The following is a 72,089-nucleotide window of genomic DNA, read 5'->3' on the forward strand; positions in this document are numbered from 1 at the left end:
ACGAGCGTGAATGTCTATGACCACACATGCTCTTAAGTTTCATCACATCAGTATGGAAAGTCTCTCCCTTCTATTACTTTATCTCCATCTGAATCTCTTTGTCCCCACACTCAGATAAACAGATGACAGACATTCTGTGCGATACCTCCATCTTTGCCACTGTGTAATTGAGTTTTCTCTCTCTGGTGTACCAGGGAGGGCTGGACAGGGGTTACCGTGGCTACTCGCATGGACTGACTCCATGGAAACCACCTCCATTGGCATACAGAGAGGGGAAGGAGAGTGGAAGAGAAGAGGGGTGACATGGCTGTCTTCTGGAACACTGGTTTCTTGCTAAATGTAAAAGGTGTTAGGATATAAGGAGGGAAGTGGGAGGAGACCACTGGGTTCTGGAATGCTTTCTTCCTAAATTAAATAAGGGAAGGGGGGGTTGGGAATGCTCTTGCCCTCCCTCTCTCCCTCACTACCATCCCTCTATCACACTTCATTATTAATCGGGGATGGCTGTTTGTTCAAATGGAGAGAGGAGGACATTTGGACTGCTGCTGTAAGTGCACTCCCTCTCTCACAAAGTCACCGCTGCTTTCTCCAGTCACCGTGACTCTGTGAAAATGTCATAAATGTTCTACCTCTTATTGTAGCACAGTGTCACGGGGACGAGGTTACATTCTAGCAAAGCCCAACAGTAAAACAACAGATCGGTCATGGTGCATTATTTCAACACTGCCTTTGTGAAAGATGTAGAGAAGGTGCCTGCTCTAAGGTCACATTTGCACCTGTTTGTCAGACTAAAATGTTTTAGTTCCATGTCAGAATGTGGATAGTGACTCACATTGAATAACATGGGCCACAAGAGAATGCTGCACAATATTTGCTGTTAAACAACGACAAAATAATAGTGTGGTCTCAATTGTCTGTAGTGTGATTTTCACCAATCCTTGGGTAGTTTGGGTGGCCTTCTACATCAGGAACCTCATTAGAGTGGGTTGGTGTTAGGTACGGTAGCATCTATCTGTTTACCCCATCGTCATTTTCTGTCTCTGTGTTGGCTACGTTAGACCAAGAATATGTCTCAAAGGGAGACAACCCTTTAACCTCTTGAAACTCCCCATCCCGGATCCGGGATTGTGACTAAGCCTCAGGCTCATTAGCATAACGCAACGTTAACGATTTCTGAAAATCGCAAATAAAATTAAAATAATGCGTTTGCTCTCAAGCTTAGCCTTTTCTTAACAACACTGTCATCTCAGATTTTCAAAATATGCTTTTGAACCATAGAAATTGACTAATTTGTGTAAGAGTATGCAAAGCTAGCATAGCATTTTGTGTAGCATGTAGCACGCAACATTTTCACAAAAGCCAGATAACCAAATAAATAAAATCATTTACCTTTGAAGAGCTTCTGATGTTTTCAATGAGGAGACTCCCAGCCACATACCAGATGCGCAGTGTTTCCTGAAAGCGTCTGTGTGTAGGAGAAATCGTTCCGTTTTCTACATTGCGCCTGGCTACCGAAACGAACCGAAAATGCAGTCACCTACAACGTGAAACTTTTTCCGGATTAACTACATAATATCGACCAAAACATGGCAAACGTTGTTTGGAATCAATCCTCAAGGTGTTTTTTCACATATCTCTTCATTGACATGCAGTTCGTGGAAGCTTGCTTCTCTCTCTGTGCCCCATGGAAAAATACTGGCAGGTGACTTTTGCGCACCAATTTCGGCGCAGGACACCGGGCGGACACGTGGTAAATGTGGTCTCTTATGGTCAATCTTCCAACGATCTGCCTACAAATACGTCACAATGCTGCAGACACCTTGGGGAAACGACAGAAAGGGCAGACTCATTCCTCTTGCGTTCACAGCCATATAAGGAGATCATGAAAGACAGAGCCTCAAAAATCCTTGTCATTTCCTGGATGCCAAGTCATCTTGGTTTTGCCTGAAGCTCACGTTAAAGGGCACGCACAGAGAAGATATTTGTATTTCTGGACACGTCAGAGTGTTTTCTTTCGAACAGTAGCAATTATATGCATAGTCGAGCATCTTTTTGTGACAAAATATCTTGTTTAAAACGGGAACGTTTTTCTTCCAAAAATGAAATAGCGCCACCATAAGTGTAAGAGGTTAATAAACCACCAAATCAACTCTCCACACAAGAGAAAATGGCATTTCAGTCCAAGGTTATTATTGAACAATGGTCTTATCAGCCAAATTAATATTCATGAATCCATGCACTGCTGACATCTGCATATACTTATGTCATTAGAGAAGAGCACTTTCAACATAAATTCTACATTTATTTACCTCAACTCTGATAATTCAGCCTATTATACACCAGATTTTCAGTTTTGCAATAATTGTCCCTTAAGCGCGTTGGTAATTTATGCACTTGTCTGCCACAGCTTTCTCAAAGGCCCAAGGGCATATTATAGATGTTTTTGATGTTTTACAGTATTGCAAAGGAAGGACATAGCAGGCCTAGGGGTGGAACTAAGTCACTAGTACTGTTTAACATGAGGAATAAACACACACACACACACCCTCATCTAGTAAAGTGTATGGCTTAGTGGCTTCACAGATATTCTTTCTTCAATATTTCATTGTATGAGCAGAATCATTGAAGTTCCTCTATAGCTGTGAGTGATAAAGTGCTGTCAGTAGAGCTAGGGAGAGAGAAGTGTCTTTATATCTGTCACCCAGACAGACCAACATGCTGTGTGTTTAATCCAGGCAGACTGTTCTCTACAGGTCACACAGCTGCCAGAGGAGCCTAGTCCATCCTGGCCTCAACAGTTGGGCTGTTATATCCATTATTCCTAGGCTGCTAGATCCAGCATTTGTGTGACACAGGCTTTAGGCTTCTGTAACCCACATCCAGCTCTGTCGCTGCTCTCTCACCAAACCTGTCTTACATAAATGATAGCCAATGCGTGAACTGTAAAGGTGAGAGGGATAAGAAATACAGTATATGGCTTTATTTAATATATGGCTGTACTCAGACAACCCATGAAGTGGTTTATTGGATAGTATATTAAAATCACATACATTATAGAGCTTGTTTTATGGTGCAATAACCCACATTCTATACAGTTAGAGCAAAAAGAAAGGACCATTCTAATGTGTACCATACAATATTTATCATCTCACTCTGTCCCACATATTGGTTACTGATTGTTGTACAGTGCAGGAGAGGAGTGAGTGACAGGTCACTTATATAAACATGACCTACATCTAAATGCAAATGAATGGATTTCAGGTGTCTTCATTGATGATGTAGGGTCTACATCTAGTTGGCACAGCGACTTGCTGACATCATCTCTCCCATTCTAGATCATAATAGAGTACGTGGGCAGGTTATGCAACTGCTGATATTTCTGTGGCTGCAAATAGAATAAATCACCATTTAGATGTTGATTTTCATTGTTGGGCATAAGATGATAAAATAACTACTGACCAGTGAATAGAGAGTATTTTCTCATAACCTTGAAGCAGATTAATGTTTTGTAGCCTATAAAAAGATTGGCATGTGTTTATGTATAGCTGCCATGTGTAAGATGTAAGAGAAACATGTGTTTTTAAATAACAACGGTGTGACATGGAGAACCCACAACAGTGTGTGATTTGTGGAGATATGTCAGTGAAGAACTAATAAACCTTGGTTTATAGGTTTTCATTCATCTCAGTTTGTATTTGTGTTTGTTTTGAATCCCCATTGCCTGCTGTCAAGACATCAGCTGCTCTTCCTAGTATCCTGCAAAAAATAAGGCAGTAATATACATTACAATAACATTTTTAAACATTCAAATACATTTTACAACATATTTCACAATACATTAAGTGTGTTCCTTCTGGCCACTACTCAACAACAACACACAATCCAGATGTGTGTGTGTATCGTGTGTATGTTGTGTCCGTTTGTATGTGTGTGTTTGTACCTGTGTTTGTGACTCTTCACAGTCCTTGCTGTTCCATAAGGTGTATTTTTATCTGTTTTTTAAATCTGATTTTACTGCTTGTGTGAGATACTTAATGTGGATTAGAGTACCATGTATCCATAGCTCTATGTAGTACTGTGCACTTCTGTCAGGCTGTGGGTGTAGCTGTTGCATGACGTCAGGAGCAGGAGAGCAGAGATGAGGGAACAACGTACTTTACGTAAACTTCTCTAGGGTAGGGGGCAGCATTTGGAATTTCTACTCAGGCCCAGATGATAGGATATGCATATAATTGGTAGATTTGGATAGGAAACTTCTTGGACATAGAGGGCGCTCTTTTAATTTTTGGATAAAAAAACGTTCCCATTTTAAACAAGATATTTTGTCACGAAAAGATGCTCGACTATGCATATAATTGACAGCTTTGGAAAGAAAACACTCTGACGTTTCCAAAACTGCAAAGATATTGTCTGTGAGTGCCACAGAACTGATGCTACAGGCGAAACCACAATGAAATTTCAAACAGGAAGTGCCCCAGATTTTGAAGGCACAGTGTTTCAATGTCTCCTTATATGGCTATGAATGGGCCATGAATGAGCTTACACTTTCTGTCGTTTCCCCAAGGTGTCTGCAGCATTGTGACATATTTGTAGGCATATCATTGGAAGATTGACCATTTTACACTACATCTACCAGGTGCTCGCTTGGTGTCCTCCGTCGCAATTAATGCGTAATCTCCAGCTGCGTGTATTTTTCCGTTTGCTTCCGAGGAGAAACCCAACAGACACGAATGATTTATCATCGAATAGATATGTGAAAAACACCTTGAGGATTGATTCTAAACAACGTTTGCCATGTTACTGTCGATATTATGGAGTTAATTTGGAAAAAAGTTTGGCGTTGTAATGACTTTCGGGGTTTTTTCTTAGCCAAACGTGATGAACAAAACGGAGCGATTTCTCCTACACAAATCATCTTTTGTAAAAAATGAACATTTGCTATATAACTGAGTGTAACGGGTTTCTTCCAGTTCCTCCTCTGACGAAGAGGTGGAACAAGGATCGGACCAAAATGCAGCGTGGTTAGTTAGATACATCTTTAATGAAGATGAAACACGAACAATACAAAACAACAAACGTGGAAACCCGAAACAGCCCTATCTGGTGCAACAAACACAGAGACAGGAATAAACACCTACAAACACACAGTGAAACCCAGGCTACCTAAATATTGTTCCCAATCAGAGACAATGACTAACACCTGCCTCTGATTGAGAACCATATCAGGCCAGACATAGAAATAGACAAACAAGACATCCAACATAGAATGCCCACTCAGATCACACCCTGACCAACCAAAACATAGAAAAATACAAATAAACTATGGTCAGGGTGTGACAGTACCCCCCTCCCCCCCAAGGTGCGGACTCCGACCGCAAAACCTGAACCTATCGGGGAGGGTCTGGGTGGGCATCTGTCCGCCCCCACTTCACCATAGTCCTCCCCCAGCTTGTCCGCTTCCGTGACCTCCTAGCCACAGCAACCCTACTAAATAACACGGGACAGAGGGGCAGCTCGGGACTGAGGGGCAGCTCGGGACTGAGGAGCAGCTCGGGACAGAGGGGTAGCTCGGGACAGGGGCATCTCAGCACTGAGGGGCAGCTCAGCACTGAGGGGAAGCTCAGCACTGAGGGGAAGCTCGGGGCTGAGAGGAAGCCCAGCACTGAGTGGAAGCCCAGTACCGAGAGGAAGCTTAGCCAGGCAGTTGAATCCAGCAGATCCCAGCTGGCTGGCAGTTCTGGCAGATCCTGGCTGACTGACGAATCTGGAAGAGTCTGGTTGACTGGCGGATCTGGAAGATTCTGGTTGACTGGCAGATCTGGAAGAGTCTGGTTGACTGGCAGATCTGGAAGAGTCTGGTTGACTGGCAGATCCGGAAGAGTCTGGTTGACTGGCAGATCCGGAAGAGTCTGGCTGACTGGCGGATCTGGAATAGTCTGGCTGACTGGCAGATCTGGAAGAGTCTGGCTGACTGGCAGATCTGGAAGAGTCTGGTTGACTGGCAGATCTGGAAGAGTCTGGTTGACTGGCAGATCTGGAAGAGTCTGGCTGACTGGCAGATCGGGAAGAGTCTGGCTGACTGGCAGATCCGGAAGAGTCTGGCTGACTGGCAGATCTGGAAGAGTCTGGCTGACTGGCAGATCTGGAAGAGTCTGGTTGACTGGCAGATCTGGAAGAGTCTGGCTGACTGGCAGATCTGAAAGAGTCTGGCTGACTTGTGGATCCTGGCAGACTGATGGCTCTGGCTGCTCCATGCTGACTGACAGCTCTGGCTGCTTCATGCTGACTGGCGGCTCTGGCTGATCCATGCTGACTGGCAGCTCTGGCTGCTCCATGCAGATTGGCAGCTCTGGTGGCTTCTTGCAGACTGGCGGCTCTGGCTGCTCCATGCAGACTAGCAGCTCTTGCAGCTCCCTGCAGACTGGCAGCTCCTTGCAGACTGACAGCTCCTTGCAGACTGGCAGCTCCTTGCAGACTGGCAGCTCCATGCAGACTGGCAGCTCCGGCTGCTCCATGCAGACTGACATCTCTGGCTGCTCCATGCAGACTGACTGCTCTGGCTGCTCTATGCAGACTGACAGCTCTGGCTGGTCCCTGCACACTGGCAGCTCTGGCTGCGCTAAACAGGTGGGAGACTCCAACAACGCAGGAGAGGAGGAAGGCTCTGGCTGCGCTGAACAGGCGGGAGACTCCAGCAGCGCAGGAGAGGAGGAAGGCTCCGGCAGCGCTGGAGAGGCAAAGCACACAGTAGGTCTGATGTGTTGTGCTGGCACTGGTGGTACTGGGCCTCTTCGCTTTCGCCGCCTCCAGTTCTTCCTTGGGACGGCGATATTCTCCAGGCTGTGCCCAGGGTCCTTTTCCGTCCAATATCTCCTCCCAAGTCCAGAAGACCTGTGATCCCTGCTCCTGCTGCCGCTGCTTGTCACCACGCCGCTTGGTCCTGTTGTGGTGGGTGATTCTGTAACGGGTTTCTTCCAACTCCTCCTCTGACGAAGAGGTGGAACAAGGATCGGACCAAAATGCAGTGTGGTTAGTTAGATGCATCTTCAATGAAGATGAAACATGAACAATACAAAACAACAAACGTGGAAAACCGAAACAGCCCTATCTGGTGCAACAAACACAGAGACAGGAACAATCACCCACAAACACACAGTGAAACCCAGGCTACCTAAATATGGTTCCCAATCAGAGACAATGACTAACACCTGCCTCTGATTGAGAACCATATCAGGCCATACATAGAAATAGACAAACAAGACATCCAACATAGAATGCCCACTCAGATCACACCCTGACCAACCAAAACATAGAAACATACAAATAAACTATGGTCAGGGTGTGACACTGAGTCTCCTCATTGAAAACATCCAAAGTTCTTCAAAGGTAAATTATTTTATTTGAATGCTTTTCTTGTTTTTGTGAAAATGTTGCCTGCTGAATGCTAGGCTTATTGCTATGCTAGCTATCAATACTCTTACACAAATGCTTGTGTAGCTATGGTTGAAAAGCATATTTTGAAAATCTGAGATGACAGTGTTGTTTACAAAAGGCTAAGCTTGTGAGTGAATATATTTATTTCATTTCATTTGCGATTTTCATGAATAGTTAACGTTGCGTTATGGTAATGAGCTTGAGGCTAAGATTACGCTCCCGGATACGGGATTGCTCGACGCAAGAAGCTAAAATAGTGTCTGTGAGTATAACATAACTGATTTGGCAGGCAAAAGCCTGAGAAAAATCCATTCAGGAAGTAGGATTGTTTTTATTTTATTTTTTCTATTCAATGCCATTACAGTATCCATTGACTTTGGACTCAAATTGCAGTTCCTATGCCTTCCACTAGATGTCAACAGTCTTTAGAAATTGTTTCAGGGTCGTATTCTGAAAAATGAGGGGGTAAGAGCAGTCTGAATGAGTGGACCCTGCAGTGTCACAGAGATTTTTCATGCGCGCATCTGAGAGAGTGCCATTTTTGTTTACCTTTTATATTGACAACGTTATTGTCCGGTTGAAATATTATTGATTATTTAGGCTAAAAACAAACTGATGATTGAATAGAAACATCGTTTGACACGTTTCTATGAACTTTACGGATACAATTTGGATTTTTTTTGTCCGCCTGTTGTGACTGTCTTTGAGCCTGTGGATTACTGAAGAAAACCTGCGAACAAAGCGAGATTTTTGAATATTTTGGATATAAAGAGAGTCTTTGAAGAAGAAAATTAACATTTATTGAATAAATTAATGTATTCTGAGTGCAACCATATGAAGATCATCAAAGGTTATATGAAGATCATCAAAGGTAAGTGATTCATTTTATCTCTATTTCTGACTTGTGTAACTCTTCTACTTGGCTGGTTACTGTTTGTAATGATTTGTCTGCTGGGCGATGTTCTCAAATAATAAGGTATGCTTTCGCCGCAAAGCATTTTTGAAATCTGACACCGTGGTTGGATTCACAAGAAGTTCATCTTTAAACCTTTGTAAAATAATTGTATATTTTCTGAATTTTTGTATTATTTCTGTATTTGAATTTGGTGCTCTGCAATCTCACTGGATGTTGGCCAGGTGGGACCCCAGCGTCCCACATACCTTAGAGAGGTTAAGAAAAAATAGCACAAAGTAACAATATTTATGTGCGAACAATAACGGTTGCCACAAAACACGGGGTGAACACAGCACCATGAAAAAAAACAGTAGGAAACGTACCGACCTAAACAATAAAAAATTACACACAAAGACATGGGTGAAACAGAGGGTTAAATACATGACCAGTAATTGGGAAATGGAAACCAGGTGTGTGGGAAAATGAGACAAAACAAATGGAAAATAAAAAATGGATCGGCAATGGCTAGAAAACTGTCGACGTCGACCACTGAACACCACCTGAACAAGGAGAAGCAACGACTCAATCGCCATGGCTATGAGAGGTAACTGTACCTCACCGTGATTTGATTTAGACCGAGATGGTCAATACACGGCTGCAGACCTCCCTCCGTCTTCTTCACAAAAAATAAACTTGAGGGGGCGGGTGAAGTGGAGGACCGAAATGTACCCCTGACGCAGGGATTCGGAGATATATGTCTACATAGCCACCGTCTCCACTTGTGACAGGGGATACACGTGACTCCTGGGAAGTGCAGCATCTACCAGGAGAGCCAAATCGGCATATTCAGGGGGAATGCGCATGGTGGAGACCTGGTCTGGAATTTCCACCATAACAGCACCAACGGACACCCCTAAACACCTCCACGGGCACTCTCGTAACCACCACGTGAGAGCACTCCATTGCCACAAAACAGTGGAATCATGACAGACTAACCAGGGTAGACCTAGCACCACTGGAAATGCAGGAGAATTAATAAAGAAGAGACTGATTATCTCCTTATGTCCCTCATGCGTCACCATGCCCAGGGGCACGGTGACCTCCCTAATCAACCCAGACCCTAATGGTCGACTGTCTAGGGCATGAACTGGGAAGGGCATATCCCCTGGAACAATGGGGATCCTTAATTTATGGGCAAATGATCTGTCAATGACATTCCCAGCTGCGCCTGAATCGACAAGCACCTTATGCTGGGAATGCAGGGAAAACTCAGGAAAAGTAATGCTTAAAAACATGCAGGCAACAGAGAGCTCTGGGTGGTACTGGGGGATGGAACCGACAGACCCTGATCTGGACGTCCGAGGGTAGCCAGCAGGTGATCCAACCGAAAGGACATGTCCACCAGCTGATCGAAAGTGAGGGTGGTGTCCCTGCAGGCCAACTTCCGGTGGACGTCCTCACGCAAACTGCAATGATAGTGATCGATCAGAGCCCTGTTGTTCCATCCCACACCAGCGGCCAGGGTCCGGAAGTCCAGAGCGAACTGCTGGGCGCTCCTCGTCCCCTGCCTCAGATGTACAAGATGTTCACCCACCGCTCAACCCTCAGGTGGATGGTCAAAGACTGCCCGGAAGCGACGGGTGAAATCTTCAAAGTGGTCCAGCGCCGCATCTCCTTCCTCCCACATGGTGTTGGCCCACTCCAGGGCTCTCCCTGAGAGGCATGAGACGTGAACGGACACCCTCTCTCGGTCCAAATGTGCTAGGTAGAGCTCCAGTTGTAAAAGGATACCCTGACATTGTTTAGCAGTCCCATCATACTCCCTAGGGAAGGCCAAACGAATCCCACTGGTGGGGCTGGTGGAGGTGCTGGAGGACCTCCCTTTCTCTGAAAGCGATCCATAGTCTGTAGGACACAATCCATGGTGACGCCGAGATGATGGCGCATCGCTGCTTGCTCCTGGACGTGCTCCTCAACCCCAATAACAAGGGTACCTGTTCCTGCTGACTCCATGACGATTGGGGTGTGTGATTCTGTCAGGGGGTGGGTGTAGAGCTGGTGCATGAAGTCAGGCACAGGAGAGCAGAGATGAGTGAACAACGCTCTTTACTAAAGAAAAAATAGCACAAAGCAACAATACTTATGTGCAAACAATAACGGTTGCCACAAAACACGGTGAAAACCAGCTGAAAACGTACCGACCTAAACATTCACACACAAAGACATGGGGGAAACAAAGGGTTAAATTCATGACCACTAATTGGGAAATGATAACCAGGTATGTGGGAAAACGAGACAAAACAAATGGAAAATGAAAAATGGATCGGCGATGGCTAGAAGACCGGCGATGTCGACCGCCGAACACCACCCGAACAAGGAGAGGCATCGACTTCGGAGAGGCATCGAAGACGTGACAACCTCCAATTGTCTGTTCTGGACATGGGGACTGTGAAGAGACCTCTGGTGGCATGTATTGTGGGGTATGCATGGGTGCATGAGCTGTGTGCTAGTAGTTTAAACAGACAACTCGGTGCATTCAACATGTCAATATTTTAAAAAACAAAACAAGTAGTGATGAAGTCAATGTCTCCTCTACTTTCAGCCATGAGAGATTGACACGCATAGTATTATTGTTAGCTCTAAGTGTAAATTTAAGGGCCAGCTGTGCTGCCCTGTTCTGAGCCAGTTTCCCAAGTCTCTCTTTGTGGCACCTGACAACACAACTGGCAGTAGTCCAGGTACGACACAACTAGGGCCTGTTGGACCTGCCTGGTTGATATTGTTGTTAAGCAAGCAGAGCAGCCCTTTATTATGGACAGAACTCTCACCATCTTACCTACTGTTGCATCAATATATTTTGACCATAACAGTTTACAATCCAGGGTTACTCCAAGTAGTTTAGTCTCCCCAACTTTCTCAATTTCTACATTATTCATTAGAATATTTAGTTGGGGTTTAGGGTTTAGTGAATGATTTGTTCCAAATACAATACTTTATGTTTTTGAAATATTTAGGACTAACTTATTTACTGCCACCCATTCTGCAACTGACTGCAGCTTTTTGTTAAATGCAGTGAGTTTACTTGCTGTAGTAACTGACGTGTATAGTGTTGTCAACAGCATACATAGACACATGAGGTTTATTCAGAGCCAGTGGCAGGTCATTATTAAATATGTAAGAAAGTAAGGGGCCTAGACAGCTGCCCTTGGGAATGCCTGATTCTTCCGGGATTATGTTGGGGAGTGTCACGTTCTTAGTTCTTTTGTTATGTCTTTGCTTTAGTATGGTCAGGGCGTGAGTCGGGTGGGTTGTCTATGTTCGTTTTTCTATGATTTGATATTTCTGTGTTTGGCCTGGTATGGTTCTCAAACAGAGGCAGCTGTCAATCGTTGTCCCTCATTGAGAACCGTACTTAGGCAGCCTGTTTTCACCCTTGAGTTGTGGGTGATTATTTTCTGTTCAGTGTTTTTTGTATTCACCGTTCAGGACTGTTTCGTTTCGTTATTTGTTTTGTGTTCATGATAATAAATTATCAATATGGACACTTACCACGCTGCGCATTGGTCCTCCTCTTCTTCCACCAATAACGGCCATTACAGGGAGGCTACCATTAAAGACCACCCTCTGTGTTCTGTTCGACAGGTAACTCTCAATCTTCAATATAGCCGGGGGTGTAAAGCCATAACATATACGTTTTTCCAGCAGCATACTATGATTGATAATGTCAAAAGCCACATTGAAGTCTAACAAAACAGCCCCCACAATGTTTTTATGAACAATTTCTCTCAGCAAATCATCCATGATTTGTGTAAGTTCCGTGCATGTTGAATGCCCTTCCCTATAAGCGTGCAGAAAGTATTTTGTTAATTTATTTACTGCAAAATATCATTGTATCTGGTCAAATACAAGTTATTCCAAAAGTTTACCAAGGGTTGGTAACAGGCTGATTAGTCAGCTATTTGAGCTAGTAAATGGTATTTTACTGTGCTTGGGTAGCGGAATGACTTTTGCTTCCCTCCAAGCAGGACGGCACACACTAATTTTCCATCCAAGTTTGGTAGACCCAGGTGGCTTTTCATTGTTGTTAGACAACAACAAAAAATGTCACCTCTTCCACGCTCACTTTACAGATTTTAGTTTTTACAATGCTTGTCTTTCATAATTTGATCAGTTGTACTTGGATGTGTAGGTTCGGGCATTTGTTGCTGGGATGTCATGCCTCAGTTTGCTCCTCTTGCCAATTAAAAAAACATTATCAGTCCTGAACTAAAGTCTTACGTTATTAGTCAACTGCTCGATTCAGTTCTGGGTCCATAGGAGTTTGTAGAGAAGAGATTAAGAGATGCTACAACTGGGAAAGAAACTGGAGTGAGGAGCTCCCCCCCCCCCTCTCTCTTTGCAAGATAGATCTGTCCATGAGAGATTAAGTTTTCAATGCTTCAGACGAGCACCTCTTCTCATGTCAGCTTTTACATGAATAAAAGGCTCTTCTCTATCACTCCCTCCCTCTCACTCTCTAACTCTCATGCACACCCACACAGAGCCTGTCAGATCCACACAAGGCTGGAAGGAGGAGTTGGGAGGGAGGTGAAGCATGACACGCGAAAAAGGAAAAATATGTATTTCGGCACTGCATTAACAGCTCTTTATCACTAATTTTCTCTCTCACTAAATCACTCTCTTTCCATTTACAGTATCTTTACCTCTTATTCTCTCACTTTCTCTCTCTGAAGATGAAGCCCTTTGTAGTTTTGGACACAGTTGAAAGAATACTTCTGTCATTTGATTGAAATGGAGCAATTACCGTCTTTTCTCCAACAGACAATTGATATTTGCTTGATCACCTTTTTCTGAAGCCACGGCAAAGATATGTCATGGTGATTATTGACTGAACCTCCTAGAACTTTCCAGTATGTAACAGGAGTGGTAAAAATGATGCTCCTGAACAGAGCTGTCATTCGCGTGGTGCAGAGGATACAGTTGAAGTCGGAAGTTTACACACACCTTAGCCAAATACATTTAAACTCTGTTTTTCACAATTCCGGATATTTAATCCAAGTAAAAAATCCCTGTTTTAGGTCAGTTAGAATCACCACTTTATTTTAAGAATTTGAAATGTCAGAATAATAGTAGAGAGAATGTTTAATTTCAGCTTTTATTTCTTTCATCACATTCACAGTGGGTCAGAAGTTTACATACACTCAATTAGTATTTGGTAGCATTGCCTTTAAATTGTTTAACTTGGGTCAAACGTTTCGGGTAGCCTTCCACAGGCGTCCCACAATAAGTTGGGTGAATTTTGGCCCATTCCTCCTGACAGAGCTGGTGTAACTGAGTTGGGTTTGTAGGCCTCCATGCTCACACGCTTTTTCAGTTCTGCCAATACATTTTCTTTGAGATTGAGGTCGAGGCTTTGTGATGGCCACTCCAATACCTTGACCTTGTTTAAGCCATTTTTCCATAAATTTGGAAGTATGCTTGGGGTCATTGTCCATTTGGAAGACCCATTTGCAACCAAACTTTAACTTCTTGACTGATGTCTTGAGATGTTGCTTCAATATGTCCACATAATTGTCCACATAATTGTCCTCCCTCATGATGCCATCTATTTTGTGAAGTGCAGCAAAGCACCCCCACATCATGATGCTGCCAACCCCGTGCTTCACGGTTGGGATGGTGTTCTTCATCTTGCAAGCCTCCCCCTTTTTCCTCCAAAAATAACGATCAAATCAAAAAAAAAATTATAAAGCCCTTCTTACATCAGCTGATATCTCAAAGTGCTGTACAGAAACCCAGCCTAAAACCCCAAACAGCAAGAAGCGTGGTGGCTAGGAAAAACTCACTAGAAAGGCCAGAACCTAGAAAGAAACCTAGCTGTTTTGGGTGGAGATTACAACAGAACATGGCCAAGATGTCCAAATGTTCATAGATGACCAGCAGGGTCAAATAATAATAATCACAGTGGATGTCGAGGGTGCAACAGGTCAGCACCTCAGGCGTTAATGTCAGTTGGATTTTCATAGCCGATCGTTCAAAGTATCATTATGGCCAAACAGTTCTATTTTTGTTTCATCAGAAAGTATGCTTTTTGTCCCCACGTGCAGTTGCAAACCATAGTCTGGTTTTTCTATGGCGGTTTTTGAGCAGTGGCTTCTTCCTTGCTGAGCGGCCTTTCAGGTTATGTCGATATAGGACTCATTTTACTGTGCATACAGTATAGACACTTTTGTACCTGTTTCCTGCAGCATCTTCACAATGTCCTTTGCTGTTGTTCTGGGATTAATTTGAACTTTTCGCACCAAAGTACGTTCATCTCTAGGAGACAACACATCTCCTTCCTGTGTGGTATGATGGCTGCGTGGTCCCATGGTGTTTGCACTTACGTACTATGGTTTGTACAGATGAACTTGGTACCTTCAGGTGTTTGGAAATTGCTCCCAAAGATGAACCAGACTTGTGGAGGTCCACAATTTTGGACGTCTTGGCTGATGAGGTCTTGGCTGATTTCTTTCTTTCCCATGATGTCAAGCAAAGAGGCACTGAGTTTGAAGGTCGGCTTTGAAATACATCCACAGGTACACCTCCAATTGGCTCAAATGATGTCAATTAGCCTATCAGAAGCTTCTAAAGCCATGACATATTTTTCTGGAATTGTCCAAGCTGTTTAAAGGCACAGTCAACTTAGTGTATGTAAACTTCTGACTCACTGGAATTGTGATACAGTGAATTATTAGTGAAATAATCTGTCAGTAAACAATTGTTGGAAAAATTACTTGTGTCATGCACAAAGTAGATACCCAACCAACTTGCCAAAACTACACTGCTCAAAAAAATGAAGGGAACACTAAAATAACACATCCTAGATCTGCTTGAATGAAATATTCTTATTAAATACTTTTTTCTTTACATAGTTGAATGTGCTGACAACAAAATCACACAAAATGTATCAATGGAAATCAAATTTATCAACCCATGGAGGTCTGGACTCAAAATTAAAGTTGAAAACCACACTACAGGCTGATCCAACTTTGATGTAATGTCCTTAAAACAAGTCAAAATGAGGCTCAGTAGTGTGTGTGGCCTCCACGTGCCTGTATGAACTCCCTACAACGCCTGGGCATGCTCCTGATGAGGTGGCGGATGGTCTTCTGAGGGATCTCCCCAGACCTGGACTAAAGCATCCACCAACTCCTGGACAGTCTGTGGTGCAAGGTGGCGTTGGTGGATGGAGCGAGACATGATGTCCCAGATGTGCTCAAATGGATTCAGGTCTAGGGAACGGACGGGCCAGTCCATAGCATCAATGCCTTCCTCTTGCATTAACTGCTGACACACTCCAGCCACATGAGGTCCAGCATTGTCTTGCATTAGGAGGAACCCAGGGCCAACCGCACCAGCATATGGTCTCACAAGGGGTCTGAGGATCTCATCTCGGTACCTAATGGCAGTCAGGCTACCTCTGGCGAGCACATGGAGGGCTGTGCGGCCCCCCAAAGAAATGCCACCCCACACCGTGACTGACCCACCGCCAAACCGGTCATGCTGGAGGATGTTGCAGGCAGCAGAACGTTTGCCATGGCATCTCCAGACTCTGTCACGTCTGTCACATGCTCAGTGTAAACCTGCTTTCATCTGTGAAGAGCACAGGGCGCCAGTGGTGAATTTGCCAATCTTGGTGTTCTCTGGCAAATGCCAAACGTCCTGCACGGTGTTGGGCTGTAAGCACAACCCCCACCTGTGGACGTCAGGCCCTCATACCACCCTCATGGAGTCTGTTTCTGACCATTTGAGCAGACACATGTACATTTGTGGCCTGCTGGAGGTCATTTTGCAGGGCTCTGCCAGTGCTCCTCCTGCTCCTCCTTGCACAAAGGCGGAGGTAGCGGTCCTGCTGCTGGGTTGTTGCACTCCTACGGCCTCCTCCACATCTCCTGATATACTGGCCTGTCTCCTGGTAGCGCCTCCATGCTCTGGACACTACGCTGACAGACACAGCAAACCTTCTTGCCACAGCTCGCATTGATGTGCCATCCTGGATGAGCTGCAATACCTGAGCTACTTGTGTGGGTTGTAGACTCCGTCTCATGCTACCACTAGAGTGAAAGCACCGACAGCATTCAAAAGTGACCAAAACATCAGCCAGGAAGCATAGGAACTGAGAAGTGGTCTGTGGTTACCACCTGCAGAACCACTCCTTTATTGGGGGTGTCTTGCTAATTGCCTATAATTTCCACCTGTTGTCTATTCCATTTGCACAACAGCATGTGAAATTTATTGTCAATCAGTGTTGCTTCCTAAGTGGACAGTTTAATTTCTCAGAAGTGTGATTGACTTGAAGTTACATTGTGTTGTTTAAGTGTTCCCTTTATTTTTTTGAGCAGTGTATATTTTGTTAATAGTTTTAAAGACTCAACCTAAGTGTTTGTAAACTTCCGACTTCAACAGTATGTGCTCATCTTCATTATCATTGCACATAATGGATATTATCTTTGATTGACTGTGACTGATAGACAGGCCTATCATTTTTTTTCTAGAAAGCAGAAATGAACACAAGCCAGCGAGCAAAGCGAGAGACCTTCCCTCCCCCTGAATACCCCCACTCCCTAATATGTTGCCAAGGCAGGTCAGAGGAGTGTGTTGATGACTAACCACTCGGTATAGTGAGAGTGTGTTACGTCAACAAAAAAAACACTCTCTCCTGGTCTCCCATGAGGCCTCCTCTCCCTCTCTCTCCACTCATCCTCCATACAGTGGTGATGTAAGTAGTGCACTGCCTGCCTTCCTCAGGCCAGGCCAGGGGCTAGCAGCTACACCAGCTTTACCTTGTCCCTTAGAGGAATCAGCAGCGTCCATTTTAGAGAGAGCTTAACAACACACCACAGTACCTCGTGCACTCTGACTCACTCACTGGCTCTCAAAGAACAGAGAGGGAGACTAGTTAAGTCATTGTCATTTCATGGCTTTAGTTATCTCATGTGGCATTCTGTTTGTTTTGTAATAGGTTCTGAGAAGCTGTTTTAGTTATCTTCTAGATTCCAAGTATTGGATGTTCCACAGGGTTGTGAGGTGGGACTGATTCTATTGGAACTGAATTCGCTACAGTAAACCCATGATCTTGTTTTCCATATAAACCAATTTACTGTAAGGGCCTGTCCCCTTATCACCCACCCTCTATTCCCTACTTACACCTTTGAATGGCTAGCAGAAGAACCCTGTATACCAAATTGATGCCGTGATATTCCATAGATTTATGTAATCAAGAAATTAAACAAGAATGTGATGATTTATTTAGGTTGTTTTTCAACCAAAATACACAAACACAATTTAAAAGGCATGTGATGTTAGCATGCACAAACCATTAAGCCTCTCTCATGGTGCGAGATTTTCAATATTCTCCCTAAATTATTGCCTTTCAATGCCATGTTTCTGGTGTTGGTAGGCAGCGATAGGCATCAGATACCTTGCCCTGTTAATAATAATGTGTTCAGCTGTTTCACTCTCCAGCCAGAGACCCTCTCTTTTCTCCAAACCTGATAAATGATCACTTAACTTAGGTTGGTTGTATTCGTCTTTTGTGTTTGGACTGTACATTAGTTTTTAAAACTATAATGGCATAAACATAATGTGCTTTTGACTGTTTTAATAAAGTCTGAGCCAATGTGTGCGGTTGTGTGTGTGTCTCTGTACAATATTAATGTGTAATTGCTTGTAACAAATTGCTTAAAATGCTTTAATATATCTTCCATAGCCCAGATGTATGCCACTGGGAAATCTGAGCCCTAGAATACTAATTATTCTATCTCTCTATTTCTCTCACGCTCTCTTCGCTTTCTTTTTCCCTCTCCCTCTCTCTCTCTTGCTCTCTCTCTCGCACGCTCCATTTTTCTCTCTCACTCTCTCTCTCACTCTCTCTCCCTCTCTTTCGCTCTCTCTCCCTCTCCCTCTCCCTCTCCCTCTCCTTTCTCTTGCACTCTCTGCTAAAAGAAGACTGGCGTCCACTCTAAGAGTCCCAGTGAGGAGCATGTGGTGAGGGCCATGTCTCTGGAGATGGAGAAGAGTGTCACTAAGTTGATGTACGACTTCCAGAGGAACTCTACTTCTGACGACGACTCAGGCTGCGCGCTGGAGGAATATGCCTGGGTGCCCCCTGGCCTCAGCCCTGAACAGGTACACTACCCACCTCTCTGTTACCCCGTCTTTTGTACCCCCGTTTTCCCATTCTCTTACACCGCTGACTACACCCCTCGTTCTTAGCCCTGAACAGGTACACAACCGAATTCTGACTTTCTGTTACCTCTTTATGCCAACTACCCACTAATCTAGCCATGCACATGCCTCTTCAAGTCTCCTACCACAGTTTTCTGAACCCTGGCTGAAACAAATTGAACTGTATTTGTCACAACAGTCCAATTATTTGTAGCTGGATTCATTGATTGGTAAACGAGCAGCAGAACTGATGATTAATTAATTTTTTATCCCCTCGATCATGCGCTGAGTGCCACGTGTGGTTTGAGGAGAGAAGGATAGAGGAGAAAAAGACAGAAAATGACCAAACTGAAGATGAGCTGGAGGATAATTTGTGGAATACATTGTCTGAAGAACATGAAATATGAAATATGAAAGTAATGGAATTATGATTGTATTTTGTGTTTTGTGGGCGGCAGGTAGCCTAGTGGTTTGAGCATTTGGCCAGTAACCGAAAGGTTGTTGGATCGAAACCCACAAGCTGACAAGGTAAAAATATGTTGATCTGCTCCTGAACAAGGCAGTTAACCCATTGTCCCCCGATAGGCCTTCATTGTAAATAAGAATTTGTTCTTAACTGTCTCGCCTGGTTAAATAAAGGTTAAAAAAAGTGGTCTATAATTCTTTGTTACTTTTATATTTTTTATTTTAAGTTTTTAAATTAAAACCGCATTGTTGGTTAAGTGCTTGTAAGTAAGCATTTCACTGTAACCTGTTGTATTTATGCAGTGTGACAAATAACATTTGATTTGATTTGATTTGACTGAAAATAGTCAGCTTAGATTATTTTTAACTATAACATGTATTCTAAATGTACACCAGTCAGGTTTCAGACCTGGTCATAGCACCATCTATTCTACTTTTTTGGACCTGTCTAAAGCATTCAACACAGTAGATACCTCATTACTTATTCAGAGGCTTTCATCAATTGGTCTGAACCTGTAACGGCTGTCTCTGTCTCCTCTGACGAGGAGGAGTAGTAAAGCTCGGAGGACAAATGTGCAGCGTGGTACGTGTTCATGCTCTTTATTAAACCAAGCAAACACTGAAACAAAACAATAAACGACACGTGAAATAACTAACGGAAACAGTTCCGTGTGGAACACACAGACACAGAAAATAAACACCCACATAACACAAGTGGAAAAGGCTACCTAAGTATGATCCTCAATCAGAGACAACTAACGACACCTGTCTCTGATTGAGAACCATACCAGGCCAAACGCAAACACAACATAGAAAACGGAACATAGACAACCCACCCAACTTACGCCCTGACCATACTAAAACAAAGACATAATAAAAGAACTAAGGTCAGAACGTGACAGTACCCCCCCCCCAAAGGTGCGGACTCCGGCCGCAAAACCTAAACCTGTAGGGGAGGGTCTGGGTGGGTGTCTGTTCGCGGTGGCGGCTCTGGCGCAGGACGTGGACCCCACTCCACCATAGTCCTTCTCCGCCTCTTTACTCGCCTCTGTGGCCTCTTTAATGCGACGACCCTCGCCGCCGACCTCGGACTGGGGACCCAAACCACGGGTCCCGAATGGATGGGAGATTCCGGAAGAATCGGACGGACGAGAGATTCCGGCAGCACCGGACAGGCGGGAGACTCCGGCAGCTCCGGACAGACGGGAGACTCTGGCAGCCCTGGGCAGGAGGAAGAATCTGGCAACACTGGACAGGCGGGGGCACCTATAGGGAGGAGACGGAGACACAGCCTGGTGCGGGGGGCTGCCACCGGAGGGCTGGTGCGTGGAGGTGGCACCGGATAGACCAGACCGTGAAGGCGCACTGGAGCGCTCGAGCACCGAGCCTGCCCAACCTTACCTGGTTGAATGCTCCCCGTAGCCAGGCCAGTGCGGCGAGGTGGAATGGCCCGCACTGGGCTGTGCTGGTGAACCGGGGACACCATGCGTAAGGCTGGTGCCATGTACCCCGGCCCGAGTAGACGCACGGTCCACCTCTCCCCACGGTAAGCACGGGGAGTTGGCTCAGGTCTCCTACCTGACTTAGCCACATTCCCCGTCTGCTCCCCCCCCAAGACATTTTTGGGGCTGTCTCTCAGGCTTCCAGCCGCGCTGCCGTGCTGCTTCCTCATGCCACCGCCTCTCGCCATTCGCTGCCTCCAGCTCTGCCTTGGAGCGGCGATATTCCCCAGCCTGTGCCCAGGGTCCCTTGCCGTCCAAAATCTCCTCCCATGTCCAGGAGTCTTGCGATTTCGGCTGCTGCCGTTACCACGCTGCTTGGTCCTTGGTTGGTGGGTGATTCTGTAACGGCTGTCTTCTTCCTCTTCCTCCTCTCCTCTGACGAGGAGGAGTAGTAAGGATCGGAGGACCAATGTGCAGCGTGGAATGTGTTCATGCTCTTTATTCAACCAAACAAACACTGAAACAAAACAATAAACGACACGTGAAATAACTAAGCGAAACAGTTCCGTGCCAAACCCACAGACACAGAAAATAAACACCCACGAAACACAAGTGGGAAAAGGCTACCGAAGTATGATCCTCAATCAGAGACAACTAACGACACCTGCCTCTGATTGAGAACCATACCAGGCCAAACGCAAACTGAACATAGACAACCCACCCAACTCACGCCCTGACCATACTAAAACAAAGACATAATAAAAGAACTAAGGTCAGAACGTGACAGAACCAGGCAACATATAGATGGTTTGAAAAATAAATTAAGGACAGAACACCTAACAAAGGGTGTTTCACACGGATCGGTTCTTGGTACGGTTCTTTTCACTATTTACATGAAAGGGGAAAGGGGGATACCTAGTCAGTTGTACAACTGAATGCCTTCAACTGAAATGTGTCTTCCACATTCACTCCCTCTGAATCAGAGAGGTGCGGTGGGCTGCCTTATTCGACATCAACGTCTTCAGCGCCCCGGGAACAATGGATTAACTGCCTTGCTAAGGGGCAGAAAAACAGATGTTTACCTTGTCAGCTCGGGGATTCTATCCAGCAACCTTTCAAACAATATTGGTTTACTGTATCTGTAATAATTCAAACTTTCATCTGTTTGCAGATGACACTGTGGTGTATGCTATTGCCCCCACAGCTGACCAGGCTCTGTCAGAGCTTCAATCTGACTTTATTGTAATTGTCTCAAATCCCTTCCTGTTGAACGTGGAACCAGGGAGAGCTTGGTTTGTTGTTTTGGAAAGTTTGTTGTTTTGAAAGTGTATTGGAAAATTTCTTAGTAGCTAGATAACTTTTGAGTTTGGATCATGGGATGCCAAGGCTGGCATCCAAGGCTGGGTCTGAGGAGCTATTTGGTGAAGAATGATAGGCTAGCTAGATACCTATCATGCTAGCATCCCGTGATTGCAGCCCACAACGCGGTTATTCATTGTGGCTGGGACCGCGGATTGTCCGGGATTGTGGCTGTCTAGATCCCTGCTATTTGTTGTTGTTTTCAATCTTCCTTGTGACCTGCCCTGTCTGGAACTGTGAGGAGTACATGGTTTACAGCTACCATGACCAAAGCCGATGGGAGTACCGTTGAGGACAGTGGTGTTTCTCTATCACAGTTTAAGGATATTTTAAACAAACACAAAGAGTTCTATAATCAGAAAATAGCTTCAAGTATTTTGTCCAAATACTGGTGGATTCAACTAATAAAAAAATGGAGGACCTGACCAGAGAGGTCCATGATCTGAAGGACAGTTTGCAGTTCTCCCAGGGTCAGCTCAATGAGTTGAAACAGGAAAACGTCAAGATGACAGCAAACTGTAAGTCATTGAGAGAGGACATCAGTTCTGTGTGTGAATCCATGATAAATAACAATGATGGAGAAATCAGATCTCGACGGACAATCAAGGCGCAACAACAAGGTTGTGGACGGAATTGCAGAATCTCCACATGAGACCTGAACGTAGTTGGAGGACAAAGTGAGGGAAATGATCTCTGAGAAATTGAAGATGGACCACAGGAAGATTGAGGTGGAGAGCGTCCATAGGGCTGGAAAACCCATGCCGATAGTGGTCAAGTTCCTGAGGTTCAAGGAGAAGGTAGCTGTTCTGGAAAGAGCCAAGAACTTGAGAGGAACATATATCTTCCTCAACAAGGACTATCGTGAAGCTGTGCACCAAAAGAGGAAATAACTTATCCCTGCCATGAAAGCTGCCAGAGCATATGGGGACATTACTTACATCCACTATGATAGGCTCATTGTCCACTCTCCCTCCCAGAAGCCTGGAAGGGATGAGAGCCAAACCTATGGGTTCATAGCTTCAACCCCGCAGCATGCACACACATACACCAATTGATTAATGGACTGCTGAATATATATATTTTTCTCTTACTTTTCCATATTATCTCTATCTCTGATAAGCTACCCAAGGAAAGGTCTGGAAATAGCCCATATTAATATACTGTATGTAGCCTTAGAAATAAGGTTCATGAAATTAATAACTTGCTAACATCAGTTAACATTCATATATTACCCTTTATGAGACTCACTTAGACAATAAATGTGATGATACAGCAGTAGCAGTGCAAGGACATAACATCTATAGAAGAGACCGAAGTGCTTATGGGGGAGGTGCTGCTGTGTAAAATAAAAAAAGAAGCTGTTAAGAAGCCTTTTGGACCTATACTTGGCGCTCCAGTACTGCTTGCCTTGCGGTAAAAGAGAGATTAGTCTATGACTAGGGTGAAGGGAGTTTTTTCTCGCACACGCTTTTTCAGTTCTGCCCACACATTTTCTATAGGATTGAGGTCAGGGCTTTGTGATGGCCACCCCAATACCTTGACTTTGTTGTCCTTACGCCATTTTGCCAAAACTTTGGAAGTATGCTTGGGGTCATTGTCCATTTGGAAGACCCATTTGCTGTAAGGGGTGCGTAACTGGTGGCAGCGAAGTCAGACGCAGTAAAGCAGAACTAGATAATAGCCGGAGCAGTTTAATGGCAAAACCAACGGCATCAAAAATAACAACACATGGGTACAAAACCCGTCATGCTCCAGACAACATGTGCACAAGCACTTAAAACAAACAATCATGCACAAAGACATGGGGGAAACAGAGGGCTAAAACACAACACATAGTGAGGGAAATGAAACTAGGTGTGTGGGAAAACAAGACAACACAAATGGAAAATGAAAAATGGATCAGCAATGGCTAGAAGACCGGTGAAGTCGACCGCCGAATATCGCCTGAACAAGGAGGAGGCATCGACTTTGGTAGAAGTCGTGACAAGTATACCATGAGTAAGTATATAATTTGTATCTCCTGAACAAAAATATAAATGCTTTATGCAACAATTTCAAATATTTTACTGATTTACCGTTCATAGGAAATCAGTCTATTAAAGTAAATTCATTAGGCTCTGATCTATGAATTTCACATGACTGGGAATACAGAAATGCATCTATTGTTCACAGATACCTTAAAAAAAAGGTCAGTATCTGGTGTGACCACCATGTGCTTCATGCAGCGCGACGCATCACCTTCACATAGAGTTGATCAGACTGTTGATTGTGGCCTATGAAATATTGTCCTATTCCACTTCAATGGCTGTGCGAAGTTGCTGGATGTTGACTGGAACTGGAACATGCAGTAGTACACGTCGATCCACAGCATCCCAAACATGCTCAATGGGTGAGAATGCAAGCCCATAGACGAACTGGGACATTTACAGCTTGCAGGAATTGTGTACAGATCCTTGCGTCATGGGGCCGTGCAATGTCATACTGAAACATGAGGTGATGGAGGCGGATATATGGCATGACAATGGGACTCAGGATGTCGTCAAGGTATCTCTGTGCATTCAAAATGCAGCTGTGTTTGTTGTCCGAAGCTTATGCCTGCCCATACCATAACCCCACCGCCACCATGGGTAACTCTGTTCACAATGTTGACATTAGTAAGCCGCTTGCCCATACAAAGCCATCCTGCCACGCTGTCTGCCATCTGCCAGGTAAGGTTGAAACCAGGATTCATCCATGTAGGGCACACTTCTCCAGTATGGGGCGGCAGGGTAGCCTAGTGGTTAGAGCGAACCCCCGAGCTGACAAGGTACAAATCTGTCGCTCTGCCCCTGAACAGGCAGTTAACCCACTGTTCCTTGGCCGTCATTGAAAATAAGAATTTGTTCTTAACTGACTTGCCTAGTAAAATTAAGGTAAAAAAATAAATAAATGCCAGTTGCCATCGAAGGTGAGCATTTGCCCACTAAAGTCGTTTAGGACGCCAAACTGCAGTCAGGTCAAGACCCTGGTGAGGATGACGACCATGCAGAGGAGTTTCCCTGAGATGGTTTCTGACAGTTTGTGCAAAAATTATTGGGTTGTGAAAACCCACATTCATCAGCTTTCCAGGTGGCTGGTCTCAGACAATCCCAAAGGTAAAGAAGCTGGATGTGGAGGTCCTGGGCTGGCGTGGTTACACATGGTATGCAGTTTTGAGGCTGGTTGGACGTGGTACCAAATTCTCTGGCAACATCTCTGGTGGACATTCCTGCAATCAGCATGCCAATCTGTGGCATTGTGTTGTGTGACAAAACTGCACATTTTAGAGTGGCCTTTTATTGTCCCCAGCTTCAATTTTGTTGTTTCTCTATGAACTATTGTAATTCTGGGAGTGAAAAACAAAATGAAAATCTAGAACCAGGAATAATAAAACTGAGAAACAGAATTTGGAAAAATATAGATTTTATAGGGGCCCCCCTTACAGTTATTTATGGACCATTATTTCACCAGGTATATTGACAGAAACATAGTACACTACTGTCATGACTGTCCTGATCAGGTCATGTTACAGGAGACCACAACCCTACAGATTATCTCTCAACCCCAACAGAGGAGGAGAGATCTAGGGGTCTGAAAATGTGGGGTTTTTATGACCCCTCACACCCCTGGTAAATCTTAGGCCACACAACATTCCTGTGTCCCCTCAATATGGAGAACCAGCCTCAGAACATTAAACATGAAATAAAGGGACTTTGGAACAATGGTTTCCGTCAGCCACAATGGTGGTCATTGCGATAGATGGAATATGAAAATGTATGTCATTTTTGTTTTATTTTTAAAGGTTAATATATGACATTATTACGAAAACATTGTAACGTCAACAGTTTACCTAGTATATGTTTGATCTTTATACATTGTACATTGTATGGAAAATGTCCAAATCAAAGAGAATGTTTTGGTAAAGATGAAATGTGAAGTTAGTTGTCTAAAATTGGATTTGAGTAAAATCTAGACCTTGCTCTTAACTTGGTACGCCCAGAGAATTGCCCTAAAGGCGGTTACGTCCACTTCTGACCCTAGGCTATAAAACCTGTGAGTGAAGAATTAACATATCAGACTAAGTGACCCAAGCTGCAGCCGAGGTCTAAAAAGTAAACGAACCCAAAACGCAACACAAGTATGAAGACAAAGAAATATTTTTCTACCCAAGCTACGGATGAGTAGCTGTGTCTAAGCGGGTGAATTCAAGTCAAACCACCTAGCCTCCACTCCCCATCGAATCGTGGTATCTACACTGTTTCATTCATACACTGTGAGCTCTGAGCTACAGAGCTGCCTGTCCTCAGAAGAGCCCTTCCAGAGTAAGGGCGAGGGAACAGATTCCTAAGCCAAAAGGACACTGACATTGTGAGGACAACCAAAGAGTCATTGAGCAGCCTGAACGGTCCATGCGGAGAATCCACTGAGACCTTCCCCACGTAATTACATCAGTATATTCTGACCCATAAGAGCGGCAGTTTGGGGCAAGGCTAGGGTTAGAATAAGCATAGCTGACAAATTCACCCAAATGTATATTTCTCTTGTGTACTTTCTCTTTTTCTCTCTCTTTTAAATCCCCATTTTGGGTAACATGCACCATAGTGTGTTGGCCCGTTATATTAAGTTCTAATCAATAGCCTAGAATGTGTTTTTGTGTATGTATATCTTTTATCACCATTTTAGCATTGTAGTAAATAAAAACACAACTAAGATTGGTGTGGTACGAACTCATTGGTGAAACCCGGGTCCGTGCAGATTCCAGGATTATGAGACGTTCAGAACAAGACTGTAGAGGTAACTGGTTAATTAACGGCTGTTGTAAAATCGATATTATGATATTCTTTAAGTTAATTTGGGAAATATAAACTCAATAAAACTAATTTCCCATGGTGCCCCAGGTTAATGAGTTAATAATTGCTTGGTTCAGTTAATCACGGAATTAGAAACCTTTAATCATTCGATGAGCAACAGTCGTCACATTAACTACTACAACGTCACAACACTACTTTCTCTTGTAAACTAAAGACCCGGGGTGGAGATGAGAAGGAAGTACCTATTTGAAAGTTAGAAAAAAATTCTTAGCTCGTAATTTTTTTTTAAGTAGCTCTCATTCTTGGAATGGTTGGAGACCCCTGCTCTAGGGCAATTCAGGTGGATGCTGGAGGGCTGAAGAATGTGTTTTGTTTTTCATGTTTTGTGTTTGCTTTCCATGTATTGTGTAATTGATGTGTACAGTATATACTGTAGCTATGTAAAGTGTAATTGTTGTTTATTGATGTGTTCATGCAGGGCTAATATGCAAAAGAGACCATGGTCTCAGCATGGATCCCTGGCTATTTAATGGTTAAATCAAATATGCTGTTTATACTGTTTGTTGGATTGCAATGTTTTTATTCGATCAGGAACAAAATTGGAACAAACTAAAGCATAAACTTCAAGCACAGAGAGAAAATAGCACAGACATATACGTTCCTTGTACTTTCCATGGACGGGAGCTGTCCATATGATGGAGAAATTAGTTCCGTGTTTGTTCTCAGGTCGATCAGGCTGAAGTTAAAACTCCTGTCTCCACAGTAAAGTGCTGTATCTCCCGCCCTTGCTCGCTCGCTCTCTCCCTCGCTCGCTCCCGGGGCTCTGTTAATAGATGACAGGTATTGCTGATGATAGTTATTTTCTTTAGTCAGCCATCTTGACAGGATGCTGATGGAAGCTGTGGCCTTTCTCTGAACCGACAGGAGATGAATGAAATCAAGACAACTTAGTTTGGCGTCTACTGTTGCCTAAGTGACTGTTTTCTACAGGATTGGAGATTCTTAGTGTTTTGGTGCAATGCTAGCCCACATGAAAAATACTATAGTATGCTATGGTATAAATACTCTAGTATTGCTATATTTATATACTATAGTATTCACTGTAGGGTTATTTCGGACTCTACTGTAGTATTTACAGTGTTTTTACGGACATGACCGTAGTATACTGTAGTATTTACTGCAGTGTTTTGGGGGACATTAGTGTATTAAACTGTTGTATTTACGGTAGTGTTTTTGCAGACATGACTGCTGTCGTGTCTGCACTTTAGTGATATGACATGCTACTCTATAAAATCCTTTCTCTGTAATTAATATTACCTGATTGAGCTAATCATGAAAATGTAATTAACTAGAAAGTCGGGGCACCACAAAATAATATTTATGGAGCAGTTATGCTCCGAATAAACTCTTAAAGAACTAGTAATATTTTACATCAAATAGCAGTCAATATCAATCGGCACCTTATTTCAGTTGCATCTGAAATTTGTAAATTCTTGGTTATCTTCACGAACCCTGGCTAACAAGCTGAATCAGCAATACAAAATTGGGTTTAATTATTTATTTACTAAATACCTAACTAATCACACAGAATTACATATACACAGAATTAATCATACATTGATTACAAATTATGTCATAAAGGAAACGTCCCTAGCGGACGGACCAGGACAGCTGGTTACACAAAGAAAAGAGGGCTGGGTTTGAGTGAAAGAGGGGGAGGACTGAAGAGCAAAGGGAGAAGTCGTATCGGGCCGTAGGCAGCTACTCTATCGTAAATACAGAATCGTATGCATTCAACGGCTAGAATGTATCACTTCTGTAGTGAATAAGAGTTCAAAGTTCATGCTATTCGCAACCAAAGCTCACGCTGAGGTTGGCATTGTTCTGTAGTTATTATCTGAACCCTTCTGACATCGGATCATCATCCTAATGTACCCGGAACAGAAAATTATATTGTCGAAAAGGCTTTATATAGGAAGGGAGAAGAGGGCGTGTTTCATTGTTTATAACCAATGTCTCTTCACATGAGCGGGCCACTGAGTCGGGCCTAATTCACTCATGAAAATCAATTTCTCACATTTTGGAAGCTAAAATCACATTTCATCCCCTCCCAAATTAATTTCATATTCAAATTGCACAACAATTCCATGTGAATCTGATAACTATAATCTGTAGACTTTCCACTGTACAATTTATGTCATCCTATCATTGATGAGAATGTCTCAACCAAACTGACATCATATTCATTAAGTACCAACGCATGTGTTCAACTGGTTGGATTACCAAAATATGGTTCATTTCCCTCCACCTTCTGATGTTCCCAGAATCCCTGTTAACAAAGGCTATTCAAGAGTCCCTCTGTAGAGTCAAGAGAGAGAGGAGGGAGAAAGGTATTTATGGGGGGGTCATAAACCTTCCCCACAGGCCAATGTCATGACACTGTATTATAGGGTTGTATTTACTATACTGTTTTTGTTTTATTATGTTTGACATAGAAGTTGGTTCTTTCACATTGAGGAAACTGGATAATTACTAAGAGCACAATTTCCATAACCTGTAAGTAGGTAGGACTGACGTCTGAACGGATAGTTCAGAGCTTCTGCTCTACTTCTTCGTTAGGGTTTAACGGTGGTTTGCATCCAAAGTTAATGGTGCATTATTATTAATGGAATCTAAAAATATCATTTAAAAAAACATTGTTGAAAAGGGGGAAAATGACATCATACCAAATATCAAAAATAGACACGTCAACAAACAAAACCCATCCCAATTCTTCAATCACATTCCATTCCAAAATACATCCCTACACAGGCTCAGGGGCCTGTGATGCAAGAACATTCACCAACAGGATTTCTTGCAAGGCCTCGGCAGTGAAATTTCAGCTGCATTCACAATGATTTCAATTTTCTCTTCTTCGCTTGTGCTGTTCAGTTTATGACCAATGTAATAATGTCCACCTTTTTAACATGAACATTTTATGAGAAACCTTCACTTGTGGTGGTGGCTCTAAAACCTTTGTTTCTTGCTTGCCACTCGTTCCTTCCATTCTTCTTATCGCCTCCAGATAGGGAACAAGCCTGACACCCCTTACTCTTGCCACCTCAATCTCCTTCAGCCTAACAGGGCACTCCAGGAATTTAGGGGGCATGTTTACCACCAAAATTGCAGCATTTCACTTAATCTGGCATACTATACTCTTCCCATCTGCACACACTTGACAGATGACCAAATCTTCTGCATTTATGACACTGCAGGGGCTTGTGCACAAAAGCTCTTACAGGATATCTCATGAATCCTATCTTTATATCAGAAGGGAGAGACTCTTCATCAAAGAACTGTAGTTTTTCTCTCCATCCACCCCTCAGATCAGTCAACGGGCACCAAGCACTCCATCTACAGTATGTCTTCAGTTACAGTATCCTCTGCTTTTTCTCACGCGCCACCCCAGAAATGACCCCCTTGATAGGCGCCTTGCTTTGAAAATCTATACAGGAAACACTCTACTCTGATTTCTTTATGAGACTTACGACATGCTTCCTTTGCTAAACAGGCAGAAAAAAAATCTAAATAAAACCACTTCTTGTGACTCTCAACACTTTCCTCCAACACATTCCAGATTTTCCTTGAGACGTTAAATGGATTTCCCAGGTAGCATTGGTCCAATACCCTCACTCCTATTAAAAACGAGTCTAGGGGGTTTGCAAGCTTCCACCACAACAACTACATCTCTTATTAACCTTCTTCCTCGCCTCTGTACCCTACTCATTCTCACTCTGTGCAATTATCTTCACCCGATTCACTAGCAGTTTCAAACAAAACTTCACTTTCCACTATCATGTCAATCCATATCGAGGGCCCCTCTATTACCTGTAGGGAACATAACATATGGTCTATACTTGGCATGTAGGTTTCTCACTCATGGGAGGCACAAATTGGGATATGGGGAAGGGAATGGGTGAGGTATATGCAAACTGAAGTAGTAGTATTACTCTAGTTTTTTTGCAGACACCGTAGTGTGGAAATACTGTAGTATTGGAGATAATACTGTATTATTTACTGAAGTATTCTACAGTATACTACAAAATGCTATAGTAAGGGCTACACATGATCGAGGGATAGTACAGCGTGTAGTATAGTATTCTACGGTATACTACACAGTTCTATATTAAGCACTACATGATCGATGGACACTACAGTGTGTAGTATAGTATACTATACTATACTATACTACACAATTATAGAGTAAGCACTACACGATCAAGGGATACTACAGAATGTAGTATTGTATTTTACAATATACTACAAAATTATATAGTAAGTACTACACATGATCGAGGGATACTACAGTGTGGAGTATAGCATTATACATTATAAATTGGGAAGTTCGATTGGCTAACAGCCATGGTATGACAAAACATTTATTTTTACTGCTCTAAGTACATTGGTTATCCGTTTATACTAGCAACAAGGCACCACGGAGGTTTGTGGTATATGGCCAATATATCACGGCAATGTGAAGTGCCTAAGAACAGCCCTTAGCTGTGGTATGTTGTCCATATACCACACTCCCTTGTGCCTTATTGCTTAAGTATAATACAGTTTACTACAGAATTCTATAGTAAGTACTCAATAATTCTATGGCAAACTGTACATGTTTTTCTTGTGGGAGGTGTGAGCCACAAGATGATTTTAGTTTAAATCCGCTCTGTATGTGTCAAGGATTATGTTGCAAATCATTATAATAATATGATCAGATCATTGTGTTCTTGGAGAATAATTACCTGAAGCGTTTCCCCTCCATTTCATCAAGTGACTTTAGCTCAACAAGTTTAACTGAATGCCTGAAATTATTTTGATTGTCGCCTACAGTAAAGTCATAGATACCATAGATACAGTACCAGCCAAAGGTTTGGACACACCTACTCATTCAAATGGTTTTTCTTTATTTTTCTACATTGTAGAATAATAGTGAAGACATCAAAACTATGAAATAACACATATGGAATCAGGTAAAAACCAAAAAAACTATTAATAAACAAATCAAAATATATTTTAGATTTTAAATTTTTCAATGTAGCCACCCTTTGGCTTGATGACAGCTTTGCACACGCTTGGCATTCTGTCAACCAACTCGGTACTGGTACCCCTAGCATCGCTATTGTTATGTTATTGTGTTAAAAAAATTGTAAAAAAATTATGTTTTCTTAACTGTTCTTGAACTGCACTGTTGGTTAAGGGCTTTGCAAGTAAGCATTTCACGGTAAAGTCTACACTTGTTGTATTCGGCGCATTTGATTTGATCAGTCAGCTATTGAAAGAGAACATTGCTCTCCATGGCTGCATCTGCTTCAGTGCTACAGGATCCTTTGTCCCAGCCACTCATTGTTCCAGCCATTGTTCTCAAGAATAAGGCTGATGGAATACAGGCCAATAACCAGCACAGCAGAATATGAAGCCCATCATCAATTCATTAGAAATAGCAGCTTTCAGGTTAATCTGGGAGGGCTCTTTAAAACTCAAGGTATGCTTTCAATTGACAGACAATTGACCATTAGACACCGATTCTGTTTTTCTCTTCCATCCAACCTTGTTCTCATGGGGCCGGTTGGGGTCGGCGACAGAGATAATGACAGGGATGCACATGTGTTACTTCAGGAAGGGAGGACCACACTAGCCACTCAAATCAAATCACTCATCTATAGTTTGTGTCCCTGTCAGGTGCATCAGTACTACAGTTCTTTACCTGAGGACAGGGTGCCGTATGTGAACAGCCCAGGAGAGAAGCACCGCATCAAACAGCTGATTCACCAGCTGCCCCCGCACGACAACGAGGTGACACACTAGTTTACCTGATACTCTGTGTCTAGTGACTATTGACACATTCACGCAGGTATGGATGATGTGTTTGATAATGATGATGATGGAGTATGTTGATCCGGTTGTCAGGTCCGGTACTGTAACGCGCTGGACGACGAGGAGAAGAGGGAGCTCAAGCTCTTCAGTAACCAGAGGAAAAGGGACAACCTGGGCCGAGGCAATGTCCGCCCTTTCCCACTATCCATCAGTGGGGCCATCTGTGAACAGGTACACACTGCTGACACAAAACAATCATCACAGAAATACTACAACACAAAGAGCAGACACATAGGGGGTTCCACTAGGTCAGGTATTCCCAAACTGGGGTACAGGAGTACGCGCAATGCTGTCGGGGGTACGCCAAATAAAAATGTTTTCACATATAAAATAACAATTAAAAAATATATATAACAATAAGAATTCTTCACATTTTCAAACAGTCCATTTATATTTTCCAACGGGGCTATACATTTGGGTGAGGTTTTCTTCACGCTTGAGTAGCCTCGTTTCACTGCCAAAAATACAATTAAACCATCTACTGTTCAGCGAAATAGCAACACAATGTCAAATACAGGTAGCTTACTCAAATAATTAACATCCAATCACATTAACCATTACTCTCTCACAGTTGCTGCTCATTCCGCTTGCTGGAAAATGGATCAATCGTAACAAAAATAAGTAAGGCCCGCGTCCATAGAGACACATACCAGCTCTACTGGTAGTACTGCTAAGTTGTTCTGCTTCCACGAACACATCCAATGCTAGCATCAGTAATTCTACATTTGTTGTTAGCCCAGCGAGCATAGACACTGACGGTTGTGACTCTGATGCAGCCGAAGAACTGCTGCCCCCATACACGGGAAAGCACAGAACAACAGACAGAGACATTTGACCATCGAAGTGGCTCAAATATGATGAGAAATACATTGATTTGGGGTTCACTTACACTACCGTTCAAAAGTTTGGGATCACTTAGAAATGTCCTTGTTTTTTAAAGAAAAGCACATTTTTGTCCATCAAAATAACATCATATTGATCAGAAATACAGTGTAGAAAATTGTTAATGTAAATGAATATTGTAGCTGGAAACGAAAGAGGAGTGAATACAAAGAGGAGTGGGAGGCCCCGGTGCACAACTGAGCAGGAGGACAAGTACATTAGAGTGTCTAGTTTGAGAAACAGACGACTCACAAGTCCTCAACTGGCAGCTTCATTAAATAGTATCTGCAAAACACCAGTCTCAATGTCAATAGTGAAGAGGCGACTCCTGGATGCTGGCCTACTAGGCAGAGTTGCTGTAACGATGTTCTTCTGTTGAAGGAGGAGCGGACCAAAATGCAGCGTGGTGGTGACTCATGTTTGGTTCATCCTGAAACGCAAATTTGGTTCATCCTGAAAACGTTTGACCCAAGTTACACAATTTTAAGGCAATGCTACCAAATACTAATTGAGTGTATGTAAACTTCTGACCCACTGTGAATGTGATGAAATAAATAAATGGTGAAATAAATAATTCTCTCTACTATTATTCTGACATTTCACATTCTTAAAATAAGGTGGTGATCCTAACTGACCTAAGACAGGGAATTTTAACTAGGATTAAATGTCAGGAATTGTGAAGAATTTAAATGTATTTGGCTAAGGTGTATGTAAACTTCCGACTTCAACTGTATATGCATCCTTTCTAACATACCGTTCTCAGAAACCTGTGGTTAGTTATTCACAATTTTTGATGAACAAATAAGGTTTGCATGTACAGTGGGGCAAAAAAGTAATTGTGCAAGTCTCCCACTTAAAAAGATGAGAGGCCTGTAATTTTCATCATAGGTACACTTCAACTATGACAGACAAAATGAGAAAAAAAATCCAGAAAAATCACATTGTAGAATTTTTTATTAATTAATTTGGCAGACTTAAGATGTCAAAAAACAACATTTGAAAGTGTACTGACCCTGGTGCTAGAGGGGGTACGCAGCTGGAGGATGAATGTTTGAAGGGGTACGGGGCTATAAAAAGTTTGGGAACCACTGGACAGTGCAAATGGGATAAAATCTTTGCCACAGCAAATCAAATATTTGAAAATAATCAGCTTGCCTTGGTATTCTGTTTGATGTCTAATCAGAAGGATTAGCCCTTTTGTGAGTAGGTCATGCACATTTAAAAAGATTGGATTATTTATATCATGTAACTGGCGTCTTGCTCCCCCTCCCCTCGGTCAATTATTTTCTTTGACTCTCTCTTTTCATCTATTTATCTCTCACTCCCTCACCCTGTCTCCCCTGCCTCCCCTCCATTTCTCGCTCCCTCTCTCTCAGTGTGGGGGCCAGATAAATGGAGGGGACATTGTGGTGTTTGCGTCACGGGCAGGCCACGGCCTGGTGTGGCACCCTCACTGCTTTGTGTGCAGCATGTGTGAGGAGCTCCTGGTGGACCTCATCTACTTTCACCAGGAAGGGAAGATCTACTGCGGCCGGCACCATTCAGAGATGCTCAAACCCCGCTGCTGTGCCTGCGATGAGGTGAGCCCGGCTGGGCTTAGAGGGCTGGGGTGGTGGGAGGGTTGGCTGGGTTAGCTGGAGCTCAGAAGGTTGAGATGGGGTTTAAGGTGGTGGGAAGTTGGGATGAGCTGGAGCTGGAGCTCAGAAGGGTGAGATTGGGTTTTACAGGGTAAAGAGTTTTGAGGGATCTCATCCGTCTTTCCACATCTCAGTTATCCAGCTCTGCAGACGTTTTGCTCTGTTTGACTGAGTCGTATTTCTGCTAATGCTAAGATGCGTGCAAGCCCAGAATCTGTCACCGCTTGGTGTCTATCTCTCTCCCCCTCTGGTGTTCTATGGTTTGACAGGCTGTTCTCTGTCTCACCTGCATATTATATTTCATTGTCTTTGCTGATGAGCTTGGTGTCTCTCTAATAGCTTTAGATGATTTTGCTGATGATTATCTTTGCTCTCTCTCTGTCTGCCTGTCACTCTCTCTCACTCTCTTTTTTAGATTATTTTTGCTGATGAGTGCACAGAGGCAGAAGGCAGGCACTGGCACATGAAGCACTTCTGCTGCTATGAGTGTGAGGCTCCGCTGGGTGGCCAGCGCTACATCATGAAGGATGGACGTCCACACTGCTGCCACTGCTTCGAGTCCCTGTATGCAGAGTACTGTGACGCCTGCGGTGAACACATAGGTACATGATTCTAGATGTTTCCTAAACACAATTTAGACATGCTTACTGCACTCTTCTCTTTCTTTTTTTTCTTCCTTTATTTTACTAGGCAAGTCAGTTAAGAACAAATTCTTATTTTCAATGACGGCCTAGGAACAGTGGGTTAACTGCCTGTTCAAGGGCAGAACGACAGATTTTGTACCTTGTCAGCTCAGGGATTTGAACTTGCAACCTTTCGGTTACTAGTCTAATGCTCTAACCACTAGGCTACACTGCCGCCCCTTTCTATTGATTATTATCAGATTGTACATTTAGACATGGAAATAGATAAATCATGCAAAGATTATTTTCTTCAAAATGCACCTGCATCCTTTTCCTGTTTTTCTGTTTTTCCCTCTGTCTCTGCCACTCTCTCCATTGCTGTTCATCTCCTGCCATCCCACTCAGTCTCTCTTGGTAACTTTATATCAATCCCCGTTTTTCTTTATAGCATTTCTTCCCTTTCTCTATTTTTCACCCTTTCTTTGTCTCTGTGTCTCTTTACATGTATCTTACCCCCTGTCTTCCAGCCTCTCTCTTTGACTGTGTTGTTCCCACACACTATAAAACTCACTTTGTCTTTCTCTGTGTCATTACCGCCATCTCTCCATGTCTCAACTCATTTCATTATTGACATGTTTTTTTGTGTGACAAAACACAATGCCGTCATTCAAGGACCCTGTTGTCGTTAAGAGAGAATAGTCATAAAATCTGAGATAGAAATCCATAACTTCAAGCATTCATGACTAAAGCTTATAATAGAAAACATTACATACCAATTTACAGTAGAAGTCATTTGGAAAGCAGCTGTCACTCGATAGCAGAACAGAACACTCAGAGCCATGTGCATCATTCAGCTGTGCTAAGACATGACTGGCTAGGGAAATGAAGGTAGTTATTATCTGCTGCCCAGAATCCAGTTAGACAGGGGGAAGCTATGAGCCATTCAGACCCAGAGGATGCCATGTTGTGTCCAGATGGACCATGTGAAATATTATTAGTTCCCTTGGTTTAGGAGAAGGGCTTTCTATAAATGTATTTTTAAATTATTATATAGACCGCATAATCCCAGTTTTGGGTAAAATCACAATATCAGTTTGTACTGTACTTAATTTCTTCATCCAGTAAATATCATTAAAATATTTTGCAGGCTCATATTTTACAGATGTTGGCTTACTGAGGAGTGATACAGTCTCACTGTAGATAATGGGTTTATTAGACTCAGTATGTGATATCCCAACACTGACACCTTATCAGTAGTAAGTAGTAGTATTATTTCAAATTCTAATTGTAACCGGTGTGAAGTGGCTAGCTAGCTAGCAGGGTGCACGCTAGCAACATTTCAATTGGTGAAGTCACTCGCTCTGAGACCTTGAAGTAGTTGTATCCCTTGCTCTGCAAGGGCTGCGGCTTTTGTGGTATGATAGGTAACGATGATTTGTGGGTCGCTGTTGTTGACGTGTGCAGAGGGTCCCTGGTTCAAGCCCAGGTAGGGGCGAGGAGAGGGATGGAAGCAACACTGTTACATAATGACAGGATCTAATCCTTTCCCCAGGCATTGACCAGGGCCAGATGACATATGACGGGCAGCATTGGCACGCCACAGAGGAGTGTTTCTGCTGTGCCCGCTGTAAGCGTTCCCTCCTGGGGCGCCCCTTCCTGCCCAAACAAGGACAGATCTACTGCTCACGCTCCTGCAGCGCCGGACAGGTGAACAACCACCACTTGACTGAACGTTCAGTTGACCATTGTATAGTATGTGTATGTTATATGTATTTCAAGTATATGTTATAAATTCTATAAATTCCATCAATCAGGACCCAGACGAGTCAGACTCATCTGACTCGGCCTTCCAGAGTGCCCGCTCCCGTGAGTCTCACCACAGCATCAAGATTCTAAAACCGGAGCGCCGAAATGCCGAGCAGGAGCGTCGCCAGCCAGCTCCCATGACTGATCGTCTATCTGTTGAGGTGGACCCCCTGTCTATCCAGATGGACCGTCTGAGCCTTGGCTCTAGCCAGACACCCAGTCGAACACCCAGCCGCACACCCAGTCACGTCCCTAGCCGCACCCCTAGTCTCAACCAAGTGTGGATGAGCCGGGATGAACCTTACCCCCCAGCCTATGAGACAGCCAACGAGGGCTCCCAGCAGGATGCCTCTCCAACCCCCAATTCCCTGCTCCTGGGCCTGTGTAACCCCAGGAAAGGCTACAGCCCCAGCTCCCACAACCCCCTGCCCCCAGCCCAGAGCCCTGTCAACCCAGGAAAAAGGCCTGAGTCCAGAGCTAAAGTGCAGGGCAACACGAAGCGAACGCCCATGGCGGCACTGAGGGGTCAATCCTTCCAGGACAACTGGATCCACCACAGCCAAGACGAGTTCCGCCCACCCAAGCTGAGGACCCAGATGAGCTTCAACGAGGTGTCCAGCCAAGGCCAGGGCTTCTTGGACAAGAGGAACATCAGCATGCATGGCTTCCAGAGGGACAGCAGGCCCCCCCTGACCAGGACCAGGAAAGCAATGAGCAATGGCATGAGCTTCACAGAGCCCCTCACCCCTCTGGAACAGACCCCCCGTGGATCTATGGAGTCTCTGGCCCTGTCCAATGCTACAGGTACTGTACCCTCTCAACTGAGTTTAGAAGCTACATTGTAGACAAGGGGCTTTATTTTTGGCGGGTGTTAAGCCAGCACAATTGTCAAATGCATGCTCGTTTTGCAATTTTGACCTGTTAAAGCCGGTGCTCTTCTGTTTTCAAACCCTAGCATCAGGATTGGTAAATGACCTAGCTTGCGCTGTGGTGGGAGCGTTGGCAATATTTAGGGTGTATCCTTAAAAACTTGTGCCAAAGTGCAAATTTCAGGTAACACTGGTCCCCACGATCTAATGAAACATTCTGGCAATGTTTAAAGAACAAATTGGGCCTCCCGAGTGGCGCAGTGGTCTAAGGCACTGCATCGCAGACACGGTCGCCAGGTGTACAGTGTTTCCTCCGACACATTGATGCGGCTTGCTTCTGGGTTAAGTGGGCATTGTTAAGTGGGCGGCTTGGGTGGGTTGTGTTTCGGAGGACACACGGCTCTTGACCTTCCCCTCTCACGATTCCATACGGGAGTTGCAAGGATGAGACAAGACTGTAACTAACAATTGGATACCACGACATTGAGGAGAAAATATAGGTAAAAAAACAACAAATTAAATGTGTTCTAGGAACATTCTTGCAACATCTGGTGAATGCTTTATGCAAACATTCTATAATCATCAGTACGGCTGGACAGTTTGTGTGTCATGAAAACATTTGCCACGACCTATCAAATGTTCTGGGAACTTTCACAGAACCAATCCTGGTTTGCTGGGAAAACATTACAGGTACATTGTGTTTGTTACGGGATTCTTCCGTGGAAGGAGAGGAGGACCAAAATGCAGCGTGGTTGAAATTCATGTTTGTTTTTAATAAGAAAACTATACATGAATAAACTACAAAAACAACAAATGTGTAAACCCGAAACAGTCCCGTGTGGCACAAACACTGACACAGGAGACAATCACCCACAAAACCCAACACCAAACAGGCTACCTAAATATGGTTCCCAATCAGAGACAATGACTAACACCTGCCTCTGATTGAGAACCATATCAGGCCAAACACAGAAACAGACAAACTAGACACACAACATAGAATGCCCACTCAGGTCACACCCTGACCAAACAAAACATAGAAACATACAAAGCAAACTATGGTCAAGGTGTGACAGTGTTATTACATTACCTGGAAACCCACTGAGAATGTTTGGGGCATGTTCTGTGGTGGTTGTTACAGATGTTGTGCACAACATTTTAGTGAATGTTAGGAGAACATACCAATGATATTTCCTTAAAAAAAATGTTTTTAGGATGTTATCATCCTAATGTTAGATAAAACTAGAACTAGAACGTATTGGGAATCTTAGCTAATGTTCTGGGAATGTTCCCGGTTTGCTGAGAAGACGATCATAAAAGGTTTGGCTGATGTGACTGCTTTGAAATAAATCTTAATTACCAAAGCTTTCTTAAAAGATCAAGTTCGGGAGCATCTATTTTTATATATGTGGGCTATTGTACATTATTTTATCCAGCTACTGTTATTATTTGCATGTATGTAAAAACCCCTCCATGCCCATCATTGAACGAGAGATAGGATGATCCGGTGACACTCGTATTTAAAAACATTTAAGTGAATATCCTGTAACAATAGCTTGTTTTCTGTTTTTTTTAGATTAAAAAACAAGCCCTTATTGCAGGGGTTCCCAAACGTTTTTGTCCCATGGCCCCATTTTGATATTTAAAAATTCTCGTGACCCGAACCATGTGAAACAAATGATGTAATTAACAGCCTATGTTTACTTTTTTAATTGGGGCTACACAGTCAATTGCAAAACCTTCTAACAGTATTTCTGAACTCACCATCATGTACTTTAAATGTGGGGCTATGACAGTCAATTGCAAATTAGTCTGACATAATTTCTCTTATCTGACCAGCACTAATGAAATGGGTGTGCTTAATGCTTGTCCTGTCGGAGCTTCTCAAAGTCAGGGGTCATGGTTGACAGTGCACACCTCATCTCTTCTGTCACATCCAACCTGGATCAATATTTGTTTTTTTACCCTGTTTGAGAACGAGCTACTTTTTTCAACATTCTGTTAAAAATCGCGCAACATTTCAACGTTCTGCTACTCATGCCAGGAATATAGTATATGCATATGATTAGTATGTGTGCATAGAAAACACTCTGAAGTTTCTAGAACTGGTTCAATGGTGTCTGTGACTATAACAGAACGAGTTCCGTTGTCAAAATCGCAAGAAAACCTGGTCACTAAATCGAAGAAGAAAAAATCAATCCGCCAGTGTTTGTATTGTCTATGGCTTTCCATAAATGATGGAACTGTGTTTGCAATTCCTACAGATTCCACACGATGTCGCCAGTGTTGTGATTTCCAGGCACATTTATTCTAGGTCAGACCAATGATTACCACATCCGGTCTTCATGTGTGCATCACAAAAATATCTCGACTGGAAATTGCACCTCGTTTTCTTTACTTCTAGTTATTGAATACAGATCGCTCCATGATCAATTTGATCGTTTATTAATGTTTACTAATACCTAAACTTGGATTACAGAAGTAGGTTGGTGTTTTGTCAAAGTTTATAGGCAACTTTATGAATTTTTAAAAATTATGTCGCGTTGGGAAACGTGCATTTTTCCATGGATTTCACGGTGTTCATAAATGGACATTTTGGGTATATATGGACCGATTTAATCGAAAAAAAGACCCAATTGTGATGTTTATGGGACATATAGGAGTGCCAACAAAAAATCTCGTTATAGGTAATGAATTTTTTATATTTTATTTCTGCGTTTTTGGTAGCGCCGGCTACGCTAATTTGTTAGTTTACTTCCCCTTTCTGTGTGTCAGGGAGCTGCATGCTATCAGATAATAGCTTGCAATGCTTTCGCCGAAAAGCATTTTACAAATCTGACATGTTAGCTATATTCACAACGAGTGTGGCTTGATTTGAGTACCCTGGAAGTGAATTTTAATGGAAGTTTGAGTTTTAACGAGTACAATAAGTTGGCGCTCTGGAATTTCCGCTCATTTGGTTCCTGTACAGGAACACAGACGAGAGTACTGAATCAGCGTACCATGAGTTGCAATGTCACGTTCTGACCTTAGTTCCTTTGTTTTGTCTTTGTTTTGGTATGGTTAGGGCGTGAGTTGGGGTGTGCGGTCTATGTTCTTTTTTCTATAATATGTGATTTCTGTGTTTGGCCTGGTATGGTTCTCAATCAGAGGCAGCTGTCAATCGTTGTCCCTGATTGAGAACCATACTTATGTAGCCTGGTTTCACCTTTGAGTGGGGTGATTATTTTCTGTTCAGTGTTTTTGTATTCACAGTTCAGGACTGTTTCGTTTCGTTCTCATTATTTTGTGTTCATGATAATAAATTACCAACATGGACACTTACCACGCTGCGCATTGGTCCTGTCTATCAGTCACAGTCAATCAAAGATAATATCCATTATGTGCAATGATAATGAAGATGAGCACATACTGTTGAAGTCGGAAGTTTACAAACACTTAGGTTGAGTCTTTAAAACTATTAACAAAATATACACTGCTCAAAAAAATAAAGGGAACACTTAAACAACACAATGTAACTTCAAGTCAATCACACTTCTGAGAAATCAAACTGTCCACTTAGGAAGCAACACTGATTGACAATAAATTTCACATGCTGTTGTGCAAATGGAATAGACAACAGGTGGAAAATATAGGCAATTAGCAAGACACCCCCAATAAAGGAGTGGTTCTGCAGGTGGAGATCACAGACCACTTCTCAGTTCCTATGCTTCCTGGCTGATGTTTTGGTCACTTTTGAATGCTGGCGGTGCTTTCACTCTAGTGGTAGCATGAGACGGAGTCAACAACCCACACAAGTGGCTCAGGTAGTGCAGCTCATCCAGGATGGCACATCAATGTGAGCTGTGGCAAGCAGGTTTGCTGTGTCTGTCAGCGTAGTGTCCAGAGCATGGAGGCGCTACCAGGAGACAGGCCAGTACATCATGAGACGTGGAGGAGGCCATAGGAGGGCAACAACCCAGCAGCAGGACCGCTTAACTCCGCCTTTGTGCATTGAGGAGCACTGCCAGAGCCCTGCAAAATTACCTCCAGCAGGCCACAAATGTGCATGTGTCTGCTTAAATGGTCAGAAACAGACTCCATGAGGGTGGTATGAGGGCCCGACGTCCACAGGTGGGGGTTGTGCTTACAGCCCAACACCGTGCAGGACGTTTGGCATTTGCCAGAGAACACCAAGATTGGCAAATTCGTCACTGGCGCCCTGTGCTCTTCACAGATGAAAGCAGGTTCACACTGATCACGTGACAGACGTGACAGAGTCTGGAGACGCCGTGGAGAACGTTCTGCTGCCTGCAACATCCTACAGCATGACCGGTTTGGCGGTGGGTCAGTCATGGTGTGGGGTGGCATTTCTTTAGGGAGCCACACAGCTCTCCATGTGCTCGCCAGAGGTAGCCTGACTGCCATTAGGTACCGAGATGAGATCCTCAGACCCCTTGTGAGACCATATGCTGGTGCGGTTGGCCCTGGGTTCCTCCTAATGCAAGACAATGCTAGACCTCATGTGGCTGGAGTGTGTCAGCAGTTCCTGCAAGAGGAAGGCATTGATGCTATGGACTGGGCTGCCCGTTCCCCAGACCTGAATCCAATTGAGCACATCTGGGACATCATGTCTCGCTCCATCCACCAACACCACGTTGCACCACAGACTGTACAGGAGTTGGCGGATGCTTTAGTCCAGGTTTGGGAGATGATCCCTCAGGAATCCATAGCCTGTAGTGTGGTTTTCCACTTTAATTTTGAGTGTGACTCCAAATCCAGACCTCCATGGGTTGATAAATTTGATTTCCATTGATAATCTTTGTGTGATTTTGTTGTCAGCACATTCAACTATGTAAAGAAAAAAGGATTTAATAAGTATATTTAATTCATTCAGATCTAGGATGTGTTATTTTAGTGTTCCCTTTATTTTTTTGAGCAGTGTATGTTAACAGGCAGACCTTATTTACATAAGTATTCAGAGCCTTTGAAATATGACTCGAAATTGAGCTCTGGTTCATCCTGTTTCCATTGATCATCCTTGAGATGTTTCTACAACTTGATAGGAGTCCACCTGTGGTAAATTCAATTGATTGGACATGATTTGGAAAGTCACATACCTGCCTATATAAGGTCCCACTGTTGACATTGAATGTTAGAGCAAAAACCAAGTTATGAGGTCGAAGGAATTGGCCGTAGAGCTCTAAGACAGGATTGTGCCGAGGCACAAATCTGGGGTAGAGTATCAAAACATTTCTGCATCATCAAAGGTCCCCAAGAACACCATGGCCTCCATCATTCTTAAATGGAAAAAGTTTAGATCCACCAAGACTGTTCTTAGCGCTGGCCGCCCAGCCAAACTGAGTAATCGTCGGAGAAGTGCCTTGGTCAGGGAGGTGACCAAAAACTCAATGGTCACTCTGACAGAGCTTCAGACTTCCTCTATGGAGATGGGAGAACCTTCCAGAAGGACATCCATCTCTGCAGCACTTCACCGATCAAGCTTTTATGGTAGAGTGGCCAGACAGAAGCCACTCTTCAGTAAAAGGCACATAACAGCATGCTTGGAGTTTGCCAAAAGGCACCTAAGGACTCTCTGACCATGAGAAACAAGATTCTCTGGCCCTGCGGTGAAGCATGGTGGTGGCAGCATAATGCTGTGGGGATATTTTTCAGCAGCAGGGATTGGGAGACTAGTCAGGATCAAGTGAAAGATGAACGGAGCAAAGTACAGAGAGATCCCTGATGAAAACATGCTCCAGAGCGATCAGGACCCCAGACTGGTGAGAAGGTTCACCTTCCAACAGGACACCCACCCTAAACAAACAGCCAAGACAACGTAGGAGTAGCTTCGGGACAAGTCTCTGAATGTCCTTGAGTGGCCCCGCCAGAGCCTGGACTTGAGAGACCTGAAAATAGCTGTGCAGCGACGCTCCCCATCCAACCTGACAGAGATTGGGAGGATCTGCAGAGAAGAATGGGAGAAAATCCCGAAATACAGGTGTGCCACTCTTGTAGCATCATACCCAAGAAGACTCAAGAATGTAATCGCTGCCAAAGATACTTCAAGAAAGTACTGAGTAAAGGGTCTGAATACTTGTGATGTGATTTTCTTTTTTGCAAAATGTTATAAAAGCCTGTTGTGCTTTTTCATCATGGGATATTGAGTGTAGATTGATGAGTGGAAATCCATTTTAGAATAAGGCTGTAATGTAACAAAATGTGGAAAAAGTCAAAGGGTCTGAACACTTTCCAAATGCACTACAGTTTTACAAACAGGCATGCACAATGTAGTTTACAATTGGAGTTACCTGCTACATATCTCCAAGTTTGGCGCTCAGCTCTTTTGCCTGCCAGTTGCTCTCAGTGTATCCATTATAGCACAGTGGGTGTATAATACAATGCGTCCATATTGCAGAGGGAAACATTCATAACTAGAGTGCAGAGGCCTGCCCGCCATCCTGTGATAGATGGAGCCCCATTTTGTGTCGCCCTCTTGATTGCTAGCTATAGAATCAATTCTTAGTTTCACAGTGTAATCTGACAAAGGTGTTGATGTGAGAGTGTGCCAAGAGTGTGCAAAGCTGTCATCAAGGCAAAAGGGTGGCTACTTTGAAGAATCTCAAATATAAAATATATTTAGATTTGTTTAACACTTGTTGGGTTACTACATGATTCCATATGTGTTATTTCATAGTTGTGATGTCTTCACTATTATTCTTCAATGTAGAAAAAGAAAGAAAGAAAGAAAAACCCTTGAATGAGTAGGTGAACAAACTTTTGACTGGTACTGTATATGTAACAAAATAAAGAAAAACTCTTGAATGAGTAGGTGTACAAACTTTTGACTGGTACTGTATATTTAACAAAATAAAGAAAAACCCTTGAATGAGTAGGTGTGCAAACTTTTGACTGGTACTGTATATGTAACAAAATAAAGAAAAACCCTTGAATGAGTAGGTGTACAAACTTTTGACTGGTACTGTATATGTATAACCAGGATTTTGGAAAATCTCCTGCTACCTCATTTTCTTATCAGGCGACCCCTAGTTTGGGAAATGCTGCCTAGTAGGCCACCCTTACCCTACTACAGTATATTGAAAGCTGGTTCAACAGCAATGAGTCTAGTGTCTTTCTTATCCTGGCCTAGGGTGGCAGGTAGCCTAGCGATTAAGAGCATTGGGCCAGTAACCAAAAGGTTGTTGGTTGAATTCCTGAGATGACTTGGTGAAAAAACTGTTTGATGTGCCCTTGAGCAAGGCACTTAGACCTTAATGCTCCTCCTGTAAGTTGCTCTGGATAAGAGCATCTGCTAAATGTATTTGTATTTCCATGCATTCATCATGTAGCCTGTTTCTAAATGGTCTACTTGTGAGGCATCATTCACATAGGCCTACCTGCAGTGTATAGGCTACTCCATTTGGCTTGTATCCACCCCTGCCTCTTGTCCGGTTATCCAACATATGTGCGGCTCCCCCAAACATATGCAAATGATTCAGTCCTATAACAGCAGGCCTAGGTTATATCTTGCTTATTGATAACGTGCCTCACACATACAATACAATTTACAGGAGCCTAGTATTTTTTATTTGAGGATAAGTGCGACGAGTAAAGGCCTATACTATACTGAAGCCAATTACAACAACGTTGACTGTCAACACTCAAAACATATTGAGCAAACACTGATATTTTTTTGATTGTTTTAATATTGCTGTTACTCGTTACTGTAGCCGATTCTATTTAATAAACTGTATCAATCCACAATGGACTAGGAAAATAATATTCGGTGACCACAGCCGAATTGGAGTTGATGATGACGCAAAGACCATCAATAAGCAACAGAACATGAGACAACAGCATGCAGTACTGACCAGTGAGGGGTCAAGGACTCGTCACACCTATCATTCATTTATTCATCAAAACCCAACCCTTTTGAGCCACTGTCAGCTATTGAGTTTATAATTCCCTCAGTGAAAATAGTACAAATATTTGATAATATGATAATAGGGATCATGAATGATTATTTAATACCTTCAGTATCTATATACATGAATAACCTGTGTGTATATCTTTCCCAGGTAACTCACTGGATGGGGTAAGTAAGCGTCAAGAGCACCTGTCCCGATACTCCATGCCAGACCTTAGTAAGGACTCTGGGATGAATGTGTCTGAGAAGAGTAACATTGGCACACTGGGTTCCTCTGTCCAGTTCCGCAGCTCTGAGTCCCTGACCCCTCGGCCCTACGGGTACCTGAATGCGCCTGTGCAGGTGGGGTACCCCCTGGGGTACTGGGATTCCCCCCAGCCCCTGGCCTTTAAGGGTACAGGTTGCGTGGGCCTAATAGGGAGTAGTGGTAACCTCCGCATGACCCCCATGAGTGAGAGGATCCCTCGTCGTCGGCCGAATGGGCCAGAGCCCATACAGCAACAACAACCAACACAATCACGGCGACGCAAACACCGTGGCATTGGTAATGATGGAAATGGCAACCACCGCAGCAGCGGTCGCCACTACCGGCGTTCTCGACGCTCACGCTCTGACAATGCCCTCCACCTGACGGCCGACCGGGGATGTCATATGATGGAACCCCCGCACCGTCGTGTTCAGGAGGACTATGACCGTTTCCCCGCCGGCCATACCGCCCGGGACCTGTTTGGGGTGGAGGGCATAGGCGGGTACAGACAGCAGCCTTACAGACCCTGCCCCCGCACCACCTCAGACCTCACCCTGCACAATGCAGCGGGGGGTGGGGGGATGCAGTCGCTTGGCCTTGGGGGACCACACTTGGGTGGGGAGAGATACGGGGAGGAGGCGGACCCCTGGTGCTCCAGCTGCTCCTCATCCTCTGAGTCTGAAGAAGACGAGGGTTACTTCCTGGGGGAGCCCATCCCCAGACCTGTCCAGCTACGCTACCTCCAGAATGAGGAGCTGCGCCACAGATACAGCCCTACAGGGATGGGAGGGATGGGGGGCCACCATGGACCCATACATGGACCCCTACATGGAGGAAACCAAGGGCAGCTGCACGGACAGCTCCACATGCGCCAGAGGAGGAAGAGCAAGAACTGCATCATCTCATAGAGAGAGTTAGGGATGGTGAGAATGGAGAGAGAGGGAGTGGGAGGGTGACAGAGAAAAAGAAAGTGAGAAAGAAAGGAAGGAGAGGGAGTGGGAGGGGGAGAGAGAAAGGGGGGAGAGAGAGTATATGAAAGAGTGATCGTGTGTGTGTCAAAGAGAGGCCTATATATATTTGATGTGTGTGAGTTACACAACGAGCTCTATGCGGGGGTTGGGGGGTATACACCTACACAGTATGAGCTAATCAGGACAAGAAGCCTGCAATGGAGTCAGGTGACTAACAATTGGCAAAAACATCACATTTGTATTGTTAACCGTTTATTATTATATAGCCCAAGAAAGGTTACGCCATTTGATTGATAAACAGAGTGTGTGTGTGTGTGTGTGTGTGTGTGTGTGTGTGTGTGTGTGTGTGTGTGTGTGTGTGTGTGTGTGTGTGTGTGTGTGTGTGTGTGTGTGTGTGTGTGTGTGTGTGTGTGTGTGTGTGCGTGCGTGCGTGCGTGTGTGTGTGTGTGCCTTCCACAGTTACATAACAGAAATATGGGACTTATTCATAACATTTTACTGCTGTAGTGAATTTACCAGCTGTTATTTAAAACCAGTTTAACAATGTCTAGAAATTGGATTTATGCATGCATAATGTTCAGTACGTCAACAAGGCATACAGATAATACAGCAAATAATTGCAATTCATGCTGGAGTTTAGCAACTCTTTAGCATTATTTTTTCTGTCTTGAAACCGACAAGGGATAAATTCACCATGTCTGTAAAGTTGAATGAATGCTCCTAAATGACTCAGTTTCAAATAAGTATTGGTACACAACTCCAAGAGCACTAATGGCTGAAGTGCTCACGTATTTTATGTACCTACTGGACCTTGGAAAACCACCTGAGTGGATCCTCTCATAGCATTGACCAACCAATGACTTATAATCAGTCCATCACTTACTAAGGAGAACCAAAAACTGTCTGGCAAACACCACAGCCCTCCAAAACCAGTCAGCTGGAAGTGTGATTGTGGACGATGTGTGCTAGATAGATGCCATACAGTGTTGTCGTTTACCTCAGTGGAAACCAAGAGCTGCTGGATCTACAGTACAGTTGGCTAGCAGATTGTGTTATCATCCTGTATAAATAGCCGTTGAACCTAACTACACTGCCCTGCTCTCCATGCTTACCAAGGACAGCTCTAGCCTACGCTCCTTGGCCATTCAGGCACAGTAACGTCCTGTATAGTCCTGTTTTCTCCCGCAACATGCTTTGTTTTTCAACGTTATAATATTACTACTAGATAAAACAAATAACAACAATAATAATACCTGTTAAATGTATATAACAGTAAAATAAATGTTATTTAAGTTTTGGATGTAGTAATGTAAATGTTCTGTACATAATGGTCCTAAATATTTATATATATTTTGTAACTACAGAACCATTATTTGTATAACATGATGTAGAGATAGAAAAGGCTTGCATGTTTATTTGTTGATGTTGTGTCATATTGGAATTAAAGTGGATTTCAATGAGCAATGTAAATGTCACATCTTTTTGGTGACACGATAACAATAACCATGTTTAATAGGCCATTATAAACGTTTATAAGTGTATATGAATGCGGTAATGCTGCTTGTTCCAGATTTCTGTGGTTGGTTCTAGCTGGAATCCCATGTTGTTTTGGTTGACTGACAGTCACCGTTCCTCCGGACACCGCTCCAAACACTGGTGTGGAAATACGATCTGTTCATTACCAGTCTGCTGTTATTAGACTGCCTTACTGGCTGGCTGCTTAGTGATCATACATCAATCTAAACGCAGCAAAAAAAAAGAAACGTCCTCTCACTGTCAACTATGTTTATTTTCAGCAAACTTAACATGTGTAAATATTTGTATGAACATAACAAGATTCAACAACAAGATTTGACTAACAGAAAAGGGGGATCAAAATCTAAATTAACAGTCAGCATCTGGTGTGGCCACCAGTTGCATTAAGTACTGCAGTGCATCTCCTCCTCATGGACTACACCAGATTTGCCAGTTCTTGCTGTGAGATGTTACCGCACTCTTCCACCAAGGCACCTGGCAAGTTCCCAGACATTTCTGGGGAGAATGGCCCTAGCCATCACCCTTCGATCCAACAGATGAGCACTGATGGAGGGATGGAGGGATTGTGCGTTCCTGGTGTAACTCGGGCAGTTGTTGTTGCCATCCTATACCTGTCCTGGAAGTGTGATGTTCGGATGTACCAATCCTGTGCAGGTGTTGTTACACATAGTCTGCCACTGTGAGGATTATCAGCTGTCTGTCCTGTCTCCCTGTAGCACTGTCTTAGGCGTCTCACAGTACGGACATTGCAATTTATTGCCCTGGCCACATCTGCAGTCCTCATGCCTCCTCATGCCTAGGGCACGTTCATGCATATGAGGGACCCTGGGCATCTTTCTTTTGGTGTTTTTCAGAGTCAGTAGAAAGGCCTCTTTAGTGTCCTAAGTTTTCATAACTGTGACCTTAGTTGCCTACCGTCTGTAAGCTGTTAGTGCCTTAACGACCGTTCTACAGGTGCATGTTCATTAATTGTTTATGGTTTATTGAACAAGCATGGGAAAGTGTTTAAACCCTTTACAATGACGATCTGTAAAGTTAATTGGACAGGGTCCTGAAAAAGGGACGTTTCTTTTTTTGCTGAATTTACATGTTCAATACGATGGCCCTGAGCTGACTGCTGCACACATTGACCACCTTTATTGGGTAGTAATGAGAAAATATGTAGATCAGGTCGATTTAATACTGTAAATATAATTTTATGCCATTTAGCAAGTTAAATCATGCATGCATACATTTTACATACGGGTGGTCCCGGGATTCAAACCCAGTACTCTGGCATTGCATATGCCATGTTCTACCAACTGAGGTACAGAGAATTTGCAGTAACTGGTAGATCGGGGTGATTTGCAGATCAGGGGGTCTAGGGAATAGCACTATACAATACAAGACTGAATCAAACACCCATATCATTTTTAAGAGCAGATTTATTTTATTAGAGTGAAAACATTCAAACGTTGTGTGTAAATAGATTCTTCCTCTGTATTAGATATGATCATCCTTGTATATATCAACATAGCTCATTTATGTACAATTATCATGTCATGTATTTAATTTTTTTTATATATGTCACAGGGCTTAGAATTCATTAGCTATACTTCAGTAGGAAACACAAGGGCAATAGCTATATCTTCCATCACATTGTCAAGAGCAATATTGAAAGTTGATAACACATAAACAATTGAGTTTCAGTAGCAGTCACGATCACAGGTCAAGACAGAGCTTCCAGAAGGCTGAGCACCAGGAGTGACTTTGGCCTGACTAACCAAGGACACTAGGACAGGCCAGCTCACGAGTCATGACATAGACTCGTGCTATTCAACATCGGTAATGTCACATATCCAATCAGCACGTATACAATATTGAGTTTCATTTCTGAGCTTTGTGAGATATGACTGTGTGTGTATGTTTTGGTATACAAGCACACCACTTACACAGGTTAAGACAAAGGGGAGTGTGTGTCACTGTGGTGATGGTTCCCTGGTGTCATACTCCTCTATGAACTGTTGCATGGCCTCTACACAGCGCAGGCCGATCTCCCCGAGGTTCTCCTTCAGAGATGGCTGGATGGGCCGCTCCAGAGACGGGTCCTTGGCTATCAGCATCTTCACCACCACGCCAAACGTGTCACAGTCCTGACGGTACACCTGCATAAAAAACACAGACAGTCAGCATTTTCACCACCACACTTAACTGTGCATCACAGTCCTAAAACACATACTGTACACACTAAATCTATCTACTAAACCACATCATCTTCTAATCTACACTATATCTTCTAAACCCAACCAAACGATGGCACAGTCCTAACTGTACACCAGCGTGACATAAAACACACACACACACATATAAGCATATTTTCATGGCACGTGAGAGGTTGTTTTGTGGCTCCTGTTCCAGTGAGGAGTTTAGCACAGATGGTCTAAAGAAACTCAGCTCACAGTATTACCAGAAGTATTCAGACACAGGAGAGGAGCAGGCAAACAAGAGACTGGAGACTGGGAAATAGGAGTGAGGGAGAGATAGAGAAAGAGAGGGGGGGTGAAGAGAGAATAATCACTAGCGATAGAGCGGATGTGAAGAGAGGGTGAAAGAAAGAAGGTGAAAGAGAGAGGTTAGAAAGTAAAAGTGGGAAAGAGGGAGAGAGAGTTCTGGGAGAGATGCTTGGGCAAGAGGTCCCGTCATGTGTGTGCCATTACCACGGAGTGGATTAATAGTCCAAGGTAGCAGCACTCACGCACAGAGAGCTGTTCACACCATGCAAAGGTGTATGTTGGTTGGTTCTTCGATCCTTTTGGGGACATTTCCCACATCTCATGAGGACAAAGGCTATTTTAAGGTTAGGGTTACAATTAGGGTTGGTTGGTGCCTGCGTGCATGAATGCGCAGCCTAGCGGTTAGAGCGTTGGGCCAGTAACCGAAAGGTGGCTAGTTCGAATCCCCGAACCGACAACGGGAAAAATCTGTCATTCTGCCCTTTAGCAAAGCAATTAATCCCACACAACAAAAATGTTCTATTTATTGTGTGTGTGTCTTTGGAGGACGAGTATATCAGCTACCTGTTGACAGACTGCTCTCTCACAGAGCCTACCTTCTCCAGTTACCATGGAGATGTGAAGAGCGAGAGTGAACTTCTCATCAGTCGAGTGGATGGAGAGACAACACCCAACACACACACACACCTCCCACTGACAACGCTTCATGTGATGTTCTGTCACATTAACTGTGACGTATCCATCATAGCGCGTGTTTAAAAACCTATTGAAAGACAACCGAACTACGCCCATGTGATGACTGATTTATGATGAAAAAACCTGGACAAACAACCTGACAATAACAGGAGCTCCATCTTCGGCGTAATTCAGAGTCCACAGAGGCAGAGAGGTGATAGTCCGGGGTCCCATTGTGACATAGCTGATCTGAGAACACAATCCGCACAGCCCGAATGCACACCTCCTCACAATTCCCATCCAACGTGGCTCCGTGTACGCGTCCTCTATCCATTTCAATGTGTTGACAGTTGGAGAAATTGCTTGAGCCGCACAGATAATTCAAAAAGTATGAAAGCCAACGGTCCAATATTCTAGAACACTGCTGTGTGCACGTGTACACATTTTGGACTCTGATAGGCGCTTAAGAGTGATTGGAGGTAAACAACCCAGGGATGTACAACATCACCATGTATTGGCTCTGATCATGACTGATTACCTATTCAACTGATTCACCTGCTAAAAGGAAGAAACAAATTATGATAAATTCCAGGCAGCTTCAGCTGGCCATTTCTTAGTTTCAGTTTCTCAGTTTCTCAGTTTCTTAGTTTTGGCACCGCAGTGATCAAATCTCCCAAGCCTCTCTCCACAACCCCCTCTCTCTTTCTCTCCCTCCTCATCCCACCCACTCATAATCCTACCCCCTCTTTATCTCTCTCTCCTCTATGTTACCTCTCTAACCCTCTTAAACTCTGTTTTTGGTGTTTACACTAGTGTAAATCCTTTTACCTCTCTCCTCACCTGCTGCTGCAGTGTGGTACATCCCCTCTCTTTCTCGATCTGTTTCACTGTACTGTGAATGGTGCTATACCTGCTCGATTTCTCTCCTCTTCTGTTGGATGGCTCTGTTTCGTGCTGTGGCCCTGCTTATGGTGGAGGGGAGCTCTCTACCCCTCTCTCTTTCTTTGCTGTGGCATCTCTCCTTCTCTTGAGCCACCTACAGAAACACAGGGGTGAGAGACAGTTATAAGCATTCCTTAAGACCTTAACACACTGTCAGTACTCTGGCAGCACGTGGCTAGTCTGCCTGTGTTTGCCTTTCAGAGCCCATCTGACTGTTGTTGAGTTCCTTAAAAGTGCATCTCTCTCTCTCATTAAGGTTAGCAGGCAGTCAGGTTATTTGAATAATGAGCATGTTTAAACTGAAGACGACGACAACCTTGTGCTCCTCTCCAAGTCAGACCACATAATTACTCCAACTTTCTCATTCTTTATGCTGCGTCTGTGCTTTCTCTGTTCTTCCAATTCCTATCACACCAAGGGGCGTGGAGGACACACACACACATGCATACACACACGTTAATAATCTTCCCGAGCAGTCTAGCCAAGATTGCTAAAATGTTTGAGGGTTATTTTCATTCTGTGATTTGAAGGACTGTGTGTGTACTAAATATTTTTGATCGCGAACATCATGGGAAAAGAGATGCACTCAGGTTTCTATTCAACATGAGGAAATGTGTTGCAATGCGTACCTCCCAGTGTGGAGCATCTCACTTCTGAGAAATTGAAGCAGCAGTCAAGCAGGGAGGGATCATTTGTGTGAAGCTACATTAGTGGCTAAAAGTTTTTTATGATGAAAGAGGCTTGTTGTACTTTTTGGAAGATGAAGGGAATGATTAGACTTTTTCGGCCACCACCATACACTACGGAAGTAGGACAGCAGATACAGTATGTGTGCACTACTGTGTACAGCGCAGACTCCCCCCATCCCAGAAGAGGCAGAGAGGAGTGGTGGAATGTGGACTTACTATGAATGACACAGGCTGCTTCTCCTTCTTTCTGCTGGGGCCTGCAGAAGACCTGAGAGCACCTGCAACATAACACAGACAAACCACGTCTTCACAACAATTCAACACAACAGACTCTACCAGCTCGGGAACAGATGGGGGATAAGTTAGAGCTAAACTACAGCAGCTGACATCTGTGATAAACTCGAAAATCTTTGATTGGCACAGGTGGTATCTCTAAATTAACTATCTCTGATTGATGCTGGGACTCCTCAATCTACCCAGTGTCCTCCTCAACTATCATCACATTGGTGTCTCTAGCTGCAGGTACAATTCAGGCCTAAGCTTCCCCATCGCCATCTCTCTGCGGGCAGCGGGAGGTTTATTGTCTACAGGCAGCGCGCAGGGGCTAAAATGAATGTTTCTTTAAGCACAATCCATTGGGTGTGATTTGAGAAAGCTGCCTAGCAACGTTTGACTACAGTGTGCCTATATGAGGCGATAGCTTTGTTAGGTCTCAGTATATACAGCTGGCTGTCTGCCCGGTACTTCACTCCCTCTTTCTCCTCATTTTCTTTTGCTTTCTCGCTCTAATTTTCTCTCTCTTTCTGTAACACACTATAGAGATGAGTCACCATAATAGCATATCTCTCAAGCAACCTGTTCCTCACACAATCTCTCTCTCACACACTTCCAGAGCACTGCAGTCTGCGCAGAGACTTAGCAGCTGAATTAAATAGGAGAAGAAAACACCACTGTGGTTGAGAATAGCAATACAGCTCATGTTATCAACACCAAAGAGAGTAAAGATGACATGTATGGTTTCTATTGCAGGTAACAAGACAAAGGTCTTCTTCAGGCAATGCAAAGTTATTCAAGAAAACACTTTCAAACGTGATAGAGAATGGGGCTAAACCATAAGTGCGAATTGTTGACTTGCAAACACATCGACTGTGGTCTTACAAAACGCTTCATGATAATGAAGATCAGAAACATGGCTAAATACAAATGGTTAATAGTGACCAAATCAAATGTTATTGGTCACATGCTCCGAATACAACAGGTGTAGACTTTACTGTGAAAGGCTTTACTTACAGTACGAGCCCATTCGCGACAATGCAGAGTTCAAAAGTAAGACAAATATTTTCAGGAAACAAATAAATGAAACAGAAACACGAACAAAATGGTATGTGTGAGTGTGTGGGTAGAGTCTAGAGACCAATTAGTTATCCACTGATTCAAAACGCAAAGACAGCACCTATAATTTGATGAATATCTACCAATGCCGTGTGCAGCCAGCATTGTGTAACATTGTCATGTTGTTGCTTGGTGAATATCAACCACCGGGAATGCTGATGAGCAAAACACATTCCAAACGTAGCCTATATGTCAGAATTTAAATATTATTCCGAGTCAACATGGCCACTGCTTGCTCACACTGCTCTCTAGTGTTCACAGGAGGAAAGTGATATAGGTCTAAGTATGTATTGCCTGTACTTTTAAACTGCTAAGATATTTGGTTCATGGCACAGATGGTAGAGCTCTTACCCTGTAACCACCGAGTCATTTGGTCTAACCCTCCCTAAACTGCTACATGAGTATAAACCTACTGCTGTGTTCTTTAGGAGTAGAGGCCCTGGCGGGACCGCTCCTGTCCATGTTCCTCTGGTCGTTGTACTGGTTGTTAGGGCACGGGGGGCCTTGTGGTGGGCCGGACTGGTCCCTCCAGTTGAACCGTGGGCGAGGGGTGAAAGGGTGGTACCTTTGGAACCCAAAACTGAAGCGGGGCTTCCGGAATGAATGATCGTCCCTTATGAATCTATACAGGAAGGAAAACAGTAGAAAAAAATATTTACACAACCGTTCAAAAGTTTGGGGTCACTTTGAAAGAAAAGCAAAACATTTTGTCCATTAAAATAACATCAAATTGATCAGAAATACAGTGTAGAAATTGTTAATGTTGTAAATGACTATTGTAGCTGGAGACGGCTGATTTTTAATGGAATATCTGCATAGGCGTACAGAGGCCCATTATCAGCAACCATCACTCCTGTGTTCCAATAGCACATTGTGTTAGCTAATTCAAGTTTATCATTTGAAAAGGCTAATTGATCATTAGAAAACCCTTTCGCAATTATGCTAGCACAGCTGAAAACTGTTGTTCTGATTAAAGAAGCAATAAAACTGGCCTTCTTTAGACTAGTTGAGTATCTGGAGCATCAGCATTTGTGGGTGATTACAGGCTCAAAATGGCCAGAAACAAAGACCTTTCTTCTGAAACTCGTCAGTCTATTCTTGTTCTGAGAAATGAAGGATCACAAAGAAGAACATTCGTGAGACGCAGAAAAAATGAAAAGATGATGGAGGAGTGCTTGACGCCATCTGTCAATCATGTTTGAGGCAATGTGTAGGTCTGGGGGTGCTTTGGTGGTGGTAAAGTGGGAGATTTGTACAGGGTAAAAGGGATCTTGAAGAAGGAAGGCTATATCTCCATTTTGCAACGCCGCTTAATTGGAGCAAATTTCCTCCTACAGTAGGACAACAACCCAAAGCACAGCTCCAAACTATCATTATTATTTTTTATTTAACCTTCATTTAACTAGGCAAGTCAGCTAAGAACAAATTATTATTTACAATGACGGCCTAGGAACAGTGGGTTAACTTTTACCTTGTCAGCTCGGGGATTTGATCTAGCAACCTTTCGGTTACTGGCCCAACACTCTAACCACTAGGCTACCTGCTGTCCCAAACCTGCTGCCCCAAACCTGCTGCCCCAAACCTGCCGCCCCAAACCTGCCGCCCCAAACCTGCCGCCCCAAACTATGCAGCAGTCAGCTGGTATTATGTCTATAATGGAGTGGCCAGCACAGTCACCAGATCTCAACCCTATTGAGCTGTTGTGAGAGAGAGCTTGACCGAAGAAGTGCCCATCAAGCCAATCCAATTTGTGGGTGGCGCTTCAGGAAGCATTGGGTGAAACTTGTTCAGATTACCTCAACAACTTGACAACTAGAATGCCAAAGGTCTGCAAGGCTGTAATTAATGCAAATGGAGGATTCTTTGACAAAAGCAAAGTTTGAAGGACAAAATTATTATTTCAATTAAAAATCATTATTTATAACCTTGTCATCATCTTGACTATATTTCCTATTCATTTTGCAACTCATTTGATGCATGTTTTCATGTAAAACAAAGACATTTCTAAGTGACCCCAAACTTTTGAAAAGTATGGATGAGTGAGTGAGTGAATATTTCTACAACCTAATCTGAATTGGACGAAAGTGGGTGAAGATAAGGAAATGTTGAAATTATCAAGAGAAAAACCCTTGAACATTTACAAGGTTGCTCTGAAATGCCCTCTTATCTTACCGCGGTCTGTAGAATCTTCCTCCAAATCTTGGTCTAAATGAACCAGTTATTCTGGGTCTAGGTGGACTTCTCATTCTTCTGAAAGGTTGTTTCTCCTCCTGAAAATGTCACATAGTAAGCTAATTACTGTTCCTGATGAGAAACTATTTTCACAGTGCTCTAGCCTTTTTGCCAGATCTTTATGCAGTAAACAAAATAGAATGAATATGGCAGAAGAGTTGGCAAAAGCACATACAGATCTGGGATTGTCTGGGACCATGCTAAGGCGGTCGTTACACACAATCACTCAAACACAACTACAGTTAAATTGATTGAATGACTGATTGGTGTATGGATTATATACCTCAGTGTTATGTTTGATAGGTACGTCGCTGGGCCTCTTGTCACGTGACTCTTCACTGCGTTCTTTGTGTGGCATGGTGGAGCTCTTGAAAGTGAAAGTAACAATCATATCAATCATATGGGGGGGGGGGGGGGTGTTGAACTTTACTCTAGTGTTTTTAGCTAATGGGTAACTAATGCATTTGTTTCTGGGATGCGACTGCCAGTACAAACCGAATGTGCAATGTTTACTTGTGCTAGAATGACCACAATTCTTGAATAATATTCTTGCAACAATAATTTAGCCGATCCCCCAAAACAATGCATGTTTGTTTCAGTTGTGAACAGGATATTGCATTGGCTGGACAATAATTCCTTCACAATGAAACAATCAGGAAGTGGAGTTTTGGGTAGGGATTACAGAATTAGGGTGCACTTCACTTCTTGTGTAAAACACTTGGTTAATAACATAACAAACGAACTGACCGTTTGACAGATGTTTCCTTCAATGAGACAAACCAAAGGAGGCTTTGAATGATTAGGACATAATAATAGCGGGTTTATTTACCTTGCCCTGTGAAGATTCCTGCTGCCGTGGATCCATTTCTTTTGTTTAGAGGAGCCAGTTTAATTTTGTTGTCTCCAGCAGCGCACGTTTGATCTTTAAGTGTCGTCTTCTATTGTTCTATGACATTCGTTTAATTGTCACCTCACAGGATTTCTTTCGAGACGGCTTCATTTTGGTTTCGATTTCTACGCGAGCAATGCAGAAGGTGTAGCCTAGTGGTCCCTTGTGGACATTCAACTTCTCGTTTTAAAAGGCTGTGTAGGTAAGCTTTCCAGAGACAGCACACCACTGAGTGGGCAATATTAGCTGACTAAACTCAACTACATGGTGAAGTCAATTTCTGGTAACCCGATGAACCGTTGGTGGAGTTAATCGGGCACTTCGTTCAACATAAACTGTGTGCAAATGAACCTGTCCTATCAACAGGTTTTCTTAAAAACCCATTTGCAAAACCAATAAACGCGGATAAAGAAGAATGCATGGCGACATTGCTCTGCTACTCGGAGTTGTCACCTGTGATTTGCGTTCCTGCCAAACCTGCGACTTTTACAACAAACGCTGTCCGATTATTGCCACAAGATGGCGTGCTGAGATAACATTTAGACTTTTCAATTACTTGTTTGATTAGAGTGGATCATAGAGCTGGCTCGACGGCTAATCTTTGTCATAATACCCATAAAACCTAGCGGTCACACGGGGAATAGTTCCAACCGTTTTTTCCATCATACATTTTTCCCATAGGGGATTTTAGAAACACTTCAAATAAGGGCTTAGGTTTACCCTGGTGTGCTGTTTTGATAACTGTGTAAGTCTCTCCAGGTAGGACAAGGTGACTTTTATAAATATGTTCACCTGTATTTACCCCCCAAAAAGTGAAACGCTAATTAGCTGATAATGTGTCTATCATAAAGAACTACAAATGCCATGATGATCTAGAGCATAGGGTTCTTAAACTTTTTCAGCCTGGGACCCAAATGAGAAATGATTTGTTTTGTGGGCGCTCCTCGTTACTTCTCAAATTTGCGTGAAACCAAGAGAGAGAAACTCATCGCTGTGTTTGCGTTTCATGATGATTGAGCTCAGCCAGAACTTGTGGCTAGCTTGAGTCCACTTGATGACAGTGGCGAGTGGGAATGACAAGGCAGCGGCTGACAGCGCATCATCTGCTGCTGAACGACAGTGCTGCAGCACGTAGGTCGTGGAGTGATCTTCAAGTTAACTGAGAAAAAAAGATCTGGTAAACTGAAGCACACGGAGATCTCCCACTTGCGCGGCTGCCAAATTGAGCAGAGTATGCTGCTAAGCAGAGAGGGCACTTAACATTGGGCGCAGTTGTCCCATCGTCCAGAATGCCACACTAAATACATTTGCCAAGAAGGTGAATTTTGATGTGGAGAATATGTTTTAGGGGTAAAATTGACTCTAACCAAACACAACGTAATTTAAGACAGAAAGGGATGCAGTTCAATCATTGTTCAAAAATGGATGGATTGTGGTTAAAAAAGCAGACAGTAGTGTGGAGTAAGGACAAATATGTGACAGAAGCCTACCACCGTCAAATTCTACCAATCTCTTACTTTCAACCCTACAGAAGACCTAAAAACTGAATCGAAAGGAATCCTCACAGAAGCTAAGGAGAATGGCTACATTTCAGACAAGGAGTTCAAAGTTCTTTTAAATGGCAGTCCGGGTATGGCTTCTTTTTACCTTCTTCCAAAAGTCCACAAGAATCTTGAAAATCCCCCAGACGGACCAGTCATTAGTGGTAATGAAGTCTGACAGAACCCATCTCTAAGTACATTGATTACTTTATTAAGCCTTTTCTGACGTCACTCCCAGCCTATCTTCAAGATACCACAGATCTTGAACAATATAGATACCGCCTCCTTTTTAGTTACCATGGATGTGGAGTCTCTATACACCACCATTGAGCATGAACAGGGTTTGGCAGCTATGCACCATTTCTTGAGTACCCGACCTGAAACTGAGATTCCTCCTACAGAATTTATTGTCTCACTGACTGAATGGACTCTTAATCAAAACATCTTTATTTTTTAGGACCGTATTTTTAACAGGTCAAAGGGTGTGCCATGGGAGTGCTTACAGCCCTTCTTCCTACACTGGTTTGTACTTGGGTATATGGGAAAATGACTTAATTTTGGATCCTTCTAATAACCATTTCTTTGACCGAATTATATGGTGCTGACGCTATATTGATGATGTTTGCCTGTTTTGGTCCGGCTCAGAAGATAAACTTATTTCCTTCCACCAATACCTTAACAGTATTAACCCTAATATCAAACTAACTATGGAGTACAGCAAGGATAACATTCATTTTTCGGACCTTGACATCAGTAAAAATGTCAAAAGTTGTTTGCAGACTCACATTAAGCATCTCCAATCCTAAATTAAATCTAGAATCTGCTTCCTATTTCGCAACAAAGCGTCCTTCACTGATGCTGCCAAACATTCCCTCGTAAAACTGACTATCCTACCAATCCTCGACTTCAGAGATGTCATTTACAAAATAGCCTCCAACACTCTACTCAGCAAATTGAATGTAGTCTATCACAGTGCCATCCGTTTTGTCACCAAAGCCCCATATACTACCCACCACTGCAACCTGTATGCTCTCGTTGGCTGTCCCTCGCATCATATTTGTCGCTAAACCCGCTGGCTCCGGGTCATCTATAAGTCTTTGCTAGATAAAGCCCCGCCTTATCTCAGCTCACTGGTCACCATAGCAGCAACCACACGTAGCATGTGCTCCAGCAGGTATATTTTACTGGGTCACCCCCAAAGCCAAGTTCTCGTTTGGCCGCCTTTCCTTCCAGTTCTCTGCTGCCAATGACTGGAACAAATCATTTTTTTGCTCCTTTGCACCCCAGTATCTCTACTTGCACATTCATCTTCTGGACACCTATCACTCCAGTGTTTAATTGCTAAATTGTAATTATTTCGCCACTATGGCCTATTTATTGCCTTACCTCCAACATCTTACTACATTTGCACACACTGTATGTAGACTTTTCTATTGTGTTATTGACTGTACGTTTGTTTATCCCATGCATAACTGTGTTGTTTGGCCAGGTCGCAGTTGTAAATGAGAACTTGTTCTCAACTGGCCTACCTGTTTAAATAAAGGCCAATTCCAAAGAGTCCGCAGAATTTGCGATCAGGAAACAGACTACAGTGTCAAATCTGCTGAATTGGAGAATTGCTTCTTGAATCGGGGCTACAGCACTCAGGTCCTGAAAGATGCAGATATAAGGGCCCAATGACTTGACAAAGAGAACTTGTTGTGAAGGAGAGTGCCTCGTGATACATCAGAGAGTGTGTACTTTGTTACAAAATACAGCACTGAAGCAGAGAACATTAAAATAATCATAAAAATAATTAGTGAATCATCCAAAGTGATAGGCTACAACGGCAAGTCTTCCCAGAGCCACCAGTCATAAGCTTTAACAGATGTCCTACCCTAAATGACAAATTAGTCCACAGTTATCTTCCTGCTGACTCTCAAAAAACGTGGCTAGACCACAAACCCAAGGGATCTTTTAAATGCAACCAGTGCAATCATTGCAAAATACAGAAAAACAATGTTGTTGACACAGCTTCTAAAATGGAGTATCAAGTCAAGCATTTCATTAACTGCAAATCAGCTCATGTCATCTCCAGATTGGAATGTCCACAGTGCGAGGTGTTTTACATTGGACGAACAAAGAGACGTCTTCAATACCGCTTAGCGGAACAGTACGCCATATGGGTAGGGAATGAAGACTACCCCTTGGCAAGCTACAAGTCCTTACACCATGCCAACCCTGCCTCCCTACAAGCTATGGGTATTGATCATGTTCCAGCCTCAATAAGAAAAAGGAACCATCTTAAACAGCTAAACCACAGGGAAAGTTTTGGGATTTACAAATTACATGCCACTACAGTGCTTTGCAAAAGCATTCACCCCTCTTGGCTTTTTTTCCAAACCAGCTTTATGTGGTAGTCACCTGAAATGCATTTCAATAAACAGGTGTGCCTTGTTAATTTGTGGAATTTCTTTCCTTCCTAATGTGTTTGAGCCAATCAGTTGTGTTGTGACAAGGTGTACAGAAGATAAACCTATTTGGTAAAATACCAAGTCCATATTATGGCAACAATAGCTAAAATAAAAAAAGGGAAATGACGGTGGTCCATCATTACTTTAAGACATGAAGTTCAGTCAATCTGTAAAATTTCAGGAACTTTGAAAGTTTATTCAAGTAGTCGCAAAAACCATCAAGCTCTAAAATGAAACTGGCTCTCATGAGGAAAGGAAGACCCAGTTACCTCTGCTGCAGAATATAGGTTTATTAGAGTTATCAGCCTCAGAAATTGCAGCCCAAATAAATGCATCACAGAGTTCCAATAACAGACACATCTCAACATTTACTGTTCAGAGGAGACTGTGTGTATCTGGTCTTCATTGTCACATTGCTGCAAAAAAACACTACTAAAAGGACACCTATAAGAATAATAGATTTGCTTGGGCCAAGAAACACGAGCCATGGACATTAGACCGGTGGAAATCTGTCGTTTTGACAATGACCCAACACACATCCAGTCTGTGTAAGGGCTATTTGACCAAGAAGGAGGGTGGAGTTCTGCATCAGATGACCGGCCTCCACAATCATCCGACCTCAACCCAACTGAGATGGTTTGCAATGAGTTGGACCACAGAGTGAAGGAAAAGCAGCCAACAAGTGCAAAGCGTATGTGGGAACTCCTAGAAGACTGTTGGAAAAGCATTCCAGATGAAGATGGTTGAGAGAATGCCAAGAGTGTGCAAAGACGTCATCAAGGCAAAGGATGGCTACTATGAAGAATTTAAAATATATTTTGATTTGTTTAACACTTTTCTGGTTACTACATGATTCCATATGTGTTATTTCATAGTTTTGATGTCTTCACTATTATTTTACAATGTAGAAAATAATAAAAATAAAGAAAAACCCTTGAATGAGTACAGTGCCTTGCAAAAGTATTCATCCCCTCAGCGTTGTTCCTAATTTGTTGCAATACAACCTGTAATTTAAATATATTTTTATTTTTATTTTATTTGTAATGGACATACACAAAATAGTCCAAATTGGTGAAGTGAATTTTCAAAAACTTGTTATAAAAAATTTAATTAAAGGAAAAGCGGTGAGTGCATATGTATTCACCCCCTTTGCTATGAAGTCCCTAAATAAGATCTGGTGCAACCAATTACCTTCAGAAGTCACATAATTAGTTAGATTGACGAACATGCTGATTCGGTGAGAGAGTTCATTAGAAAGTGCATCGGAGATGTTATACCCACAGCAACGATTAAAACATTCCCAAACTAGAAACCGTGGATTGATGGCATTCATTCACGCGAAACTGAAAGCGCGAACCACTGCTTTTAACCAGGGCAAGGTGACCGGAAACATGACCGAATACAAACAGTGTAGCTATTCCCTCCGCATGGCAATCAAACAAGTTAAGCGTCAGTATAGAGACAAAGTAGAGTCGCAATTCAACGGCTCAGACACGAGAGGTATATGGCAGGGTCTACAGCCAATCAAGGATTACAAAAAGAAAACCAGCCCCGTCAGGGACCAGGATGTCTTGCTCCCAGACAGACTAAATAACTTTTTTGCTCGCTTTGAGGACAATACAGTGCCACTGACACGGCCCGCTAACAAAACCTGTGGACTCTCCTTCACTGCAGTCAACGTGAGTAAAACATTGAAACGTGTTAACCCTCGCAAGGCTGCAGGCCCAGACGGCATCCCCAGCCGCGTCCTCAGAGCATGCGCAGACCAGCTGGCTGGTGTGTTTACGGACATATTCAATCAATCCTTATCCCAGTCTGCTGTTCCCACATGCTTCAAGAGGGCCACCATTGTGCCTGTTCCCAAGAAAGCTAAGGTAACTGAGCTGAACGACTACCGCCCCAAAGCACTCACTTCCGTCATCATGAAGTGCATTGAGAGACTAGTCAAGGACCATATCACCTCCACCCTACCTGACACCCTAGATCCACTCCAATTTGCTTACCGCCCCAATAGGTCCACAGACGACTTAATCGCAACCACACTGCACACTGCCCTAACCCATCTGGACAAGAGGAATACCTATGTGAGAATGCTGTTCATCGACTACAGCTCAGCATTTAACACCATAGTACCCTCCAAACTTGTCATCAAGCTCGAGACCCTGGGTCTCGACCCTGCCATGTGCAACTGGGTACTGGACTTCCTGACGGGCCACCCCCAGGTGGTGAGGGTAGGTAACAACATCTCCACCCCGCTGATCCTCAACACTGTGGCCCCACAAGGGTGCGTTCTGAGCCCTCTCCTGTACTCCCTGTTCACCCACGACTGCGTGGCCATGCACGCCTCCAACTCAATCATCAAGTTTGCGGACGACACTACAGTGGTACGCTTGATTACCCACAACGATGAGACGGCCTACAGGGAGGAGGTGAGGGCCCTCGGAGTGTGGTGTCAGGAAAATAACCTCACACTCAATGTCAACAAAACAAAGGAGATGATTGTGGACTTAAGGAAACAGCAGAGAGAGCACCCCCCTAACCATATCGACGGGACAGTAGTGGAAAGGGTAGTAAGTTTTAAGTTCCTCGGCGTACACATCACGGACAAACTGAATTGGTCCACCCACACAGACAGCATTGTGAAGAAGGCGCAGCAGTGCCTCTTCAACCTCAGGAGGCTGAAGAAATTCGGCTTGTCACCAAAAGCACTCACAAACTTCTACAGATGCACAATCGAGAGCATCCTGTTGGGCTGTATCACAGCCTGGTACGGCAACTGCTCCGCCCACAACCGTAAGGCTCTCCAGAGGGTAGCAGGTCTGCACAACGCATCACCGGGGGCAAACTACCTGCCCTCCAGGACACCTACACCACCCGATGTCACATGAAGGCCATAAAGATCATCAAGGACAACAACCACCCGAGCCACTGCCTATTCTCCCCGCTATCATCCAGAAGGCGAGGTCAGTACAGGTGCATCAAAGCAGGGACCGAGACTGAAAAACAGCTTCTATCTCAAGGCCATCAGACTGTTAAACAGCCACCACTAACAGTGGCAGCTGCCAACATACTGACTCAACTCCAGCCACTTTAATGATGGAAATTGATGTAAAAAATGTATCACTAGCCACTTTAAACAATGCCATTTAATATAATGTTTACATACCCTACATTACTCATCTTATATGTATATGTACAGTGGGGCAAAAAAAGTCAGCCACCAATTGTGCAAGTTCTCCCACTTAAAAAGATGAGAGAGGCCTGTAATTTTCATCATAGGTACACTTCAACTGACAGACAAAATGAGGAAAAAAAATCCAGAAATTCACATTGTAGGATTTTTAATGAATTTATTTGCAAATGATATGGTGGAAAATAAGTATCCACCAGTCAGCCAGGATCTTCCAGACCCGCCAGTCAGCCAGGATCCGCCAGTCAGCCAGACTCTTCCAGATCTGCCAGTCAGCCAGGATCTTCCAGATACGCCAGTCAGCCAGGATCCGCCAGTCAGCCAGACTCTTCCAGGTCCGCCAGTCAGCCAGGATCTTCCAGATCCACCAGTGAGCCAGGATCCACCAGTCAGCCAGACTCTTCCAGATCCGCCAGTCAGCCAGGATCTGCCAGAACCGCCAGTCAGCCAGGATCTGCCAGAACCGCCAGTCAGCCAGGATCTGCCAGAACCGCCAGTCAGCCAGGATCCGCCAGTCAGCCAGACTCTTCCAGGTCCGCCAGTCAGCCAGGATCTTCCAGATCCACCAGTGAGCCAGGATCCGCCAGTCAGCCAGACTCTTCCAGATCCGCCAGTCAGCCAGGATCTGCCAGAACCGCCAGTCAGCCAGGATCTGCCAGAACCGCCAGTCAGCCAGGATCTGCCAGAACCGCCAGCCAGCCAGGATCTGCCAGAGCCAACTACCTGCCTGAGCTTCCTCTCAGTGCTGAGCTTCCTCTCAGTGCTGAGCTTCCTCTCAGTGCTGAGCTTCCTCGCAGTGCTGAGCTACCCCTCAGTCCCGTGCTACCCCTCAGTCCCGTGCTACCCCTCAGTCCCGTGCTACCCCTCAGTCCCGAGCTACCCCTCAGTCCTGAGCTACCCCTCAGTCCCGAGCTACCTCAGTCTCGAGCTGCCCCTTAGTCCAGTGGGGCCCTTGGTGAGGGCTACTAGGCCAAGGTCGGCGGCAAGGGTCGCCTATCTAAGGACGCGAGGAAAATGGACTAAGACTTTGTTGGAGTGGGGTCCACGTCCTGCGCCAGAGCCGCCACCGTGGACAGACGCCCACCCGGACCCTCCCCTATGGGTTTTGGTGTGCGGCCGGGAGTCCGCACCTTGGGGGGGGGGTTCTGTCACGCCCTGGTCTTGGTATTTTGTGTTTTCTTTATTTATTTGGTCAGGCCAGGGTGTGACATGGGTTTTGGTATGTGGTGTGTTTTGTCTTGGGGTTTTTCATAGGTATTGGGATTGTGGCTTAGTGGGGTTTTCTAGCTTCGTCTATGGCTGTCTGAAGTGGTTCTCAATCAGAGGCAGGTGTTTATCGTTGTCTCTGATTGGGAACCATATTTAGGCAGCCATATTCTTTGAGTGTGTCGTGGGTGATTGTCCTTGTTCCTGTTCTTGTGTTAGTTTGCACCAGTTTAGGCTGTTTCGGTTTTCACGTTACGTTTCTTGTTTTGTAGTGTTTGTGTTTAGTTGTTTTATTAAAACATGAATCTCAATAACCACGCGTTTTGGTCCGACTCTGTTTCACCTAAAGAAAACCGTTACAATTGCCCTCAGCTATGTTTGCTGTGTTCTTGTGTACTATGGAATAGATGGCTCTCCTATTCTTGGCACTTTTCCCAGTCATATTTAAGGTTAGAACTACCTTTCAAGGCGTTCTGAGTTGAATTTTTTGATAACATATCTACAGAATTTCACTTTTTAATGTGTTTTGTATTGCTTACTAGGTGTTGTATCAATCAATTTTGTAACCACTCCCTCTTCAAATTAGGGCCGATTGGAAAATGCTGTTCAAAAGAGGACATTGTATTATAATTTCTTTGTACTCCCCGAGGAAGGCCATGCAGCCAAAACGCATTGGATTTTTTAAATTTTATTTCCATTGAACATGCCATACAAATAAAGGCATTTCAATTACTTATATGAAGAGTGCCTTGGTCCTCCTTTCTTTTGGATAACCAATTTACCCCTTTTACCAAAGAGCACCTATCTACCAAAATATACTATTGTGTACCTTAGCAGTGCTTCCCTTCCTCCTCTTCTTCTTTCTACTGCGGTAACGTAACAAAATGTGGAAAAAGTGAAGGGGTCTCAATACTTTCAGAATGCACTACTACTAGATACCTAACAGGAGGCGCTGTGTTAAAGCCACCACGACTCCTACTTGGCACCCCTCCACTGTGTTTTATTTTATTTTGGAAGCTATAAAAATCAATTTCTTAACATCTACATTTGTTTTCGCCAGGTTTATTCTAGTACAGACACATTAATGCATACTTTAAAATTGTATTATATAAACTGAACATAAAATTGAAAACTATCTTAACATTTTCCTTTAAGTATATATTTTTTAAAGTTCTGTTACTGTTCCCACTACATCAAAACATGTGTCTTTAGAACATTCATGGGGCGGCAGGGTAGCCTAGTGGTTAGAGCGTTGGACTAGTAAGTTCAAACCCCCAAGCTGACAAGGTACAAATCAGTTTTATATCTTTATGTTTGAAGCCTGAAATGTGGCAAAAGGTCGCAAAGTTCAAGGGGGCCGAAAACTTTTGCAAGGCACTGTACCTACACGTACGCTACGGTCACAAGACGCAGGCCTCCTAATTGTCCATAGAATTTCTAAGCAAACAGCTGGAGGCAGGGCTTTCTCCTATAGAGCTCCATTTTTATGGAACGGTCTGCCTACCCATGTCAGAGACGCAAACTCGTTCTCAACCTTTAAGTCTTTACTGAAGACTCATCTCTTCAGTGGGTCATATGATTGCGTGTAGTCTGGCCCAGGAGTGGGAAGGTGAACGGAAAGGCTCTGGTGCAACGAACCGCCCTTGCTGTCTCTGCCTGGCCGGTTCCCCTCTTTCCACTGGGATTCTCTGCCTCTAACCCTATTGGTCATTTATGAACATTTGAACATCTTGGCCATGTTCTGTTATAATCTCCATCCGGCACAGCCGGAAGAGGACTGGCCACCCCAGATTTGCTCTGTCTAATTCTCTTTCTTTCTCTCTCTCGGAGGACCTGAGCCCTAGGGCCATGCCCCAGGACTACCTGACATGATGACTCCTTGCTGTCCCCAGTCTACCTGGCCGTGCTGCTGCTCCAGTTTCAACTGTTCTGCCTTATTATTATTCGACCATGCTGGTCATTTATGAACATTTGAACATCTTGGCCATGTTCTGTTATAATCTCTACCCGGCACAGCCAGAAGAGGACTGGCCACCCCACTGGTTCCTCTCTAGGTTTCTTCCTAGGTTTTGGCATTTCTAGGGAGTTTTTCCTAACCACCGTGCTTCTACACCTGCATTGCTTGCTGTTTGGGGTTTTAAGCTGGGTTTCTGTACAGCACTTTGAGATATCAGCTGATGTACGAAGGGCTATATAAATACATTTGATTGGATTTGATTTGATATGCAAGCATCAGGTGAAACCCAGATGGATAAACCAAAGATTATCAAAAACAAAATCAAGCTAGTTTCAAACTTTATTTTTTCTAAATATTTTGTCATCATTGAATGCATGTCAGTTTGAGCAGCAGCAATTGGAGAAACCTGTGATTTAAAATACAATATAGTTACCATAGACAACATACTGTACAAAGGCAATATATTCCATTCATCATATACTTATGATAACCAACATTATTTTTCTCTCTGGCTCTCTTGCTCTCCATCAATTCATTATTGCACTTACCCTGACTTTTTATTCTCTTCTGGCTTACTTTCCACCATTTCCTCCTTCTGCAGCACCTGACTGTCTTTCTCCTCATCCTTCACTTGTTCTCTCTGTGTCTTTTTCTTTTTCTTCTTTTTCCCTTTGCCAGTCTTCTTTGCCTTGTCATCCTAAGATTGGTAGATGGAGGTTATTGTAGTGACTGACACCTAGATGTCTAAGTTGTAACAGGCGTATATACAGTCTATACACTACCTATGTAACTACACTGAACAAAAATATAAATGCAACATGCAACAATTTCTAACATTCGACTAATTTACAGTTCACACATTATAAGTAAATCAGTCAATTGAAATCAATTCATTAGGCCCCAATCTTTGGATTTCACATGACTGAGAATACAGATATGCATCTGTTGGTCACAGATAACACATTTTTTTAAGGTTGGGGCGTGGATCAGAAAACCAGTTAGTATCTGGTGTGACCACCATTTGCCTCATGCAGTGTCATACAGTTGAAGTCGGAAGTTTACATACACCTTAGCCAAATACAGTTTTTCACAATTCCTGACATGTAACCCATCCTAGTAAAAATTCCCTGTCTTAGGTCAGTTAGGATCATTTTATTTTAAGAATGCAAAATGTCAGAATAATAGTAGAGAGAACAATTTATTTCAGCTTTTATTTCTTTCATCACATTCCCAGTGGGTCAGAAGTTTACATACACTCAATTAGTATTTGGTAGCATTGCCTTTAAATTGTTTAACTTGGGTCAAATGTTTTGGGTAGCCTTCCACAAACTTCCCGTAATAAGTTGGGTGAATTTTGGCCCATTCCTCTTGACAGAGCTGGTGTAACAGAGTCAGGTTTGTAGGCCTCCTTGCTCGCACACGCTTTTTCAGTTCTGCCCACAAAATGTCTATAGGATTGAGGTCGGGGCTTTGTGATGGCCATTCCAATGCCTTGACTTTGTTGTCCTTAAGCCAGTTTGCCACAACTTTGGAAGTATGCTTGGGGTCATTGTCCATTTGGAAGACCCATTTGCAACCAAGCTTTAACTTCCTGACTGATGTCTTGAAATGTTGCTTCAATATATCCACATATTTTTTATTTTGTGAAGTGCACCAGTCCCTCCTGCAACAAAGCACCCCCACAACATGATGCTGCCCCCCCCATGCTTCACGGTTGGGATGGTTCTCTTCAGCTTGCAAGCCTCCCTTTTTCCTCCAAACATAATGATGGTCATTATGGCTAAACAGTTCTATTTTTGTTTAATCAGACCAGAGGACATACCGTGTCTCCAAAAAGTACGATCTTTGTCCCCATGTGCAGTTGCAAACCGTAGTCTGAATTTTTTATGATGGTTTTGGAGCAGTGGCTTCTTCCTTGCAGAGCGGCTATTCAGGTTATATCAATATATGACACGTTTTACTGTGGATATAGATACCTGTTTCCTCCAGGGTCTTCATAGGGTCCTTTGCTGTTGTTCTGGGATTGATTTGCCCTTTTCGCACCAATGTACGTTCATCTCTAGGAGACAGAACGCGTATCCTTCCTGAGGAGTATGACAGCTGCGTGGTCCCATGGTGTTTAGACTTGCGTGCTATTGTTTGTACAGATGAACATGGTACCTTCAGGCATTTGGAAATTGCTCCCAAGGGTGAAACAGACTTGTGGAGGTCTGCAATTTTTTCCTGAGGTCTTGGCTGATTTCTTTTGATTTTCCCATGATGTCAAGCAAAGAGGCACTGAGTTTGAAGGTAGGCCTTGAAATACATCCACAGGTACACCTCCAATTGACTCAAATTATGTCAATTAGCCTTTCAGAAGCTTCTAAAGCCATGACGTCATTTTCTGGAATTTTTAACTTAGTGTATGTAAACTTCTGGAATTGTGATACAGTGAATTATAAGTGAAATAATCTGCCTGTAAACAATTGTTGAAAAAATGACAAAGTAGATGTCCTAAATGACTTGCCAAAACTATAGTTTGTTAACAAGAAATTTGAGGAGTGGTTGAAAAACAAGTTTTAATGACTCCAACCTAAGTGTATGTGAACTTCCGACTTCAACTGTATATCCTTCGCATAGAGTTGATCAGGCTGTTGATTGTGGCCTGTGGAATGTTGGATATTGTCGGGAACTGGAACCCGGTGTCGTTCGCGTCGATTCAGAGCATGGAAGAACTGGGCCATTTTCAGCTTCCGGGAATTGTGTGCAGATCCTTGCGATATGGAGCAGTGCATTATCATGCTGAATCATGAGGTGATGGCGGCGGATGAAGGGCACAACAATGGGCCTCAGGATCGGTATGTCTGTATATTGAAATTGCCATTGATAAAATGCAATTGTGTTCATTGTGCGTAGCTTATGCCTGCACATATAGCCCCACCGCCACCATGGGGCACAGCAAACCACTCGCCCACACGACGCCATGCAGTTGTGAGGCTGGCTTGACGTACTGCCAAATTCTTTAAAACAAGGTTGGAGGTAGCATATGGTAGATTAATCCGCTTCTTGATATGTCACACCTGTCAGGTGGATCGATTACCTTGGCAAAGGAGAAATGCTCACTAACAGGTATGCAAACAAATCTGTGCACAACATTTGACAGAAATAAGCTTTTCGTGCGTATGGAAAATGTTGGGGATATTTTAGTTCAGCTCTTGAAATATGGGACAAACACTTTACAAGTTGCATTTATATTGTTGTTCAGTGTATGTTTGAGTTATAGTTTTATATGAAGAAACAATGGTGAAACATATTCCCATCATATAAATGAACTGTCAAGTCATCGCCATGTTCCCATCATCACCCACCTGTTGGCCTCTTGCCCATCCCTTGAGGAGCCTCCTGCCCGCTTCAGTCAGAGGGGTAATGGGG

At 43.5% G+C, this 72,089-nt stretch overlaps 2 protein-coding genes across 2 annotated transcripts; one reads left to right on the forward strand and one right to left on the reverse strand.

The window, feature by feature from the left end:
• Positions 1-18,328: 18,328 nt before the first annotated feature.
• On the forward strand, positions 18,329-47,442 carry LOC135503708 (prickle-like protein 2). The gene is made up of 8 exons (XM_064921857.1): positions 18,329-18,496; positions 32,349-32,462; positions 32,577-32,714; positions 34,802-35,005; positions 35,478-35,664; positions 37,238-37,392; positions 37,500-38,295; positions 46,418-47,442. The coding sequence occupies exons 1-8, from the start codon at positions 18,365-18,367 to the stop codon at positions 47,419-47,421; spliced, it is 2,730 nt and encodes a 909-aa protein (XP_064777929.1). The 5' UTR covers positions 18,329-18,364; the 3' UTR covers positions 47,422-47,442.
• Positions 47,443-50,429: 2,987 nt separating this feature from the next.
• Positions 50,430-58,799, reverse strand: LOC135504697 (uncharacterized). Its single transcript, XM_064923491.1, has 7 exons — positions 58,272-58,799; positions 57,726-57,809; positions 57,383-57,480; positions 55,624-55,832; positions 54,035-54,096; positions 53,098-53,223; positions 50,430-51,164 (listed from the first exon to the last, which is right to left on the reverse strand). The coding sequence occupies exons 1-7, from the start codon at positions 58,305-58,307 to the stop codon at positions 50,979-50,981; spliced, it is 801 nt and encodes a 266-aa protein (XP_064779563.1). The 5' UTR covers positions 58,308-58,799; the 3' UTR covers positions 50,430-50,978.
• Between the last annotated feature and the right edge of the window lie 13,290 nt (positions 58,800-72,089).

This window comes from Oncorhynchus masou, chromosome 18, assembly GCF_036934945.1.
Source record: "Oncorhynchus masou masou isolate Uvic2021 chromosome 18, UVic_Omas_1.1, whole genome shotgun sequence".
Lineage (NCBI taxonomy): Eukaryota > Metazoa > Chordata > Actinopteri > Salmoniformes > Salmonidae > Oncorhynchus > Oncorhynchus masou.

What these genes read in the sequence shown, in the direction of transcription:
- LOC135503708 (XM_064921857.1), top strand. Translation starts at nt 18,365, where the DNA reads ATGTCTCTGGAGATGGAGAAGAGTGTCACTAAGTTGATGTACGACTTC. An exon ending in CGCCTGCGGTGAACACATAG is followed by an intron (nt 35,665 to 37,237) that starts GTACATGATTCT and finishes TCCTTTCCCCAG; the next exon opens with GCATTGACCAGGGCCAGATG. An exon ending in GGCCCTGTCCAATGCTACAG is followed by an intron (nt 38,296 to 46,417) that starts GTACTGTACCCT and finishes TATCTTTCCCAG; the next exon opens with GTAACTCACTGGATGGGGTA.
- LOC135504697 (XM_064923491.1), bottom strand. Translation starts at nt 58,307, where the DNA reads ATGGATCCACGGCAGCAGGAATCTTCACAGGGCAAG. An exon ending in AGGAATCTTCACAGGGCAAG is followed by an intron (nt 57,810 to 58,271) that starts GTAAATAAACCC and finishes TTCACTTTCAAG; the next exon opens with AGCTCCACCATGCCACACAA. An exon ending in TACTCCTAAAGAACACAGCA is followed by an intron (nt 54,097 to 55,623) that starts GTAGGTTTATAC and finishes GTTATGTTGCAG; the next exon opens with GTGCTCTCAGGTCTTCTGCA.